Source organism: Sinohyriopsis cumingii, chromosome 9, assembly GCF_028554795.1.
Source record: "Sinohyriopsis cumingii isolate HCF-2022 chromosome 9, ASM2855479v2, whole genome shotgun sequence".
NCBI lineage: Eukaryota > Metazoa > Mollusca > Bivalvia > Unionida > Unionidae > Sinohyriopsis > Sinohyriopsis cumingii.
This window is the reverse complement of record NC_142969.1, coordinates 47728679-47800767: the sequence shown is the minus strand read 5'-3', so window position 1 is coordinate 47800767 and position 72089 is coordinate 47728679. Positions and strand designations below refer to the sequence as shown.

General features: G+C 35.0%; 1 protein-coding gene across 1 annotated transcript; it reads right to left on the bottom strand.

The window, feature by feature from the left end:
* Nucleotides 1–16503: 16503 nt before the first annotated feature.
* LOC149791757 (outer dynein arm-docking complex subunit 4-like) lies at nucleotides 16504–67693 on the bottom strand. The gene is made up of 12 exons (XM_089970259.1): nucleotides 67523–67693; nucleotides 62183–62314; nucleotides 50698–50851; nucleotides 43464–43525; nucleotides 40060–40222; nucleotides 33740–33940; nucleotides 33106–33313; nucleotides 29429–29515; nucleotides 25907–26103; nucleotides 18012–18080; nucleotides 17261–17474; nucleotides 16504–16553 (listed from the first exon to the last, which is right to left on the bottom strand). Exons 1-11 carry the CDS (start codon nucleotides 67634–67636, stop codon nucleotides 17266–17268), a joined length of 1596 nt encoding a protein of 531 aa, XP_089826385.1. The 5' UTR covers nucleotides 67637–67693; the 3' UTR covers nucleotides 16504–16553; nucleotides 17261–17265.
* Nucleotides 67694–72089: the final 4396 nt, after the last annotated feature.

The following is a 72089-nucleotide window of genomic DNA, read 5'->3' as shown; positions in this document are numbered from 1 at the left end:
TCTGATATATCAGTCATCGATCAGATCAGTGCTAGGATGGCCTGAAGTTGTTCCACCAGCGCCTGCACCAGTACTTGAACCCAAATGGTTTATTTTTACCCCAGCGAATAACTCGTATTGGAATTATACTCCAGATTATGAGAATAATCCGCTGTGGAAAAATATAAAAAAATAACCCAGACGGCGGTGAATTTCAATATATATATAATGATATATGGTGGATATACGGAATACCCCCAAAAACGTATACTGAGCAAAACATCGACATTACCATTGATAATATTAATCGTGAACACCAGCGGCAACGAAAGAAATTGCACCAATTATTTACTGAGCATCTTCTTGACGTGACGTCTACAAGCAATGAAACCATTAAACAAATCGAACTTTTGAACCAGGTTGTATTCGACTTAGAAAGTGTTCATCGTAGCGTTATAAAGCTAGTAATCGAGTCAAAAGGTATAGTTGTTAGCATTGATAGAACTACCTCACTCAAACAACTATTTCTTGATAAACATTAAAAAAAAAAACAGAAGCAGATCCACCGACATTTAAATTTCCTGGATATAACCTAGATGAACTAAGAAAATCCGTCAACGATATCATCGATGAGTTCTTTCCTAAAATGCTCGCTGAGTGAAAAAAATAACACCACAGCAGGATAACATTTTGAGATGCAATAATGGACAAAACGGTGAAGGCCGTCATATTTCTCCGGGAATTGTAAATATAACCTCAACAATTGCGATCAATCTTATTTGTGATGCAATTGATGGCAGCTATCTGACAAACACAGAAATATCAGATCAGGCACAGCAGGGAAATATCTTATATACTTTTATACCGCAAGTCCCACCCGGATATCTTACTGTGCAAGAACCAATCAATCCGGTCTATCTACGATGTCATAATCCACTATTATCAATAATACATTTCAAACTAACTGACCAATCCGACAACTTGCTCAAGAAATGTAACGCTGAGTCTGAATTTATGTGAAATCTTAATGATTTTTAATCTTAAATATCTACGATTTTCGAGGATTTTTAATTGTAGAATATTGTCTCCCCTTATCAAGGACAAAAAGAACAACACATACTTTAAAAATGCCACTGACATGTGATACACATTAAAAACAGTAAACAAATATCCACCCAATGATTTTATCAAGGACAAATGAGATTTTTTATACTGACAAATCAACTAAAATCAGTGAAAAAAAGGACTAAAATCTGATACACTTTCACTTTCATTTCAGAAATTTTCAACAGAGAATATTGAGCAATTGTTGAATAATTGTTTTACAGTTCCGTCAGTTTCAGCTAACTTTGGAAGAGAGAAAAATTCATGGAAGCCAACACGATTTGAATTTCTTGAAGACATGCAGCTTAGTTGGTGTGAATACGGACATGGTGGATTGTGGAATACCAAGTATGACCACAACGACGTTATTTCCTTGGACATGGTCGCGTGTTATCCGGGAAGTTTTCTTGGTTTAATGAAGAGTGTTCTGGATATTTTAAAAGATTTGGATATGCCACACACGAGATGACTAGAATATCGATAATAGGGCCACTACCTGATTTTCATCTAACTTGGATTTGCTCGTATTGTATCATCCGAGTTTGCTAAAAGTCTTAATCCGATCTGTTATATTTGGTTTGTTAGGCACTTTTCAGAAAAACGTTGGGCACCAATAGTTTTATTACAATATATGCTCGATGCAGCGATGATGATATCGTTGATTGTAAGTGAGGCAAGGCAATTATATCATACCGAAGTTTGGTTACCACCACAGCAGAGTTTTGATGATAAAACCGCAAAGGATCTCGGTAGAAGAATAATCAGTAAATTTACCCAAGGCGGGGCATATGATCATAAATGACATTATTCACAATTAATTCTAGATGATGCTGAATATGATTTTATAATCGCTGATGCAACAGAGATATATTTGTAAGCTGAGAAAACGCTTACTTGTCTAACGGAATACGATTAGGTACAATTGTTGGTTATATTGATGGTGAGTCACCTCAGTTTACCCATTTAAGATCCTCAATGCTCGCTTATGTTTCTGTAAATTTATTATCAATGATAAATAGATTTCCTATCACTGCAGTCAGAGTTGCTGCGGGTTCATTTTATATCGAAAGAAAATATACAGAATTACTGACTCAATTTACAAGTACTGATGCATCATTGGGTGAATGGAGAATAAAACAAGAAAGGTTATACAACTATTCTTAATCTGCATATGTTGAAATCAAAGATATTTATTACAAAAATAATCAGATATCAGAATTATCGTCTGCGGCATCTGTGAATGATCCAGTATCCAGACACAAGACGGTCTATCTAAATGGACCCGGTAGTTCTGGTAAAACATCTCGAGTTATCGAATTCTTTTGACACAATTCAGATGGCATGGTTGTTTTAACACATACACACTCGCAAGAAAAATGAGAGAACGAAGAGTGCAATCATGTACTTATCATAGCTTTATTTTGATGGAAGGGAGACGCATGGACTCCTGATCAAATGGGAGAGAAATATATTCCAAGAATCATCACTTGGGATGAGATAAGTACAGTGTCGCTAGATACATTAAAAATGTTTCTCGACTGACTGTTATAGAAAAATACAGCTGTAATCATGTGCGGAGATCATGGACAACCACCACCGTCTGTTGAGCCATCTCCACATGGGTGGCTAAAGAGTTGTGTGGATTATTAAGAGGAGATACCTGATGATCATAGATCTCTTGATGTAGAATTAAGGGAATTTAAGAAATTAATCAGACTACAACCGAATAAATTCATTGTGAAATAATGCGTAAAATAATTTCAGAAACTTCCATGAACGACCTTCTGCAAGTGTTGAGACCAAATGATTTAATATTGGCATGTAGAAAGATAGTTTGTGATACACTTCTACAGCGGTTATTTCAGCTGCATAAAGAAATGTTTTCAGATCTACGTGTACGATTGTTATAAACCAGCTGATACACGACAACAGAATATCGACGTTGATATACAGGACAGACCGAGAAACAGAATTTCGTATTAAATGATGTTGTCGTAGTTGATGTCAGTGTTGTTGAGGATGTGCTGAGCATGGATAAATCCCCGTGGAAACTGGGATACATGATGACAATTCACTCATCTTAGGGGTTAACCATCTCTGATACTCCAGTTTGGATTGTCGATGATCATGTCGAATGGTCAAACTTAGTTTATCTCACAGTGTCTTGAGTCAGAAGAATATCTCAACTTCGCAGAATTGTCATATACACTACAGAAACCATCAATGATGTCCTCGATAGTGATATAGTAAGAAAAAATTAGCTGGTTATAAACAATGAGACAAAAAAAAACCGCGACTTTGATCTCGATGTTGAATTACTCATAGCGCTGAAACAGCAACAAAAAAATCATTGTGCAAGTTGTAATTGTATAATGTTGTGGCGATATTCAAATAATGATCCAAGACAACTTACCGTAGATAGAAAAGATAATAGTCTTGGTCATATGCGCGAAAATGTGATGCTGGCCTGTCTTGAGTGTTATCGACTTAGCGGTGCTTAAGTTAAGTGATCGCCGTGGTAATTGTGTGTCTTCAGAAATTACTTGTAATTGTTCACGTGTAAATCCACATTGAGGTGCAGTTAAATCTAGTCTGTAGATTGCAGGTCTACCCGCGGATCTTACCATGCTGAAAATTGTATGTACTGTAATACTCCAGATAGGATCAGTCGCTCTTTATTTACCACCTTCAAGTTCACCAGGTTCATATAAATATCTTGCAGTAACATAATTTACCCAATACTCGTTGTTTTGAAAAGTCATGTCGTTGTTTTGGTATATGTTTTTTTGTAATCACATTAATTGGTTTCATGGCAGTTGTTCGATAATTTCATTATTTAATGCAGCTTTCACTTTTTGTTATCTTGCAACCCACTCACGAGATCTTGTATCTTGAATTATTTCCTTCGCATATTGATATCCAAATAACCGCTCAGCAAGCGTTTGATCAAATCTTTCAACAACTGCCTGATCACGATGAATTGCAGTATGTCCTCATCTGATTTTGACATTGTTTTTTCATCAACCTGTAGCAGCTGTGGCCACTGTAGACCACCACGTCAATAAATTTGTTCCACGCAGAAGCTACATCAGTTGCTGTTTTAGCTAATAGCGGCTCTCCTTCTTTATACCTACTTGCAACATCAACAGCAGTTAATGCTTATTTGTATGTTACACAATGTCTTCCAATTTTAATAGTATCATGTGGTAAAAACAAAATATCCACCTATGAAACTTCATTTGGAATGCCGACATCAAAATGTGCATGCTGAATAATTTTAGGTGGTGGTAGATAATTTGCCATATTGCCTGTCGTGCTAACCATTTTGCAGCAGTAGAACTTCCGACACCTGCTGCTTCAGTGAGTTTATTAATCGCTGCTCTACCCTTCCAATATCCCCTTCGACTATAATTAATTGACTCCATTATAATAATAATAATAATCAGTTGATTAATTACCAACTCCTAATACAAGCTTACTTTTCATCGCAGATCTCACCATCCAATTAGTTAATAATTCTTTAAAAGATTTATTTTTTCATGGAATTTAACACATGAATTAATTTTACATCTGAAATATATCTATATTGTAGGTTTTTACTTTTATAACCTACATCATGAGTGTGACATGCTTTATCAATAGCGTTTACTGGATACTCACCTGGTTTTGGTTGATCTTGGCTGTCAAGTCAGATATCGAGTACCAGGACTGCAATAGTTATACCCAGGAATGTGTTTTCTCCTGGGTATTTAGCCCATGGTGTTCCTGGTAGTTTTGCTAACTGAGCGACAACATGACCTCTTTTGTTAAATATTGTTTGGATTAGAAATAAATTTAAATTTTTTTGGACCACATCATTCACATTTACCTGCCAGTGCTGATCTGTTATTTTTTGTTGTAATAGTTGTTATTCAACCTGTGGGAGTACGTGTTCTGCATTTCACACAATATAAATCCATATTATTTATTATATTTCTACATCATGGATGTAATTGATTTTTCAGCAACAAAAAAGCGAGAACCAGTCAAGCATCATGCTGCGCTACCAAATTCTAATTCTATCTGAATGATTATAATTGGGCCATCTGGGTCTGGTAAAATGCAACTGTTACTTAATTTGGTAATGAGATGGTTGAAATGGGACAAGTTGTACTTAGTTGCTCTGTCTGTAGATGACGAGCGATGCTATGAGGTGTTGAAAGACTTTAATGAGAACGCAAGGTTTTTGGACGAGTACGGTAATGATATTACTGAATTTATTACTGATATTAATGAAGGGCCAGCTGTAGATGATATTGTACAGATATGGACATCATTAAGTTTAAAAATGTATTTAGTCAGGCTCAGTTATCCCTGCATGGATTTATAACAATAAATTTACACAATCCACGGTTGAGATACCGAACTGGTCTTGATAAAAATTTTGGATGAAAGACAGCAGCAGAGAGGGAGCGACCTTGATGAAGCGCCAACGTACTAAAACTCACGTATATGTTTTTTCGAAAACAAGAACAACAAAAAATAAGAAAAAGGCTAAACTTCAGAGAGACTCTCGGAAGGTTAGAAGCCTCGGTTTCACGTTATCAGTGGGTTTTTTTTTTTTTTGTATAAGCCTTAGTTTACCAAAAATAGCACTTATAAAATGAGGTCGGTTCACCCTCTCTGCTGATATACAAATGAGGTAATCTAGCATCTGATAGGCAGCCTTTCGTCAGCATACCCAGGGTCTCAGGTGACCAGTTGGTCAAATTTGCTCACTTTTACTGATCACTGCCATTTCACCTCTGTCCACCTGGATTCAAGTCTCGGGTGTGGCCAATGCGGATATGTGAGAAAAAGCTTGCCAGTAATTTCCCTTAGGTTGGTGGTTATTACTGGAGCTTTTCTGGGTTACTCCTGTACCAGTTAAACTGGCTGCCATGAATAGCCCATCTTGTGCTGAGAAATAGCATTAAATCCAAAACAACATCAGAAAAACCAAATCTGTTGCACATCACAACAGATAAATTTTGGTATGTCTTATAAAAGATACATATAAATGTCACTACATCAACTTTGCTGAATTTGTTTCAATAGCTTAAATACTGAATTTTTCAAAAGATACTGAACACACAGGGCCTGTAAGTTCTCATCTTGTGATGTCTCAGAGATTCTGATCAAGTGATATTCCAACATATTGCTGAGGTGGTCAGACATTTAATGTAGCCAAACTTGTTACAATTCTACATGTTTCATCACTCAGTGCATAAACTGAATAATACAAATAGTTTTATGCAATACACTTATATATACATTAGTAAGTTGACCTAACATCTGAAAAATGAACTTGTTACTACCCTTTACCTGAGAGTTTTCATCAAATTTGACACGTTCTTATCTCTGTCATGTCAGAGGTCTGTAAATGTAAGGCTACTGATATGTGACTGGCTGATTCTGCTGCACTAACTGAAGCTCAATTTCAGAACTGATTCAGATCAATCTTGGTATCTGAGCTGAGAATGATCCAAAGACTTCAGCAAGATCCATGTAGCTCTGCACACATCAAAGAGGTGATCTGAAATCTACATGATCCAGGTTTATATCAATGTAAAAATTTTAAGTTTCAGATGAATACTGACCAAACCTGGCATGTAAGCTTGTCTTAAAGTTTCAAGTGAATATTGACCAAACCTGGCATGTAAGCTTGTCTTAAAGTTTCAAGTGAATACTGACCAAACCTGACATGTAAGCTTGTCTTAAAGTTTCAAGTGAATATTGACCAAACCTGGCATGTAAGCTTGTCTTAAAGTTTCAGATGAATACTGACCAAACCTGGAATGTAAGCTTGTCTTAAAGTTTCAAGTGAATATTGACCAAACCTGGCATGTAAGCTTGTCTTAAAGTTTCAAGTGAATACTGACCAAACCTGACATGTAAGCTTGTCTTAAAGTTTCAAGTGAATATTGACCAAACCTGGCATGTAAGCTTGTCTTAAAGTTTCAGATGAATACTGACCAAACCTGGAATGTAAGCTTGTCTTAAAGTTTCAAGTGAATATTGACCAAACCTGGCATGTAAGCTTGTCTTAAAGTTTCAAGTGAATATTGACCAAACCTGGCATGTAAGCTTGTCTTAAAGTTTCAAGTGAATATTGACCAAACCTGGCATGTAAGCTTGTCTTAAAGTTTCAAGTGAATATTGACCAAACCTGGCATGTATGCTTGTCTTAAAGTTTCAAGTGAATATTGACCAAACCTGGCATGTAAGCTTGTCTTAAAGTTTCAGATGAATACTGACCAAACCTGGAATGTAAGCTTGTCTTAAAGTTTCAAGTGAATATTAACCAAACCTGGCATGTCATCATTGGCAACTCGGTCTCGAAAGACCATGCGAATAGCGCCCTTGGGGTGTTGTCTGTCTCCGTTGGCATCGTCTGCTGTGGCTGTGCAGGCCTATACGCGAGTGACAGTCCCTACTGCAGTTGGTGCAGACATACTGGGAAGTCTGCGTTACTGTGGTTGCTGTTGCGTTCTTCTTTTTCTTACATTTCTCTGCCGCCAACTGGCCTCTCCTCACATCAGCGACTGATATGCCATTGTTTACCATCAGTCTCCAGGTGCCTCGGTCCTCAGCCAGCTCTTCCCAGCCATCGGGTGAAATGTTGCATGCCTTCATGTCCCTCTTGCACACATCTTTGAAACGGAGTGAGGGGCGTCCGACTCTTCTCATGCCAGTGGCCAGTTGTCCATATAAGATGTCCTTTGGCAGCCTTCCATCCTCCATGCGTCGGACGTGACCCAGCCATCGAAGGCGGCATTTAATTAGCAGGGAGTACATGCTGGGGGTACTTGCACGCTGCAGGATCTCACTGTGTGGAACACAGTCTTGCCAGCTGATTTTCAGGATGCGTTTTAGGCACCGTATATGGAAGGAGTTGAGCCTGCGTTCTTGCCTCATGTAGGTACTCCACGTCTCACTTCCATATAGAAGGGTGCTGAGAACGCAGGCCTGGTAGACTCGGACCTTGGTGTGCTCTGTCAGCGCGTTGTTTTCCCAAACCCTCTTTGTTAATCTAGCCATGATGGTGTTTGCCTTTCCAAGCCTTCTGTCCAGCTCCATATCTATCGAGAGAGTGTTGCTGATGGTTGACCCTAAGTAGGTAAAGTTGTTGACTGCTTCCAGGGTGACACCGTTGATTTTGATTGAAGGGGCAATGGTGGTATCTTGCACGCTGACATTTGTTTTTTCCAAGCTGATTGTGAGACCAAACTGCGTGCAGGCAACAGCAAAATGGTCTCCCAGTCTCTGGAGGGCTTCCTCGGTGTGGGCCACAAGAGCTGCATCATCTGCAAAAAGCATCTCCCTGATGAGCACAGCTCTCACTTTGGTCTTTGAGCGCAGTCGTGCCAGGTTGAACAGCCTCCCATCGGACCTGGTGTGTAGATATATGCCATCCGTGGACGTGTCGAAGGCGTAGGACAGGAGCAGGGAGAAGAAGATCCCAAAAAGTGTTGGTGCCAGCATGCAGCCCTGCTTCACACCACTGTTAATTGGGAAGGAAGTTGAGGATGATCCATCATACAGGACTGTTCCCTTCATATCTGCATGGAAAGAGATTATCATGCTGAGGAGTTTTGGGGGGCAACCGATCTTACTCAGAAGTTCAAAAAGGCCCTTCCTGCTGACCAAGTGAAAGGCCTTGGTGAGGTCGATGAACACCATGTAGAGTGGTTGACCTTGCTCTCTGCTCTTCTCTTGGAGTTGTCGTAGGGAGAAGATCATGTCTGTCGTCGACCTGCCTGCTCTGAAACCGCACTGTGATTCCGGGTACACACGGTCTGCCAGCAACTGCAGCCTGTTGAGTATGATGCGAGCATACACTTTACCAACAATACTCAAGAGCGAGATCCCCCTGTAATTATTACAGTCACTGCGGTCGCCCTTGTTTTTGTAGAGGGTCACAATTGTGGCATCACGCATGTCTTGGGGGACTACTCCTTCCTCCCAGCAGCGGCAAAGTAGCTCGTGCAGTGGTTTAATCAATGCTGGTTTTCCACGTTTGATAGCTTCGGGCGGGATGCTGTCACTACCTGGTGCTTTGTCGTTTGGAAGGCAGTCGATTGCTTTGCTGAGCTCCTCTAAGGTTGGCACTTTGTCGAGCTCTTCCATGGTGGGCAGATTCTTTATGCTGCTGAGGGCTGCATCAGTGACTGATGTTTCTCGGGAGTATAGTTCTGAGTAGTGCTCCACCCATCTGGCCATCTGTTGCCCACGGTCTGTGATCTTCTCTCCCGTCAGGGATTTCAAGGGAGCGACCCTTTTCACTGTGGGGCCTAGAGCCTTCTTGATGCCACTGTACATGCCTTGGATGTGTCCGGACTCGGCACTGCGCTGGATCCCTTCACACAGTTGTTGCCAGTACTCGTTCGCACACTGTCTAGCAATGCGTTGGGTGTTACTTCGGGCACTTCTGAGAGCAGCAAGCGTCCGTTCATTAGGGCATTTTTTGTAAGCTATGAAGGCTTATCGTTTCTCCTCGATTTGTGGTTTCATCCTTGATAGGTGTGCATTGAACCAGTCCTGGCTGGGTCGTTCCTTCTTGCCAAACGTTGACATAGCCATACTGTAGATGGCACAATTCATGGCATTCCACTTAGCTGTAGCGTCATACTCAGGCAGGTCCTGGAGAGCCTTGTTCAGGGCAGACACATACTCCTCCACCTTGGCAGGGACTGACATCTGTGCAGTGTTTATGCGAGGACGTCCTTTTGGTTTTGAGCGGTGTAGCGCGTGTGGCTGTAGTCGCACTTTGCTGCTCACAAGGGCATGGTCGGAGTCACAGTCTGCACTGTGGTAGGTTCTGGTGGAGAGGACGCTGTTAAGGGCAGAGCGCCTGGTGATGACCAAGTCGAGTTGGTGCCAGTGATGAGATCTGGGGTGTTTCCATGACACTTTGTGTTGTGGCTTACATTTGAAGAAGGTGTTTGTGATGCACAGGCCATGGTAGGTGCATAGCTCCAGCAGTCTCTGGCCGTTTTCGTTGGTCTTTCCAGTGCCATGATATCCTAGGCAGGTAGGCCATGACTCGTGGTCCGCACCTACTCTGGCATTAAAGTCGCCGAGGAGGAATAGTGGTTCATTTTTGGGGCATCCTTTGATCTGTTCGTCCAGCTGCCCATAGAACTGATCCTTCACATCTTCTGATGACGTGAGGGTTGGGGTGTAGACACTGATGTTGTTGACAGGACCTGAAGTAGTGGTGAGGCGGATGGACAAGAGACGCTCAGTGCCCCCTGTGGGAGGTTCAACCGAGGCCAGGAGATTGTTTTTGATGGCAAAGCCCACTCCGTGTTGACGGGGCTCCTCAGGTTCTCGACCCTTCCAGAAGAAGGTGTAGTTTTCCTCTCTGAGGGAGCCACTAGAGGCGAGCCTGGTTTCCTGGAGGGCAGCTATGCTGATATTTAGTCTGGTGAGTTCTCTATCGATGATGGCCGTCTTTCTGGTGTTGTCCACTTCTCTGAGGTCGTCGGAGATGCCTGTACACATGGTGCGAACATTCCAGCTTGCAAATCGAAGAGCTGGAGTCTTCTTTATTGGTTTCTTGTTTCTTTTGTCTGGTGTGGAATTACCGTCTGCTTGTCATGCTGAACAACACACTGAGCTCCAGACACCCACTGGAGCAGGCAGACGATGGCGGGTCAACACCTTATTGACCGGGGGCTGCCCGGCTTGAGGCGGGCGATAGTTGGCCAGTGGGACACGATGATCCCTCCCACCGTCAAAGCTGACCCGTGGCGCCCCTTCCCTACGCCAATCGGGTGGGACTTATAACCCATAAACTGTCAGCTTCCGTGTTGTTTCCTCACTCAGTAGCGAGACTGGAGTGTCCTCTCCAGGGCGCAAGCCTGGGCGTGGAGTATGGAGATCCTGGGCTGCCCAGACGTCAGGATCCCCCTCTCGTCCTTGCTGGTGGGGTCCAAAGGAATGCTGAGCATGACATTTGGCACCAGTTTGGATGCAGGAGCTGCCTGGCATGTAAGCTTGTCTTAAAGTTTCAAGTGAATATTGACCAAACCTGGCATGTAAGCTTGTCTTAAAGTTTCAAGTGAATATTGACCAAACTTGGCATGTATGCTTGTCTTAAAGTTTCAAGTGAATATTGACCAAACCTGGCATGTATGCTTGTTTAAAGACTGGAAAAACACTTGAATATGACAAAAACTTGAGTGTATTATTAAGGTCATATAATGCCTGATACGCAGAATTCAGTAGTGCCATAAGGGGTTTATTTTTTAAAAGATTGTAATTAAACAATGGATCATCATGTGCTCATCCTAGTTAGAGCAACTTATTCTTGTATTAATGGAGGCATCCTGCATCAAAACTAGCCCAGTTAGTCAAAATTCACAAAACTGTAAAAATTGGGATTTTTCTAACCAATAAAGGTTCTAACAATTAGTAATTGATTATTTTCAGTTATTTGTTGACTGCAAATTATCATCTGAAACATGTCTATTTAGCAAGAGAGCTTTTTTTAAAAACTAGTGACATTTGTTTCATGAGACAATCACCTACATTGTATTGTTTCATTAGTACAATATTGATGTCGTGATTTCACTGAAAGTAAGAGTGAAACTTCTGATCATCAATGAGGATATCTCTAAGTGCCAGCTCAGAAATTCTCTGAAAATCGCTTGCTCACAATAGTCCTTATCTGTGAAATCAAGCTCTTTATTTTACCAAGTATTCATTTTGCTTGGTTGCCTTGCTATTCTTTGATCACAGTTATGAAAGAGTTGGTTAATTTAAGGTAGTTTATGTTACATACACAATAAAATTTATAACAGTGTTTGATTGATCAAAAGAAGTGAGTTCACCCGTCATACAACCGGGGCCGCTAGATTTTAAGTAAGTAGAATTTGCCTGCCTTTTAACTTTTTTTTATATTCTACCTTCTTTATTTGATTCAAAAGACATAATAAACGTGATGATAGAAAGGAAGCCAGCTTTTAATTCAATTCAACAATACAACAAATACTTCTGCAAGTCAGTTATCAAAACACGGTTGGCACTTAATTAGGTTTGCAGAGAAACACATGCAGACATAGCTGTTACGGTAGATTGACACTTTTTTCGTTTAAATACACATTGCATTTATGATGATTACACTTAAGTGGAACTAAAAGATAGAATAAAACACAAATTTCACTTAATAAAAAATATTTAATTTGTATTTAACTATTATGTACTGACTACACTAGGCATAAGTGATGTTTTCATTGATCAAAATTTCCTTGAATATCTTTAATTACGGTGTACTAAAAATATCGTTTGGGAAAGAAAATGTAACCAATTATATGACTTCTTATTAAAAGTTGATAGTTTTACCCGCACAAAATTTTCCACATGGATTGGATAGATGTATCCATATGGACATTTTTATTCTAAAGCTGAATCACTCGTGGATTTTCAAGCAAGATAATGTAAAATTTTAAAACAGAAGAAAAATGTACTGGCATTCAGTGAAACTGTGATGAGAAATATTTTTGAGATCTAAAATACATTATCATTATATGACAATTTGATAGTAAATAGATGATACAGCTGGGATGCAAAGTAAATAGACAATACATATGGAGTGCAAAGTAAATAGATGATACATCTGTGATGCAAAATAAATATAATAAAGCTGAGATGCAAATTAAATAGATGATACAGCTGGAATGTAAAGTAAATAGATGATACAGCTGGGATGCAAAGTAAGTAGATGATACAGCTGGGATGCAAAGTAAATAGATGATACAGCTGGGATGCAAAGTAAGTAGATGATACAGCTGGGATGCAAAGTAAATAGATGATACAGCTGGGATGCAAAGTAAATAGATGATACAGCTGGGATGCAAAGTAAATAGATGATACAGCTGGGATGCAAAGGCATATTTAAAAGTTTATTTTCATCTTGCAGTGCAAACAGTAGAAGGTGGCTGGCAGAACCTGGTTTTATTATGTTTTTCTTTCAAACAGAAAGATATTTAATACTCCACAAAACTCAAATATTCTTAAAAATAAATTTATTTACAATGAAAATCATCAAGTTTAACAATAAATTATATTAAAAAAATTCATTGATTTTAGTGTAGAAATAAAGATAGGTTATGGGTTTTTAGAAACAAAACATTGCTGGATATATCCTTATTATGATAGTGAAAGTCCAAAAAGATGAAAACTTTTTCTAGGAAATGGCTGATAGAGATCTGATTGTTAATCAAGCAGTCTTCAAAGCAAATACAGGCTACATTTTTAAGCAAAAAAATAACTGTATATGAACTGTTAATAAGCTTTAGCATAAATTTACCATGAATACTGATGATTTAAGTTAATTAATTGTTGCTTATTTGCTCTTGTGTTGAATGTCTTATTCTTCAGTGTCCTTCTTGTCTGAAAGAAATAAAAACATTACACATATAATGTTCAACATGTGAAATCACCTGCAACGAAGAGAGAAATATTTGAATACTGATACAAAAAATAATGATGGTCTCACTCAGTGTAAGGGTAGTCCTAGTAGTCATACAGATTATGTAGGATTGTGAACTCACCCTTTACCACAGTTGTCTCAATTGAACCTTGCCAAAGTTCTGGTAATTTAAACAGTTGCAGCATTTGATAACATCTGAATTCACCTAAAAGTGGGATTCCCACAAATTTTCCCAAAGTAAACAAATGCCTAATTGTATATTGTTCCTAAATTTAAATTGGAAAATTGAACCTTGTTTTGGATGGATTTAAACAATTCTCAAATGCTAGCTACTAATCATTAAAAGACCTTAAGAGATAATCATCCAAAAAAATCACCTCTTTAAAAAAACAAATTAGAGTGGTTTCTGAATCATAAAGAAATTATAAAACCAATCAGTGAAACTTTTGACACGTATTTGGCAGTTTGTGAAAAATATAAAGCTAAAATAAAATGGAAAGTAAAAGTGACATTTTCAAACAAGAGGCTGCTGAAATGAATAAAAGGAAGCACTAGATTTTTAAAATAATGTAGAGCTAAATTTCATTGTGGATGCACTTGTGGAAATCCTGAATGGTTATTTGCCTAAAATAGATATAAGATTTTATGGAAAAAATATATTCATTTTTTTTTCCACATTATTTCCTTTACCACTATCCTATAAAAAACACCAATACAATAAGTTTTAAAAATTCACTTAAAACCGTGTGTATTGTTTTAAACAAATTACATGTATTTATTTCTAGTCATATAAGTACCAACTTCATGTTTCAAGTCATTTACCACTTGTCATGCCCCATGTCTGCCTCAGTTACATGACACTGGACAGAAAATAAGATGTGTTTTATGTATAAATCCAATCACGAGGCGGCAACTCTGATTCAATATTTTATTTTCAAAATAAAATTTATACCAACAGGTAAATGCATATATATTCCTTGCTCTGAATACTGTAGTATATTCAGGAAAAAAAGTTCTAAACTTGATAACGTTGATCTGGGTAAATTAACAGGCAAATCTGTCATTTATGGACTTTATCATGAATTACCACATGGGTAATTTAACAGGCAAATCTTGTCACTCATGGACTTTATCATCAATTACCATATGGGTAAATTAACAGGCAAATCTGTCACTCATGGACCTTGTCATCAATTACCACATGGGTAAATTAACAGGCAAATCTGTCACTCATGGACTTTGTCATCAATTACCACATGGGTAAATTAACAGGCAAATCTGTCACTCATGGACTTTGTCATCAATTACCACATGGGTAAATTAACAGGCAAATCTGTCACTCATGGACTTTATCATCAATTACCACATGGGTAAATTAACAGGCAAATCTGTCACTCATGGACTTTATCATCAATTACCACATGGGTTTCTTCTTCAGCAGCATTTTATAGTTCGTTTCCATTCTTGAAACATTTAGACAGTTTTAAAATCTGTACAAAACGGAGTACTCTTTTGTGTATTTCACTTTATTATTTACCTTATTATTTTTGATCACAAATATGCATGAATATGCTTGCTATAGTTTAAAAAACCTCCAAAGTGAACAATACAAATCTTCTCTGGACATGAATAGTTGTTAAAAGTATCTATTAGTGATCTTTGGTATGAACAATGTTCATTAGTTTATCACAGTCATCTTCATCAACATATTAATAAATACATCCACATAGGGAGGACTGAGGAATAAACACTATCTTTATATCACACTATATACTCTGTAAGATTAGAGTTCACATAGTTGATCTCTACATACTGACTGACATCAATCACAAAAACAAATTTCAAATGTTTAACATATACAATGTATACAAAAGAAACCGGACACAACATTGCTAGCTATCAGAGATAATATCAACTGAAGGCGTAGGTGTTGGTTCTGACAAAATGGCATGTGTTGGTGAATTAATAAATATTAACATAAAATTTGACTTCCATTTAATTTATACAGTATCTGCAACTCTGCAACTAGAAAACATAAATGAAGGAGAAATGAAAACTTCAACAAGTTTCCAAATATTGTTCCCTTCTGATATGCAAATGAGATTACCAGTTATGAGTAAGGTCAATGAGGTCAAGCAGTGGTCAAATCACCCTCATTTAAAAATCTTGCTCTGCAAGGTTGAATTTAGTTTCCAGTGTTCTGCTGGAAAGCTAGATATATTTTATACCTTGATTTCTTATTTAAAATTAAGGTTCAATATTATAATATCCTTATCAAAAGAAATATTAATTTTTCCCCATCTGTTTTCATACATTTTTTGTAATTTTTTTAGGGTGACAAGGATAATATCAGTAAAAGAAATCTTTCTGCTAAAGTCATCCCTGATTTGAATTTATAAGTTTCAAAATGGTTAAAAGTAAAATAAATTATAGAGCTAAAACTAGTAGTAATGCATTTTTAAATATACCAAGTGTACATAAGTGTAAATTTTCATCATGTATTTTGCATACAAATTTTTTAAACTAGGTTACAAAAAGTCATTGGCCAGATGCAAACCTTTTGCACAAATTCAAATCAGTTTACAAAAGCCATTGGCCAAGTGCAAATATTTTATGCAAATTCAAAGCAGTTTATAAAAGCCATTGGCCAGGTGCAAATATTTTATGCAAATTCAAAGCAGTTTATAAAAGCCATTGGCCAGGTGAAAATTTTGTATCCAGATTCAAAGTAGTTTACAAAGTGTCATTGACCAGGTTTATGTTTAACATGTCACCTTTAAATTTTGCTTCAATCTCCAAATAATTTTACACCAATGCACTCACAAATCATTTGCCAATAGAAGGATACATGTATTTCCTGTTAACTGTGAAATATAGGAGCAGTGAGGTTCACACAATATGCACAATAAACTTAGTGTCAATCCATACATCTCTGTACAAAGTGTAAACAGAGCTATGCAGTTTTCTTATCCTCTTTCAACTTGCAGAGACAGGGCTCCATTTACCATTTTGACTGAAAAGGTAAGTGAAATTCTTAGCAGTTTCCCCATATGAATGGACAGAACCATATTTACCTAATGCCACTGAAACAGTAACAATTCACGGAAAACGTGTGCATGAAAATAATTTTGACAAAGCTGCAGTTATTATAATATGCAAAAGCAGTAAACACCTGTATGTTTACCTGGTCAGATGATAAAGATTCATGTTTTTCAAAATAAATACCAGTGCATTTAATGTTTTTTCTACACACATTATTTGGTTTTTTTTAAATGTCCAGATATAAAAATATACTCAAAGAGTTAACTATATCAGACTTCTTTTACCCCAGATGTTCATTCATAAATTGCTTCTCACACTGGTGAATATTTCATGCTTGATAGAATAGCATTCAGAATTATGCAGGGGTTTGAAACTAATTCTTCATTACATACCATATATATATACTTACTTATAAGTCAAGTCAAATTGCAACAACAAAGATCCTGATCTGCCATAACATAATGTGTCTGCAGACCAGGGTCTATTTTGTTTGCTCTATTGATTACTCCTAATGAAATGTAAAGACCCTTATTTGCCAGTGCATCATGCGAAAAGAAATCTGTGTCTATGCAGTTTGCAGTTGGACTCGACTTATAAGTAAGCATAAATGATAGGTAATGCTTGAAATTAAAAACAGATAAAGTGACTTTTCATATGGTCTTAATGAGTTTGTTTCACCTTTTCTATGATGCTATCACATTATTCTTGATTTCGTTTTCCTCCAGTTTCTTCCTTGTGTCCATTTCCCTAGGGTTTCTGAGATCTGCCTTTTTTTCATCTTTATTTTCCTGGCCCTTACCCTCGATGGAGGTCAAAACTGTGTTGCCAGCAGTGATTTTGGTACTGATTTCATCCAGAGCTTTTCTGATGGCAGTTTCTGCTGATCTGTCTCCTACACATATATAATTATTAACAATGAGGAAATATAAAATGTGGCCATGCAAACCTAATATCAGGTTTCAATTTTTTCATAGTAAAGTTTGTGTCTGAGGGAACAGATGGACAAGCAACCATTGAAACGTACTCACCAATTTCCAAAATCCACTTGCAAAGACAGATTTTTTTAATCTTTATCAGAGCACAGTCAGTCAGACAGCGATATCAGAACACATAACATTTTCTCATGGTATGACACCATCCAGTTTAAATAAAACCAACCAAAATGTCTGTTTCCTTAAAACCATGAATACAGGTATCGGCAAAAAGAGTGGAATTGACAGTATTCTGATAACAGAAAATACTTTGATCTAAACACAAATTACATCATGAAGACATCTGGCCACATGATGAGCACATTTCTATGCAGTACCCTAAATTTATGTTTATTTTTTAATAACTATGTACATGTATTTAAACCTATACAAGTGTTGGAACTTTAAGACTATAAGTCCATGAGTATAATCTTGTTGTAGCAGTATGTAGTTCTTACCATGTTTAATAGACAGATCAAGGGCTTTCTGAAACGTAGCTTGAGCAGACTGGGCATCTCCTTGTTTCACTAAAATCAAAAGAAATACATGCACCTTCAAAACTGATAGTTACTGTGGCACAGATCTAATTCAGTACTCACTCATTACAACATTGACAGTGTGGCAAAGATTGAATAATGTACTCACTGTAACAATGATAGTGTGGCACAGATCTCACTCATTAAGACATTGATAGTGTGGTACATATCTAATACAGTACTCACTCATTATAACATTGATTGTGTGGCACAGATCTAATACAGTACTCACTCATTATAACACTGATAGTTAGTGTGGAACAGATCTAATAAAGTACTCACTCAATAAAGCATTGATAGTGTGGCACAGATCTCACTCATTAAGACATTGATAGTGTGGCACAGATCTAATACAGTACTCACTCATTATAACATTGATTGTGTGGCACAGATCTAATACAGTAATCACTCATTATAACATTGATTGTTAGTGTGAACAGATCTAATAAAGTACTCACTCAATAAAGCATTGATAGTGTGGAACAGATTGAAAACATTACTCATTGTAATACTGATAGTGTGGCAGAATTCATACAGTACTCATAATAACATTGATAGTGTGACAGAGATCTAATAAAGTACTCACTGTAATACTGATAGTGCAGCATAGATTTAATACAGCACTCATTCATCATACCATTCGTAGTTACTTTGACACAGATTTAATACAGTACTCATTCGCTATAACACTGACAGGTACTTTGACACAGATTTAATACAGTACTCATTCATTATAACACTGATAGTTACTGTGGCACATATTTAATACAGTACTCATTCATTATAACACTGACAGTTACTTTGACACAGATTTAATACAGTACTCATTCATTATAACACTGATAGTTACTTTGACACAGATTTAATACAGTACTCATTCATTATAACACTGATAGTTACTGTGGCACATATTTAATACAGTACTCATTCATTATAACACTGACAGTTACTTTGACACAGATTTAATACAGTACTCATTCATTATAACACTGGTAGTTACTTTGACACAGATTTAATACAGTACTCATTCATTATAACACTGATAGTTACTGTGGCACAGATTTAATACAGTACTCATTCATTATAACACCAATAGCTTTTTGACACATTTCATACAGTACTCATTATAGCATTGATAATAGTTACTGTGACACAGATTTAATACAGTACTGATTCATTATAATATTGTCTATGGGATCCAAAGGGCATACCAGCTTGTAATGAAGCAGATGTTACATATAATTTCACTAGGAATAATAAGACTGTAATAATGACCATAACTGCTTTATAACAGGAACTGTACTATATAATCAGTGGTCTTAAAACAGAAACCAAGCTATAATGAAGGGTCTTATAACAGGAACTATGCTATAATGAAGGGTCCTGTAACAGGAACTATGCTATAATGAAGGATGTCATAACAGGAACCATGCTATAGTAAAGGGTTTTATAACATGAGCCATGCTTTAATGAAGGGTTTTATTGACTAAGGAACCGTGCTATAATGAAGAGTCTTATAACAGGAATCATGCTATAATGAAGGGTCTTGTTGCAGGAACCATGCTATAATCAAGGATTTTATAACAAGAACCATGCTATAGTAAAGGATTTTATAACAGGAACCATGCTATAATAAAGGATTTTATAACAGGAACCATGCTATAATGGAGCATTTTTTAACAGGAACCATGCTATAATGAAGGGTTTTATAACAGGAACCGTGCTATAATGAAGCATTTTGTAACAGGAACCATACTTATAATGAAGGGTTTTATAACAGGAACCATGCTATAATGAAGGGTTTTATAACAGGAGCCATGCTATAATGAAGGGTCTAGTAACAAGAGACTGATGCATTGTTAGCTTCATTTGGCAGTTCTTAAATTATTCAATAGCATTAGATTTATCAATCCCATGCTAAGAAAGCTTATCTTGTGGTTATTACATCTGAAGTACAATTCCAAAAGTAATCTGTAACCTGGACAGCCAAGTCATTTACCTGCAATTTAGACATAAGATTCCATTATCCTGACTGACCAGTTTCATGAATTAGTTCAAACATAGGTAATAAGAAATGGATATTTGGACCATCATCACATATTTTCAATAAACTTTAATGTTTTTATTCTTTATTACAACAAATAGCTGCATGCACACATTTTCCAACAAGTGAAAAGAAACCCTGCTACAAGTTGACATGAAAATGTAATGGGTTAAATGGTAATAAATTTAAATGAAAAAGTCAGTAGGAAATGTTTTCCCTTTATTTTGTGTCATGAACAATTTCGTATCTTTTTGCAACCAACTTGGAAAATAGCCATTTATGGAGTTAACTTCGGTTTTCATTCTTGCTAGGTTAGTTATGAGTGTGTTTCCCATTAAACTGCTCAACCCTTAGTGACTGCACATTCTGGGTCATACACTAGTCACTGACTGATGTATTAAACAATAAAAATTTATGTATGTTTGATCACTGAAATAAAGAGATACATTCAAAATTCATACAAATTCCTCTATTCAGTGAAAAACAACAAATATAATGCATGGAGATCAGGTTTGGTTTGGTTCTGTAGGTTTAACACCAATTTTCACCATATGATGGATCATACATGGCAGCCAGTGTATTTAGTGGAGAAAGAACCCAAGAAAACCACTGGAAGAACCACTAACCCAAGGTCAATCTTTCTTGAGCATCCACATTCATCTGGCTGAGGTGAGACTTGAACACTTGCAGAAAGAAGTGAAATCTCAGTAAAAGGCAAGCTTCAGACACCACTCTGTCACATAGGGCCCCTGAGAAAAGGTATAAACAAATCTAGGACAGATCTAGGTCAATGAATGCACCTCTGCCAGTGTCATCAGTGAAAATACCTCTGCCTGTGGCCTCAGTGAGAACATCTCTGCCTGTGGCCTTAGTCAAAATACCTCTACCAGTGGCCTCAGTAAAAACACCGCTGCCTGTGGCCTCAGTGAAAACATCTCTGCCTGTGGCCTCAGTGAAAATACCTCTACCAGTGGCCTCAGTAAAAACATCTCTGTCAGTGGCCTCAGTGAAAACATCTCTGCCTGTGGCCTCAGTGAAAATACCTCTGCCTGTGGCCTCAGTGAAAACACCTTTGCCTGTGGCCTCAGTGAAAATCCCTCTACCAGTGGCCTCAGTAAAAACACCTCTGCCTGTGGCCTCAGTGAAAATACCTCTATCAGTGGCCTCAGTAAAAACATCTCTGCCTGTGGCCTCAGTGAAAACATCTCTGTCAATGGCCTCAGTGAAAACATCTCTGCCTGTGGCCTCAGTGAAAATACCTCTGCCTGTGGCCTCAGTGAAAACACCTTTGCCTGTGGCCTCAGTGAAAACATTTCTGCCTGTGGCCTCAATGAAAATACCTCTACCAGTGGCCTCAGTAAAAACACATCTGGTTGTGGCCTCAGTGAAAATACCTCTGCCAGTGGCCTCAGTAAAAACACCTCTGCATGTGGCCTTGGTGAATATTGTGTTTGTGTCATGGATAACTCCTTGTAGCAAATGAAATCAGAAGCAAATAACTGCACAAAGATCATTGTATATTACTGTATTTTTGTATGTTTATATTTATTTCCAAAACATTATTAAATCTCACAAAAGTACTTAATTTATTTCACATGAAGTATTTTAAATGTGTTATGTACTTTTAGCTACATATAATGATGCTGACTCGAAAATTTATTGAGTTACAGATAGGATAAAACGTGGTGTGTGAAATTAGATTGTAATAATTTCCTGTTTCATAAATATTAAAAGTATCACGGTGACTGTATGCTATTTCAGATTACCAGCAATAGGGAAATTGCATCATCAACTCTAAAATGCTTTTTTCATTTTTGTTTTTGGGGGAAGAGAGTTACATAGAAAAGGATGCATATGAATTCCATCTCATTTTTCTTCTTGCACCTCGTGATCAAAATAAAATATGGTCCAATATATGAGATAGAGAAGCTTTTTGTTTTTTCATTTTAACTTACTGCCCTGTGTTGCTGAAGCTTTTTGTCAAAGAGAGAAAACAATAATAAATGAAACAGTAAATGTAAACTATGAAAATACATACCATACTCCTTCAGGGTTTAAATATTCAGAGTAGTTATATCCATATAGTCTCTATCAGCATAAATCCCAAGAATGACCATTTTGCATGCTGTCTAATTTTCTTTGCAAGTATAACAACCTCTCCATTCCAAACAAATAAGATTATGCTTAAAGTGCATGTACTCTTCCTGTACTTAGGTAGCAATTATTTTTGATCTTTGCTCATGCTAGATGTACTTTAAATTTCTGCCAGTTCCGTTGGCAAGTTAAAAAAATGTCACTGGCTGAGAAATGTATACTAGTAACCACCTGGTGTTTCCTTTCATTATATACAGTAGTCCCCCTCTTGAACGGCCCCCTGACCAGCGGCCACCCACTCCTTACGGCCAGAATCCCTTGGCACTGACGAGTTTGTGTTCAAAAGTACCCCTCGCGAAAGGCCACCCGGCTAACACGACCAGCGGCCAGCATATTAGTGCAATAATATAAAATTTACCCCTCACAAGCGGCCGCATTTTATCTGAATATGTATCCAGAACCAGTATTTTATTCAAAATGTGTGTTAAGTAATCCGATTTCTGTTTCCCGATGTCAGGTTTTCGTTACTGAAAGAAGTGTTGAGTAAAGTACATTTACCACTAAGGTTAATATTATATCATTTACGCCTCATGAGAAGCCAAATTTATTCCATAAAAACCAAGAAAGACTCAAATTTTAATCCATACAAAAGGGTAAGTATATGTAATCCAATTAGCCTTACTGCTGTGTTATCATAAGATGTCCGGTTTAGTCACTCTGAAAATTGTTAAGATTACAATTATTGAACAGTATTAACAGATGGGAACTGGCAGTATCGATGTACAATACACAAGTCAGCAGGAAAATGTTTTGATAGCCTTTATGGCTTCCCTTAGTAAGATGTTGAGCTTGTTCACTTTGATAATTAGTGGCAATACTACTGACAATAATTGTCAAAATTGCAAATCACAACGGCCGCGAGGTCAAATCTGCGTAATGTTAATGGTACATATCAAAGCCGTTTTGGCTTCTCTCACTTAGTGTAAAGAAATGTATAAAAACAATAGGGTACCAGACTGCGACTAACAAATCACATGATAAGATCACTTCCTTTGAAAACACACAGCAATTTGTTTAGATGCATAAAAAATTGTTTTATCAGTATTGTAGTTGGCAACATGAATAACTTACTGCAAAAATAACAACATGTCATCGAGGAAAAGAAAAATTATCAGTTTAGAAAAGAAAGTGAAAATAATTCAACTGACGGGGAGGAGGGGAGGTGTCGAGGATCCTTGCAGAAAACTAATGTCGGGAAGACTCAGATAAACAATATCATGAAAGATAATGAAACAATTCTGCAGAAGTGGGAAGGTGAAATGGATGGAGAAAGGAAGATTGTTTGAGCCAGGAGACGTTTGTATCCTGATTTGAATGACAAGAAAAAGCAACAATTTTGTCAGTTGAATTGGGATATGACGACTTTACCGCAAGTAGCAGATGGTTGCACAGATTTCAAGTGCGATACAATATTAAGTGTTCTGTCCTTAGTGGAGAATCAGCTGATGTTAATAATTAAGTTGTCAAAGATTGAACAAAAGACTAAACGATATATGCAGGGGATATGACAGCAAGGATATTTTTAATTGTGACGAGACTGGTTTGTTTTTTAGACTGTTATCAACAAAGAGACAGATGATGTGATCTGTAACATAATTATAAAGACAGTTTTAAAACTGTATCAATGGTTATTCATAGCATTCTTTTGAAAATGATGAAACAGTTTGTTTTAGATTTATTTCACAACATGCATGTGATTTTTAATGAAAATATTAAATGTTTTAGAATTAAATGTACTTGTGACTTTCTTCATATGTATTTACTATTCGCATTTGTCATCCCCCACTAGAAAGGCCACCCTCATTATAAGGCTACTTCCCTGATGCATTAGGGGTGGCCTTATAAGAGGGGGACTACTGTAGTATGGTATTCATAATACCTATAGGTAGCCTCATTTCCAATTGGTAGCCTCACTAATCTGATCTGGTCTGGGCTGCCAAATCTTGACCTCTGTTAGCTTGGAATGACTGAATACAGCCTTAGCATATTTAATTAGTATGCAAATACTGCTACAAAGCCCTGTGATTCTTTTAATAATTGAAGTGGCAATAAAAACTAGAAGGAATTGCTACCCAGTGGTATCACTTGATAATGGAATATGATACTGCACTTGTACATGAGTAAGATCAGTCATCAGGTAAGTGAACAATACAGATTTACAATCATGAAAACACCACTGTCTGTCTGTCTGTCTGTCTGTCACTCTCAATGGGGCATACATTTTATTTGATCATTTGGTGCAAGAAGAAAATTGTGATAGAATATGTCTTTGTCATGTTTATTCATCTTCTAACTTGTAAATTCTAATGCACATGTATGTAAATAAATCAAAACAATGTACATTACAAGCTTCGTACATTACTGGTGCATGCTGCTTTAGCACAGTTACATCTGATCTATGTTAATTTTTAATACTGACGATCATGTGATTGTTTAAAATACTCCAAGTAAGATCCTATATTTATGTTTTCATACACAATCTCTTCCGCAAAATGAAATATTTTTTACACATTATTTTTTGCAATCTTGGAGAATTGTTTTCCATACGAAACTTATGATAAAGCGTTTTGGATGATATAATCCATATATGTCGAAGCCAAGATTTTCTGGTCAAAAAGTATCATCTTATAGGCCAGCAAATATGGTACTGTTAATCACCATCATCATCAGTATTAGGGAGCTGTGCAAGCTCAGTTTGTAATAAAACGGTCACAGGTTCGATATACCCATCCATGACATCCTCAATCAGTTGCCTCCTTGTGTCCTTGGAAAAGGCATTTAACTCCCATTTCCTTTGAATGATATTGCCAACAATTTGTTGAAAATAACATTAAGACCATCAGGAGTTGTAGTAATAGCAGAAGAAAATACATTATACCAGTCTGTAAAACAAAATCGTCCCTAATTTGATAAAGTATATGTAAGTTATCTGAGGGTGTTTTGCTCAGGATTATTGCAAAATATTACATAAACAAATATATAGGATATCTGGCTAATCGTGGATGGGGAAAGTTTTACAGAGATAAAACTTGTTCATATCAGGAAATATTTAAATAACCAAAGAACCTTTCACAATATCATACTTTAACATTATTAAATAAACTTGATGCCAAGAACTACCCCAAAATTGGCTTTTATGTCAGTTTTATCAAGGGTCTATTCCAGAAATGAAAATTTAGGCATAACTTCCCATCTCCATCTTAAAACAATAGGTCATTTTCCTAATTACATGAGTGATTTTATGAAGAAATAAACATAGGGGACTTGCAAAATAAATTTACAATTTGTGCATAGTATATTTATCTTTTAGACACAATATTTAAAACTTAGCATGAAACTGGCTGGCTACAAGAGAGAGAGACAGAGACAGAGAGAAATAAAATATACAAGTACTAATTTTTAAAAGGCTTTTATAAACATAATATTGTTGCAGTTTAGCCGAGGTGGAATGACAACATTTGCAAAACTTTAATCACTTTTTAAATATTATATTCATATAATATATGCGCTACCACATAAGTGACCCCCCGACAAATTTTAGAATGAAAAATATAGAAGCTTTGTAATTCAATGAATGCCACCCTACAAAAATTCATTTCAGTAGCTAATTAAAAAATACCTTCAGCCTGTGCAATCAGGACAGTGGCCTGCAGCTGCCACATCATGTCCTTTGCCTCAAGAGCAGCCTTCAGAGAGCTCTCCCCAAAATCCTTGGCCACAGAGTACTTGTTAAGTTCCAGGTAGCAGCGACCAATCTCATGGTTTAGCCATGTGTTTTCCAGAGCTGACTTGCTGAGAGGCAGCTTCCTCTCCCAACTGCAACAGAAACCAGAATTCTGAGAATCGACTTTTACACACAAATTTTTTATATTAAATCCTCATTTCTACGCATAAAATGCAGAACATATAATGGTGGAATTTGTCCTAAAAGACCACCTATGGCAACCAAAATATGTGCAGACATGTGAAGTTTCATGAAGCTTCATGAAGACAAAAATAATTGTTCTGCCTATTAAAAAAAATCTATTTTTATACTGAATTATTTCCAAACTATTTCCAAAATTTCAATCAGTGTGCAAAAAAGAACAACAACTGCATATATTCAAGAAAGAAGTACAATTAATCACCTACATGACTAAGGTTAGTATTATGAGATGGCATTAGTTTTAAGAAGTTGAAGAGGATGGTAGAAAATATAAGTTTAACTTTGCTAAAAATTAAAACAATTGCATCATATGAAACAAAATATAATTCTGATTTGGAGAAGAAATAGAACCGGGCATGAAAAAATCGACTATGAGACTTTTCTTGCTTCCTGCTATTTGTGCAGTAGGCATTTCAGCATAAGACATGGCAGTTTGACAAAGGTGAATGTGTTGATAGTTACTGGCAGTGTCTAAAATGAAAACAGGATCTATACAAGTACAATTCACTTTTGCTGAAAGAAGTCATTCCATACCATACCAAGCAACAAAGCTGTTAGCAAAACAAGGTTTTCCATAGTGAAGAAGATACACAGAGATAAGCACACACATTGTATTCATTTCTGTCAGCAAAATAAGTCTAGATGCTGAACACTACTGACCAGCAGACATTTTATCGGAACATTTACAAGCTGTTAAGAAGGATACGCGTAATTATATTCAGGAATTCAGCACAAGAGTTTTGCAAATGAAAAATTAATATGAAAACTTTGCAAAATAAATCTAAATTGTCTGAAAAATTCTTTTTCTCTTATCTGTGTTGTAATTATGATAAATAATAACTTTAAAATAAACTGAATATCACTTAGAAACAAAATAGACACATTTACAGAGGAAACATTTCATACATTTACACCAATTTGCTATGATTTTGCTGTGACATTTCCAATGGTGCAAACATCTCCAGACCTTTTCTCTTGAATTCAAAGTGTCTGTATCTTGTCTCAGTTACAGCTGTTTCTTTTTTGAAAGATGACACAATCTAATGTTAATCAAAGTTTAAGGTCTCATAAACATATGTCTCTTTAGCTCAGGGTTGACTGCATTACCCAGCTATAATTTATTGACAAGTTATCTGAAATGCAGTGAAAATCTGTACAGTAGTCCCCCTCTTATAAGGCCACTCCTATTGCAGCAGGTAAGTGGCCTTATAATGAGGGTGGCCTTTCTAGAGGGGGATGACAAATGCAAATAGTAAATACATATGAAGAATGTCACAAGTACATTTAATTCTAAAACATTTAATATATTCATTAAAAAACCACATGTATGTTGTGAAATAAATATAAAACAAACTGTTTCATCATTTTCAAAAGAATGTTATGAATAACCATTGATATACTTTTAAAACTGTCTTTATAATTATGTTACAGATCATATCATCTGTCACTTTGTTGGTAACAGTCTTAAAAAACAAACAAGTCTCGTCACAATTAAAAATATCCTGGCTGTCATATCCCCTGCATATATCGTTTAGTAATTTGTTCCAATCTTCGACAACTTTATTATTAGCATCAGCTGATTCTCCACTAAGGACAGAACCATATTGTGTCGCACTTGAAATCTGTGCAACCATCCGTTACTTGCAGTAAAGTCGTCATATCCCAATTCAACTGACAAAATTGTTGCATTTTCTTGTCATTCAAATCAGGATACAAACATCTCCTGGCTCAAACAATCTTCCTTTCTCCATCCATTTCACCTTCCCACTTCTGCAGAACTGTTTCCTTATCTTTCATGATATCGTTTATCTAAGTCTTTCTTACATTAGTTTTCTGCATGGATCCTCGACCCCCTCCCCTCGGTCGGTTGAATTACTTTCACTTTCTCTTCTAAACTGAGAATTTTTCTTTTCCTCAATGACATGTTGGTCTATTTGCAATAAGTTATTCATGTTGCCAACTACAATACTGATAAAACAATATTTTTATGCATTTAAACAATTGCCGTGTTTTTAAAGGAAGTGATCTTGTCACATGATTCGTTAATCGCAGTCTGGTACCCTATTGTTTTTATACATTTCTTTACACTAAGTGAGAGAAGCCAAAACGGCTTTGATATGTACCACTGACATCACACAGATCTGACCTCATAGGATTTGTAATTTTGAAAATTATTGTCAGTAGTAATAGCCACTAATTATCAAAGTGAACAAGCTCAACATCTTACTAAGGGAAGCCATAAAGGCTATCAAACCATTTTCCTGCTGACTTGTGTATTGTACACTGATACTGCCACTTCTCAGCTGTTATTACTGTTCAATAATTGTAATCTTAACAATTATCAGAGTGACTAACATCTTATAATAACACAGCAGTAAGGCAAATTGGATTACATGTACTTACCCTTTTGTATGGATAAAAATTTGAGTCTTTCTCTGCTTTATAGAATAAATGTGGCTTCTTGTGAGGCGTAAATGATATAATATTAACCTTAGTGGTACATGTACTTTAATCAACACTTCTTTCAGTAACAAAAACCTAACATCGGGAAACAGAAATCGAATTACTTAACACATGTCATGAATAAAATACTGGTTCTGGATACATATTAAAATAGAATGTGGCCGCTTGTTGGGCGTTAATTTTATATTATTGCACTAATATGCTAGCTGCTGGTCACGTTAGCCGGGTGGCCTTTCATGAGGGGTATTTTTTAACACAAACTCATCGGTGCTAACAGATTCTGGCCGTAAGGAGTGGGTGGCCACTGCTCAGGGGGGCCGTTTAAGAGGGGGACTACTGTAATTTATTCACAAGTTATCTGACATGTGCAATGCCAATCTTTAATTTACTAATAAGTTATCTAACATGCCATGATGATCTTTAATTTACTGACAAGTTACCTAACATGCAATGGCAATTTTTAATTTACTGACAAGTACCTGACATTCAATGATAATCTTTAATTTACTGACAAGTTACCTGACATTCAATGACAATATTTAATTTACTGACACGTTACCTGAATTGCAATAACAATCAAATTTATTGACAAGTTATCAAGTTATTAAGTTGAGAGAGACAATCCATAAATTTGGTCAAAATGCACTCTCTACCGGAATTCTCCATTAATTACATAATATTGTTCTTCACTGATAAGCTCCATTGCCTTCTATAAAGAAGTCACGCATCAATAAACATACACTGAGAACTTACACTTCAATAGCCTTCTCAAATTCTCCACTGCGAGCATGGACTCTGCCCAAGTTGTCCAGGCCTCTGGATACTGCTTCTTCTATATCACTGCGGGAAGAAAAAATCAATTAATGGAATGTTGTGGGACATGATAAAGTCACTAGCCAGTAAAAAATAAAAAAATAAAACTTTGAGGAGCACAATGTTCAGTATTAATTACAGATCTCGACTAAAAAATGCTTCAATAATCCAACACCAAAAATAATATTAACAGACTAATCAAGCCCGATAAAAACTGGGCCAGAAATATCATCTCTTGAGTGATAAGAAGTTCAGTCAATCAAATGCAAGATCATCTCATCAATATAGTTAGATCTTGTTCATAACAAATATTCAGTGGACATCTTGATGTTGTTGTTGTTGTTTTAGGGTTTAACCCCATTTTTCAGCACACGATTGGCTATACATGGCGGCCAGTATTAATGGTGGAGGAAGAACCCGGGAAAACCCCGGAAATAACCACCGACCCACGAGAAGCTACTGGCAAGCTTTCTCACATACCCACATTGGCTGAATCTGAGCCTCGAACCCATGCAGACAGAGGTGAGATGGCAATGATCCATAATGGAGGGACATCTTGATGTTTTAAGTCTATCTGAAACTCATTCCTAACTCCATTTGTCCAAAATCTTGATTATATGTCCATAAGCATTAATAAAGTTTAATTAAAATCAAAATCAGAAATACAGTCTAATGAGTGGCAATAAATCCAGCATAAAAGATACAAAACTACTTCATTACTACCTGTGGATTTCACTAATTACTGAATTCATGAGAGACCTTGAACATAACTGGGCATCTCCAAGTACGATCAAATTCAGATCAGAAATATGGTTTTTAGTGTGATACCAAGCTCAGCCAATCAGATTCATGATCAACTCATTAATATGCATGGATATCACCCATCAATGAACTCATCTAAAATTTTTATTATATAATCCCATATTCCAAGTTTGATGGAACTGGTTAAGAAATATGGTCACCAAGCAACAACTGTCGACAGATGGACGATAGACCATGGACCATAATAACCTTACAACTTGCTTGGCTTTGTATGACTCCATTTTTTTTGTTTCTTTGTTTGTTTTTTTGTGGGTTTACTGCCATTTTTCAACACACTATAGCTATACATATCGACCAGTATAGCTGGTGGAGGTAGAACCCAGGAAAACCTCAGGAAGAACAATTGACCCAATATTAGGAAGTAACTGGCAAGCTTCCCACATACCCACAATGGCAAAGCCCAAGATTAGAACCTGTGTAGAATTCACAAAAATAAGCAGGTCACTGGCAAATTTAAAACAAGTTTGACTGTTAGAGTCAATACAGCTTAAAGTATATTAGTAGACCAGAAATTTAAAAGACATACTAGTAAATGCAAAGTTAAAGCCAGTCTCAAAATCAAACAACAGCTGGCAGATCAAAACTTTGTAGAGACGTAAGTTTTAAGATGTACCAACACATGAATGAAAGAAATGCATTTAACAGCATAGACACAGGTGTAAAGTTAAACATTTTGAACCAGATTATTACAAAAAATGTATATGTCATCCTCCTCATTGCAGGCAGGGCATACAGCAGCCAGTATGCTAAGAAACAGGAAAAAACATATTAGAATGAATCTTGACAAATCAGATTAGCCATCGAAACAAATGGAAATAAACCCGTTGTTAGAACATTTCTCATTCCCAGGATACTTTCAATGATTCAAATTGCCTATAACTCAAAATGGAGCACAGAAAATAAGAAATCTAAGGCTGACCAAATTCTGCCATCCATTTGTCCAGGAAATATAGTTTCATATAATTCACTCATTCCACCTACCTTTCCACTTGTCCCAAAATACAATCATTTGCTTTGATTCAATGAGATTTATGCACTTTAATCCATAGAAAGAAATAAAAAAAGAATTTCTTCAAAGGACTTAAATTTTCATATTTCATTTGTCAGGGTACCTTAAATGCATCATTTCTTTTTCCAATAAATCAGCATCAGTACCTCCATCAGTAAGAATGGAAAGCAATTTACTGGAATTCAGACTTTCTCTCACTTATTCTCTCAAAACTTGATCAATTGATAGAACCTAGTCTGCTCTTGTAATTTTTCTCTTGGAGTGCACACAGCTATTCGATATCAGTAAATGATTTGCCATATCTGGTTAGGGTGTAGGCTATATTGAAGTGAGCTCTAATTTTGTTTGATTCACTCTCTTTTATTTTAAAAACACCTTTGCTAGTGAAATATCCACATCTTCTACATTCAGGAATTTTCAGCACATGCTGGCTAGTGTCAACTTTAAAATATTCCTACAGCAACATTTACCTCATGAATCTAATAACAAACAAAAATATCAAAGAATTCAAAAAGAATTTTCTTGTTATTATTGAATGTTGTGTTGGTGTGTATTCAAAGCAATATGTCTTTGTAGTTATTACCATGTGATATTTGGAAATGGATGCAGGTCACATAGCAAGTCTAATCTTCCCTGATAACAAGGGCAGATTATATTCCATTGTCAATTAACATGTGAATAAACACTGCTTTCTGGGTTTAATTACATCAGCTAATTTCATATGCCAAAAACCAAATGGCTGCACAGAATTATTAAACTCTACTTAAAATTCTGAAAGATCTGGTTGAATTTACTGTATCAGTAATTCAGTAATTATTTTTATTTCATTTTTCATGACTATAATTACAAGTCAGAACATTTTCAAAAATAGTAAATGTTTAATAAATAAAGAGCTAAGAATTTAATAAATCAAAACTTATGATCACCATGTGCCAATTATTATTTTTATATCATTTTGTTCTCTATTCAGCAACAACAACAACCCTCCCATAAATAATCTTCAAACCAAAATAAAATCAAACAAGAGAACCATGAATGACCCATCATGAACCTGCCTCAAGTTTAATAGTCCCCTATGCAGAAATCTTTTATCTTTTTCCATTCACAGTGACTTTCAGGACTTTCCTGGTTTTATCCCAACATGGACTGGGTTCTTCCTTAAGCCATCCACCAAGCTTCAAGCAACTATAGGCAGTGAGTTTTAATGTGTGTGTGTGTGTGTGTGTGTGAGTGTGTGTGTGTAATTCCAATTTTTAACATAACTTTAACACATTTTCAGATGTCTGCAGTGTAACAGTTTATAGTGATATCTAGCACTGGGGCATCATGCCTCAGACATGTAGTATCATGTCCCACCCAGTCACATTATCCTTACACCAAGCCATCCAGTCCAAGCACTAACCTCTTAATGCTGACCCCAAGTGAGGAAGCTGCAATTACCATGTTTATAAGTTTCTGGTACAGCTCTGCTGGGGTTCAAACCCACTACTTCCAACCTCAAAGGCAGATGCTCAAACCACTAGGCAAACATAGTGGTTGCAAATAAAATTGGAAATAGACAGATTGCTGGACATCATAATGGTGGGTATTATAAAAATTAATCCTTAGGTAGATTACAAGAAATGAAAATGCATTATACAGCTACAGGATATGGTGACTTCTTAGCAGGGGAGGATGAACTCCTGTGGGTGATCGAGGTACTTTATTTGAGGGATACCACCACTTTATCTGTACACTTTCACAAAGAATAAATGACACATTACATTACAAAATGTTTATCACATACTGCTGTGTTCCCATGTCCAAATCAGCCTTAAAACTGTCATATGCCTTCTCATAGTTGCCATTTTCCAAGTACGCATTCCCTATACAGCTGTACAAGTTGGCTAACACCTCCATCTTGTTGGAAACCTGCTCCTCTGTGAAGGTCTGCACAGTGCTGAAACACTTATGAGATCGCCTCAGAGCATCCTTGTATCTACCTTCAACCTGGGCTGGAGTATAAAGAGCATAAATTGACCATCATATAAGGAAACAAGAGGATTAGAAATCTTGAATCAGAGGATCTGAGTTGTGGTTTTAATATCCCAAACTACAAACCCCCCACAATACTTATGGTCAAGCTTTCCTGACTTACAAAGGATACTCATCACAGTTGATAATGTCAAAAGGTCTATCATGTAAATTAAATCAGCAGCAAGCACCAATATCTAGCTATGGAAGATATTTAAGTTTTATAGTTATCTGATTTCATACATGATAAAATAAGATCTTCTTTTGTGTTTAAATTCTTTTGCTAACCACAAAAATATATAATACTGCATTATTTATTTAGCATATGAAACCCTTGGTTGTCATCAATATCAAGGAATATGCAAAATGAAAACATCACATAATGGAAGAATTGAAAATTTACAAACCAGCATCAATTTTCTCCAGTTCCTGGATAATGTATTCATTAGGTACTATTCTTGTTGAAGCAGCTTCTCGTCGTATTATCTTGTCATGCCGTCTAGTGTACATTGGTTTCTGCTGGCGCCAGAAGTCGGAGCGGGTGTCGAGGTAATTCAGCCCCTCATTGACCAGGTTGGAAATGGTCTTATCCATCTCTGTGTTAGAATCTATAATGCCAATTATATTGTACATTTTCTTAATGTCATATGCTGTAGATACTTGCCTTCAAGTTGAGTGCAACTGCAAGCAGCAGAGACCTTAATCGACCACTGCATAATAAACCAGCAGAATAGAGTGTATATTGCTTTTTCTACTTATTAAAAATAACAAACTGCATAGACCTTGATCTGCTAGGGCATAATAAGACTGCAGATCTGGATCAATGCAGTTTGAAGTTGGATGTGTCTTATGCAGGAGTATATATTTTGATACATAAATGAGTATCTACAGTATAGATTTTTGAGACATGATTATATACAGTATGTATTTTTGAGACACAAGTTTATACAGTATATATACATGAGTATACACAGTATGTATTTTTTTACATGAGTAAATACAGTATATATTTTTGGGACATAAATGAGTATATACAGTATATATTGTTGAGACATGAGTATATACAGTATATATTTTTGAGACAAATGAGTATGTACATTATGTTTCTGAGACATGAGTGTATACAGTATATATTTTTGAGACATAAATGAATATTACAGCATAAATGTCTGAGACATAAATGAGATAATATTATCAATTTTAAGTTATATAATTAATGTTTACTTCATGAATTTTTGTTGCTGAAATAGGAAATCATGTTTCTCTGAAAATGCTTACTTGATCACATTATCATTAGGCATGAACTACAAAATTTATTTTCAATTCACCTGCATTGCAATGTTCTGTCCATGGTGCTGTCTCACAAGTATAACAGCAAATCAACACATTAAAGAAAAACTCAGTGCAATGTCTTTTCTAGTAGTGTAGAGACTGGGAATTGCACAAGGAATAATACAAGACTGCAGTAAAACAGTTCACCCATTATGTATAACAGACAGGTTTAGATTTTGTAAATAATGGAAAGCATGTCCTGAAATATGTACTAAAGGTCAAAATTTCCATACAAATTAGATTTAATAATGCTTTGCTTTATGTTGTTGTTGTCGTTGTTGTTGTGGGGTTTAACACCATTTTTTAGCACACGATAGGCTATACATGACGGCCAGTATTAATGGTGGAGGAAGAACCTGGGAAAACCCTGGAAAGAACCACCAACCCACGAGAAACTACTGGCAAGCTTTCTCACATACCCACATTGGCTGAATCCAAGACTTGAACCCATGCAGACAGAGGTGAGATGGCAGTGATCTGTAATGGAGAGTGCTTTAGACCACTCGGCCACTCGGGACCCCAGTAATAATGCTTTGCACCTTTGTTTTTAAAGTTTCTATGCCAAAAGCATAATAAAGAAACAATTCAAATACTTATTTGGCCATCAATATAATCTACCAAAAGGTGACTAAAATGTCAATATTTCTGTATTTAGTTATACAGTGGTCCCCCCTCTTATACAACCACCCCTTCTTCACTGGGAAAGTGGCCATATACGATGGGTGGCCTTTCCAGAGGAGGACTATATTTGTGACCAATACGTGTATGTGGTAAGAAAGCAATAAATAACTTCAAAGCATTTAATATCTTCATTTAATAGTAGTATTAATTATTACCATGTTCTTCTTGTCTTAAGAACTGAATTATTTAAAGTTAACATTATTAGCTCTTATTCTTAAGCATGAAATGCGAGTAGGGCATTTTTGACATGGACATGGCAAAACCATCATTTAAATCTTGGTAAATACATTGCTTGGCTTCCAAATAATTATCTTTTAATTTACTCCATTTTCCCACTGCTGCAGAATATTGTCCTTAGCTGCTACATTGCTGTATTATAATCTGAGTCTTCCCAACATAAAATTTTTCGGCAAGAACTCTTGATCTCTCCCCATTGTCCTCAAGTCAAAAAACAAACTTTTCTTCTAAAGTATTAATTCTACATTTATGTGATGACCTGTTAAAGTTTTGTAATGATATATTCCTTTGTTGCTAATTATTCAGTACTGCAACTTAAATTATGCCGACAAAACTTTTGAAGAGTCAATGAAATGCCTTGTTTATAAAAGAATTAATACATGTACTGCCATGTGATTTTTTGGTCTTTTTGTCTGGTACCCTGTTTTGTACAAGTTTAATTTCTCTCTGTTTTAATCCACAAAATCTATATTTAGCCTATGCTGGCCGTGTTATGATCTTGACAATTACATCCAGTCATAATCATCAAAGAAGAAAAACTCAACCATGAAGCCCAAAACTCTATCACAACATTGTTGACCCTATTTCCTGTAAATCTTGGCATCAATGATATAATATTAACCTTAGTGATACATGTCCTTTAGACAAAACTTCTTTCAGATTACTTACCATATTGTATGAACTAAATTGTAGTTCTGGACACATTAAAATATAATGTGGCTGCTAATGTGAAAGGTAAATTTTATATTTTTGCACTAATATGCTGGCTGCTGGTCATGTTAGAGGAGTGGCATTTCTTGAAGGGTATTTTTTAACATAAAACTCATTGGTGCCATGCGATTCTGGACGTAAAAGGGGGACCACTGTATAATATATCCCATGATACTCATTTGTCAGAAAGGATGTTATTAAAAGCATGTTATAAAGCAAGAAACTTAACTGTCTTACAATAAAATTACAAGGTATTATCAGTGAAATTAAGGCCAAGCATCTAAAACAAGTTTCTTTCTATCTATCTCTCTATCTCTGTCAGTTCTGAAAATAAATGTTTTCATGTAAACACATCTACAAACGCATACTACAATGCATTATGAAAGGACTGCATAATAATGAGGTGATCTTGCCATATTTCTGATCGAATTTTTCATTTTTGCTTACATTATTAAAATCTCTGACAAGTTCAATAATGAGCAAGATTCACACATGCTAATCAAAACTTTACTAGCTGAACTTTTACACCTCCAGAAGATGTAATACTGATCTGATTTTGATCAAACTTGATATGTAGGTTTATATCATTGAGATCTTTGATGGGTTTGATAATGAGATCTAAACATTTAAATGAGGGACTCTTGCATCTGACTGGATGACCTTGCTACAATAATGAAGGCCCAAATAGCAGTTTACACATAAAGTACAGAAATTAACCTCCTATCAGGTTTATTTAGAATAACAGGTTTTCAGGAAACATTTTTATGCTTCAAAACTATAATTTTACAATTCAGGATTTATGAATTTCAACGGAACAAGATATGTATATTAGCAAAATAATACACCTTTGAAATTAAACTGAACAGACTTAAAGCTGAATGAAATATATAAAATACAAATAAATCAAACGCTATTTTTTTTTAAAAACCTCTTTAATTATATAAAATAATTATATAAAATGATAGTAATGAATTGGCTGTGTTGTGCTTAAAAACCAGGCAGAGAGCATGTATGCATTTCTGATGCACACTAGTAATCTAATTGCCAAAGAAAGTTAAAAACCATTAAACACTTTGGTGTTGCTATATTAAAATACTTGAAATATTTGTTGTTTTTATGTTATCATTATGTGATTATTTTATTTATTATTTCTATTATGCATTATTTTATGGCATTTCATATATTAAAAGCTTTTAGTCACAGATTACTGTAAATTTATTTGTGTTACTTTTGGCCTTTTAATTTAATAAAAATTCAAGAAAAACAATAACCCAATATGCTTTTCTCCTGAATAACTTCTAAATTTAATTTCTATCATTAGCCTGATCATCCAATTTTCAAATGTTTAACCTAGAAATTTTCTAACAATATTAAAAAAAGATATATGAAAAACCAATCTCCAGATTTGTCTGAGTTTTGTGACCTACCTATTTTTCACTTTTATCAGTGGTTACATAACAGATTCAGGCATCATGCTCATCTAGACATTTACCGTTTCTCCAAATATTTAGAGTACATATTTAAATGCTTGTGACCTTTTTCTGTTGTTTTCTAATCATGGTTGGTTCAAACTGACAGCAAGTTATATCAGACAAATGCAAATTGTTTAAGTAATCACAAGCTATGACTGAGAAGTTCTGAAATTTTGTTACAACTTGTTTTATTTATTTGAATCTAACCATAAATTTAATACCAATTGATAGACAAAATAATAATCTATAAAATGACTTTCAACTGCACATGCAGTAGGCTGTATACCTGCAGATATACACATGTGAAGTAACATTGGTAAATGACAGTGAGGCGAAAATGACAGAAAAACAACTCTGCTACGGGACTAAGACCATACTGCAAAATCCAGTCTCTGTTAGAGCATTCTGTAACTGTGCAAAGATGATACTGTAAAATTCAGACACTCATACAGTACTCTGTAACTGTGCAAAGATGATACTGTAAAATTCAGACACTCATACAGTACTCTGTAACTGTGCAAAGATGATACTGTAAAATCCAAACACTCATACAGTACTCTGTAACTGTGCAAAGATGATACTGTAAAATTCAGACACTCATACAGTACTCTGTAACTGTGCAAAGATGATACTGTAAAATCCAAACATTCATACAGTACTCTGTAACTGTGCAAAGATGATCAGATACTGATCATCCAGGCACTCTTAGAGTACTCTCTAACTGTTCATACATGCCAAGTCTCCAAGATTGTCCAGCAGTCTTGATTTTTAACCCATCTTTTGATCTACTGATTTGCCAACAAAATCTCCCACAAATAAAAAATCTGTCAAGCAAAGATATTTCAAGCTAAAACAACATCTCATAATCACATTTTTGGTGAAAATTTGAGTGAATTAGTGCACTTGGAAAGCAGTGATGTATGAAGCTGAACGCAATTAGGATCAAGTCATGCATATGAAAATGTGCTCTGTGCAGTATACAATTTTATTCAGTATTTCACCCTTAAAGTGCTTGTCACAACAAAAGCTAGTAGAAATATTGTATCGCTCATTGCGACATGTATTTTTTCATAAAATTGTTCGAAAATCAGGTTTCAATGGCTTGACATAAATGGTTGTTAAACTAATTTTAATTGGCATATTGTTAGACTATTGGAGTGTATCACAGCATACAGCAGGCCAGATGTTAGCATAAGTGGATTATGATATAATGATGCACTGTTATGATGGTTTGTCAATATGAACAAAGAATTTGTTTATGCAACAATATATAAATTCCAGTGCATTTTATATCAAGTTTGTGGACTCCTTTCATGGTGCCTCTGAATTTCTCCACTCCAATCCCAAGATTGTATATGCAAGTTTAAACAGCCAACAATGTCACAAAAACAAATCATCAGATGGTATATTTTGTCATCAATAAGGGAACAAAATCACAATTTGACATTAGTGAAGCCCAGCACAGTCCCTAAATAAACTTTTAACACATTTTTTCATACTTTAAAGAAGAAAAATACATCAATATGAAATTTTGGAAGCCACACCACTATTGTTTTATATCCAAATTCATGTTATAATGGAGTGTGCTATAGCAGGATCACACTGCATATATATATATATATATATATATATATATATATATATATATATATATATATATATATATATATATATATAAAATCTACCTGTAGTTGTTAAGACCATCTTGTCCTAGTGGTTGTATATACCATTGCCTTACTTTCTCAACAGCTCATCATAATATTGAAAACACATTGCTTGACTGATAGAGATGAAGAGCATAGATGAAATAAGAAAGGAAAAAGCTATGGTAAAGTTGCAGCATTAATCAGCTCTGGTAAAATAATGTTTTCCAACAAAACAAGCTTGCTTGATAAGTAAGCATTTCTCAAGAACAACTGAACATTTTTCAGGAACAACTGGGCATTTTCAAAACTTATCCAGTCTCTTTTGTAGCCAACCTCACAAGCACTCTTTAAAGTAAACACCAAAACAAAAAGACTTTCCAAGATGGTGTATGTGTCTAATCCTGTCCTCAAAAACATTTTAAAGAAACTGTGAACAATGCTTTCCATTTTTGAGCTTTATTTGTGAGGTATACAGCGTGTGCGTGTGTGTGTATATATATATATATATATATATATATATATATATATATATATAGAGAGAGAGAGAGAGAGAGAGAGAGAGAGAGAGAGAGGTTTATAGCACATCAGCACACTGTAGGCTATGAAATGACAAAATAATGCAAAGTAAAGCAAATTAAATGTACTTACTAGTTTCTTTTAAGAGCTTTTCCAGATATTGCCTGTCACCATATAGTTCACCCAGCAGATGCTTGACTGTCTTCTCATTCCCTGATGACTGACTTGGACCCTTCTTTGTTGATAACAGGGCTTGGGCATGACTTTTTCCCTGTGTCTTCTTTCTCATTTTTTTCTGAAAAAAGAACCATTATTAATACATAAAAACAGAAGCTGTATGCTTTAAAATTATTTTGTGCATGTTTTGTCACTAACAATAATAGAGGTCTGCATGAAATATGTTTTGCCTGTACACTGCATTAACACATATGGCACACAGATTGTACAAAGTGTGTTATGGATGATTGCTTGTGAAATGTTGGATTATTTAATTCTTTTATATTTTTCCAGTGCTAAGAGTCAAAGTAATCTAAAATCACTTCAAAATGCAAAGGTTCCATTTTCCTGCAGTATTCTTAGTTGAATATATACCGCAAAGTAAGGGCAATTACACAAAAAAGTATGGAATGAAGTACCATTTACAAACTGTCCATAAAAATAACAGCTATATAAGTATTTGCAATGTGTCCAGCAAAATTGTTCAGTATCATGCAATTACTGAGAACACCACAGTTTTCCACAACAGAAAGATTGCAATTACTGAGAGTACTTCAGTTTTCCACAACAGAAAGCTTGCAATTACTGAGAACACCAGTTTTCCACAACAGAAAGCTTGCAATTACTGAGAACACCACAGTTTTCCACAACAGAAAGCTTGCAATTACTGAGAACACCACAGTTTTCCACAACAGAAAGCTTGCAATTACTGAGAACACCAAGTTTTCCACAACTGAAAGCTTGCAATTACTGAGAACACCTCAGTTTTCCACAAAGCTTGCAATTACTGAGAACACCAGTTTTCCACAACATAAAGCTTGCAATTACTGAGAACATCACAGTTTTCCACAACAGAAAGCTTGTAATTACTGAGAACACCACAGTTTTTCACAACAGAAAGCTTGTAATTACTGAGAACACCAATTTTTCCACAACAGAAAGCTTCTAATTACTGAGAACACCTCAGTTTTCCACAACAGAAAGCTTGCAATTATGGAGAACATCACAGTTTTCCACAACAGAAAGCTTGTAATTATTGAGAACACCAGTTTTCCACAACAGAAAGCTTGTAATTACTGAGAACACCTGTTTTCCACAAAAGAAAGCTTGTAATTACTGAGAACACCATAGTTTTCCACAACAGAAAGCTTGTAATTACTGAGAACACCACAGTTTTCCACAACAGAAAGCTTGCAATTACTGAGAACACCACAGTTTTCCACAACTAAAAGCTTGCAATTACTGAGAACACCTCAGTTTTCCACAAAGCTTGCAATTACTGAGAACACCAGTTTTCCACAACATAAAGCTTGCAATTACTGAGAACATCACAGTTTTCCACAACAGAAAGCTTGTAATTACTGAGAACACCAGTTTTTCACAACAGAAAGCTTGTAATTACTGAGAACACCAATTTTTCCACAACAGAAAGCTTCTAATTACTGAGAACACCTCAGTTTTCCACAACAGAAAGCTTGCAATTACTGAGAACATCACAGTTTTCCACAACAGAAAGCTTGTAATTATTGAGAACACCAGTTTTCCACAACAGAAAGCTTGTAATTACTGAGAACACCCGTTTTCCACAACAGAAAGCTTGTAATTACTGAGAACACCACAGTTTTCCACAACAGAAAGCTTGTAATTACTGAGAACACCTCAGTTTTCCACAACAGAAAGCTTGCAATTACTGAGAACACGTTTTCCACAACTGAAAGCTTGCAATTACTGAGAACACCTCAGTTTTCCACAACAGAAAGCTTGCAATTACTGAGAACACTACAGTTTTCCACAATAGAAAGCTTGTAATTACTGAGAACACTAGTTTTCCACAACAGAAAGCTTTTACACAGCTGATTTGAGCAGATTAACAATCACTAATGGTCTTACACATTTTTCACTTACTTTAGCATTTTCTTTCACAGCACCATTATTCAGATCATTAAAGCTAAATACGTCTCTTTGTTTTTATTTGATAATAGTACGAAGTCACATCCTTCGTTATTCTGATAAAAATCTAAGCTGATTTTAAATTATCAATGTGTTACCATGTCTCATTTTCACAGATCAAATCTTAGCTAGATTACCTTTGCTATTTTATTAATCATTTAATATGGTCAAGAGGTGTCCATTATTTTTATTTTGCACTAACATTAGCAATAACATGTGAGGTAATTAATATAAAAGACCTGAATGCTCCATCAATATTTATAAATACGTCAAGGACATAATGATCACACATTCATCATATATATGTTAAGGAATAAACACAAGCTAATATACTGAATAAAAATCCAAACTGACCATCAATACATTTTTGTTTCATTTTTCGACTTCATATTTTGATATTTCATCTCATAACTCATTCAGCTGTTAATTTGCCATGCTGGTTGTTTTGGCATGTCATTTTGATTATAAGTGTTGGCTTTATCAGGCAATAATCAACCATTTGTTTTTGTACAGCAATCTAAATCAGTTAAATGTTTTACACACAGAAAAGAGTCTGAAAGAGAGGGAATTTTGTAAGGTGGCAATATGACACGAATCTAATCCACTGTTTTAAAACCTTCAGGAGATTTAGTCAAAATATAGTTCATTACTGCAGCACTCAAACTGGCTATTAATTTTTTTATATTAGACAAATCACAAAGAGTTGAGTGTGTTACGCACACTTGATTGGTCAAGCCAAAAACAATTTAAGGATGATTAGTGTTGCTGAGTATAAAATGTCATCAGAACAAACTAGTCATTTGCTATAATTTCAACTATTATTTTCAAAGCATTAGTTCTGTAGCAATTTTATAGGTTTTTAAAAAAATCAATTAAGTTTCATGTAGTGGTGCATATGACTGACAACCTAGAGATGAAAACAATGTTAAGATGATTTCCATTACTGAGAACTGTAATCAAAACAAACTACCCATTCGTATTAAATGGTATTTAAACAATTATGTTCAAAAACATTGAGTTCTGTAACTTTTATATTTTTTTTTACAATCATTTAAGTTGCATGCAGTGGTGCATTTGACTGAAAACCCCGAGACAAACTTCATTCAGCACAATTTTAAATTTTTAGGCACATGTGGTTAGGCCATGCTGTACAAGATGTCAATCACTGCAATCAATTCATCATATGTGGGAGCTTTTTTATTTGTTGTATTATTTTAAACATAATGTAGGGTGTTCAAATTATTTTAAAGATAATCTAGGATGTTCAAATTATTTTAAAGATAATCTAGGGTTTTCCAATTATTTTAAAGATAATCTAGGGTGTTCAAATTATTTTAAAGATAATCTATGAATTATACTTAACATCATACCTCATCCTGTGATTTAAAGAAGCTCAGATCTCCCTCTGTTGTTAGTTTTACTTTATCGGGTGCTGAAGATGGAGAAAAAAATCAAATAAAAATGTTATGAAATAATATACAGTTTAAGATCTTTGTTGAGATGAATACAAAGTTTTATGAATCGTAAACTTTATCACATTTACCAACATGAAACACCGTCAATATGATCGGTTTATTGGTTCTTAAAGATTCAAATTTAGCAAAAAGTGGTTCGTAACAAATTATTACAGATCTATAAATTAATTAGTATGCAGTAAATGCCATGAAAAAATGTAACAATCAATATGTCTCTAGTTGATTCAAACTATACTGTAAAACAGTCAATATGCCTCTAGTTGATACAAACTATACTGTAAAACAGTCAATATGCCTCTAGTTGATACAAACTATACTGTAAAACAGTCAATATGTCTCTAGTTGATACAAACTATACTGTAAAACAGTCAATATGCCTCTAGTTGATACAAACTATACTGTAAAACAGTCAATATGCCTCTAGTTGATACAAACTATACTGTAAAACAGTCAATATGCCTCTAGTTGATACAAACTATACTGTAACAGTCAATATGTCTCTAGTTGATTCAAACTATACTGTAACAGTCAATATGCCTCTAGTTGATACAAACTATACTGTAACAATCAATATGTCTCTAGCTGATTCAAACTATACTGTAACAATCAATATGTCTCTAGTTGATTCAAACTATACTGTAACAATCAATATGTCTCTAGTTGATTCAAACTATACTGTAACAATCAATATGTCTCTAGTTGATACAAACTATACTGTAAAACAGTCAATATGCCTCTAGTTGATACAAACTATACTGTAAAACAGTCAATATGTCTCTAGTTGATACAAACTATACTGTAAAACAGTCAATGTGTCTCTAGTTGATACAAACTATACTGTAAAACAGTCAATATGCCTCTAGTTGATACAAACTATACTGTAAAACAGTCAATATGCCTCTAGTTGATACAAACTATACTGTAAAACAGTCAATATGCCTCTAGTTGATACAAACTATACTGTAACAATCAATATGTCTCTAGCTGATTCAAACTATACTGTAACAATCAATATGTCTCTAGTTGATTCAAACTATACTGTAACAGTCAATATGCCTCTAGTTGATACAAACTATACTGTAACAGTCAATATGTCTCTAGTTGATACAAACTATACTGTAAGAATCAATAAGTCTCTAGTTGATACAAACTATACTGTAACAATCAATATGTCTCTAGTTGATTCAAACTATACTGTAACAGTCAATATGCCTCTAGTTGATACAAACTATACTGTAACAGTCAATATGTCTCTAGTTGATACAAACTATACTGTAACAATCAATATGTCTCTAGTTGATACAAACTATACTGTAACAATCAATATGTCTCTAGTTGATTCAAACTATACTGTAACAGTCAATATGCCTCTAGTTGATACAAACTATACTGTAAAACAGTCAATATGTCTCTAGTTGATACAAACTATACTGTAAAACAGTCAATGTGTCTCTAGTTGATACAAACTATACTGTAAAACAGTCAATATGCCTCTAGTTGATACAAACTATACTGTAAAACAGTCAATATGCCTCTAGTTGATACAAACTATACTGTAAAACAGTCAATATGCCTCTAGTTGATACAAACTATACTGTAACAATCAATATGTCTCTAGCTGATTCAAACTATACTGTAACAATCAATATGTCTCTAGTTGATTCAAACTATACTGTAACAGTCAATATGCCTCTAGTTGATACAAACTATACTGTAACAGTCAATATGTCTCTAGTTGATACAAACTATACTGTAACAATCAATAAGTCTCTAGTTGATACAAACTATACTGTAACAATCAATATGTCTCTAGTTGATACAAACTATACTGTAACAATCAATATGTCTCTAGTTGATTCAAACTATACTGTAAAACAGTCAATATGCCTCTAGTTGATACAAACTATACTGTAACAATCAATATGTCTCTAGTTGATTCAAACTATACTGTAAGAATCAATATGTCTCTAGCTGATTCAAACTATACTGTAACAAACAACGTCTCTAGTTCAGAGGCGGGCAAACTTTCCAGTGCAAGTGCCGCATACACAAATTTACACCTTATCGCGGGCCGCATAGTTCATTAAGTAAAATAATTAATATTTGAAAGAACAAAAACAAAAGGATTTTTCTAAATAACATCTAATTAATTTTCAGTTGTTAATATGTTGTTAATATTTGAAAAGTTAAACTTAAACTTCGAAAGAAGCACATTTATTTGATAAACAGAGTAACATAAACAGAGTCAGTGCGAATGATGACTTGTTCCTAGGCCGCATGAAAACCCTTGGCGGGCCGCATGAAAGCCCTTGGCGGGCCACATGCAGCCCATGGGCCGTAGTTTTCCCACCCCAGCTCTAGTTGATACAAACTATACTGTAACAGTCAATATGTCTCTAGTTGATTTAAACTATACTGTAACAATCAAAATGTCTCTAGTTGATACAAACTACACCGCTCCCTCGATAACTCGTGCCCGGATAACTCGCGATCCCGCTTATAATGCAGTGTCCGTTTTGGCTCCTGATTTTTTCCAGAGAAAATGTATTTAAAATATCTTTAAAATATGCTGAACATGAAAAAAATTATGATAAGAATTGATAAATTAAACCTTGATACATTGCTCGTTTTATCATCGAAAATGGTGATTAATGCCCGTAAAAATATAATCCATATTTTGAAATTTGCAAGTTCTAGAGAAGAATTAATTTCAGATATCTCGAAAACGCTTAATTACGCGTATTTGGACGCCAATTTTTGATCTGGGACGCAGAAAATCACTGAGGCGGGAGTCCTCCATACACATGTAATAGGTGCACGGGAAAATTCAAAGATTTGCCGGTCCTGTTTCAGCCACCTGCTTTGTGGGAAAATGTGTTGATCAGTTTACTGTGCTGATATTTACAATGACAGAATTCAGTGACTGAAAGACTCTTTGATGTACTGTTGCTATTTCATAAGAGTACATTAAAAAAAAAAAAAGAACATGATGCAACAGCTAGGCGGCTAGTTCAAAGGCTTTGACTTGGCGGCCGAGTGAGAAAATATACTGATATTTAGTGATTGAATTCAGAGTCAGAAAGACCCAGTTTTAAAATCCTAGCGAGACCTCTGTTTAAAGATATCATATATTATGTAAGTTTTTAGGATAAATAGTTGTCATTATACTGTAAATAAACAGTCTGGTGAAATAGCGATCAATGAAAACTTCTGGTAAATGTTAACAGGTGGCAACAGAGAATGAAATAAACACCAATTAAACGACTTCCTGTGTGAAAGTCACGTTCTAATCCTTTAATTCCGTTTCAGTGTAAACATTATAATCACAACATAGTCTGTTCATTGAAAACATGAAAAGAGTCAATCGACCGTCACATCGAAACCCGTGAGTACTTCTGTGAGAACCTAATTACATGTACATGTCGGCTTTGTTTTGATCAACAACTTGGGGAAGTGTTTGTTGCATTAAAAAAAAATCAATTACAAGAGACCTCGGGTGCTGGATTAAGGGTCTTGGAGCTGCCTTTGACGTAAAGCAGAACAGTAACAGAGACAACGACGACGATAGTGACTTCGAATATTTCAGTGAAACTGATGTCATTAATGCCGAGGCTGTTTGGGAGAAATTAGTACAGACTCATGGTCCTGAGATGGGCGTTTCTCTTGATGGAGGAGTGGATTTGTGCTGACAATGATTGCCCTACAGCCGAATACATGTCAGATGAAACTATAATTATTTCTATAGCGAACAAATTTGCAGCAGAAGACGATTCTAACTGGAGTAACACAAGTGTTGAAAGTGATGCAGACACAGATGTTGCACCCCCACCCCTCTGCACAGGAAGCAAATATTTTGATATTGTGTGGCTGGAGACCCAAAATGTTGATTACGTAAAGCTCATGCAGTTGAGAAATCTGAGGGATTTTGCTCGGCGGCAGAGAAACCAAGGAGTAACACACACAAAAAAAATTAACTGATTTTTTCAAAAAGTGAATTGATATTTGTCAAGCGTGGCACAAACGGCAAGTATTAACTTGTTCTAATTTACGTTGTTTTAAATTTGTAGACCAATTAAATATGTTAGTACTGATTAACTCGTTTTTTTTTTTCCATTTTACTTCTAACACATTCAAATCTATCTATCTATCTATCGTTCGATCGACACTGTTTCTCGAAGAGTCGATCTTTTGTGTATAAAAAAACTTCTAATTTGGCTCAAACAATAAAACTAGAATGTATACAATTCAACATAAAAATTAGTGACGTAGTACACAATGTGTGAAGTGGTAAACATGTTTAGCGAACGGAAACCACATCGAATAATGTTTTCGATGATCGCCTCAACATACTGTAATTTATCCTGAAATTTTTAATGTTGTCCTACGAGAAAATAATAAAGTACACCGTTATGAAGAGATATTTATTAACAGTTAATCTCAGAACGATTATAAAGTGAGTATTCAACAGTATAATCTGCCTACTCCCCCTTATTTTTCCGTTATGTCGTCAATCACTTTATTGGTTTTGGGCTTATTTTATAGGTCCCTCGATAACTCGCCCCTCGCTTATAGCGCAGTCGATGTTTCTGGACCCCAATGTGCGCGAGTTATCGAGGGAGTGGTGTATACTGTAACAGTCAAAATGTCTCTAGTTGATACAAACTATACTGTAACAGTCAAAATGTCTCTAGCTGATTCAAACTATACTGTAACAATCAATATGTCTCTAGTTGATTCAAACTATACTGTAACAATCAATATGACTCTAGTTGATTCAAACTATACTGTAAGAATCAATAATGTCTCTTGTTGATTCAAACAATACAATAACAATCAATATGTCACCTAGTTGATACAAACTATACTGTAACAATCAATATGTCTCTAGTTGATTCAAACAATCAATATGTCTCTAGTTGATTCAAACTATACTGTAACAATCAATATGTCTCTAGTTGATACAAACTATACTGTAACAATCAATATGTCTCTAGTTGATACAAACTATACTGTAACAATCAATATGTCTCTAGTTGATTCAAACTATACTGTAACAATCAATATGTCTCTAGTTGATTCAAACTATACTGTAACATTCAATATGTCTCTAGTTGATTCAAACTATACTGTAACAATCAATATGTCTCTAGTTGATTCAAACTATACTGTAACAATCAATATGTCTCTAGTTGATACAAACTATACTGTAACAATCAATATGTCTCTAGTTCATACAAACTATACTGTAACAATCAATAAGTCTCTAGTTGATTCAAACTATACTGTAACAATCAATATGTCTCTAGTTGATACAAACTATACTGTAACAATCAATATGTCTCTAGTTGATACAAACTATACTGTAACAATCAATATGTCTCTAGTTGATACAAACTATACTGTAACAATCAATATGTCTCTAGTTGATACAAACTATACTGTAACAATCAATATGTCTCTAGTTGATACAAACTATACTGTAACAATCAAAATGTCTCTAGTTGATTCAAACTATACTGTAACAATCAATATGTCTCTAGTTGATTCAAACTATACTGTAACATTCAAAATGTCTCTAGTTGATTCAAACTATACTGTAACAATCAATATGTCTCTAGTTGATTCAAACTATACTGTAACAATCAATATGTCTCTAGTTGATACAAACTATACTGTAACAATCAAAATGTCTCTAGTTGATTCAAACTATACTGTAACAGTCAATATGTCTCTAGCTGATTCAAACTATACTGTAACAAACAATGTCTCTAGTTGATTCAAACTATACTGTAACAATCAATATGTCTCTAGTTGATTCAAACTATACTGTAACAATCAATATGTCTCTAGTTGATTCAAACTATACTGTAACAATCAATATGTCTCTAGTTGATTCAAACTATACTGTAACAATCAATATGTCTCTAGCTGATTCAAACTATACTGTAACAATCAATATGTCTCTAGTTGATACAAACTATACTGTAACAATCAATATGTCTCTAGTTGATTCAAACTATACTGTAACAATCAATATGTCTCTAGTTGATACAAACTATACTGTAACAATCAATATGTCTCTAGTTGATACAAACTATACTGTAACAATCAATATGTCTCTAGTTGATACAAACTATACTGTAACAATCAAAATGTCTCTAGTTGATTCAAACTATACTGTAACAGTCAATATGTTTATAGCTGATTCAAACTATACTGTAACAAACAATGTCTCTAGTTGATTCAAACTATACTGTAACAATCAATATGTCTCTAGTTGATTCAAACTATACTGTAACATTCAAAATGTCTCTAGTTGATTCAAACTATACTGTAACAATCAATATGTCTCTAGTTGATTCAAACTATACTGTAACAATCAATATGTCTCTAGTTGATTCAAACTATACTGTAACAATCAATATGTCTCTAGTTGATTCAAACTATACTGTAACAATCAATATGTCTCTAGCTGATTCAAACTATACTGTAACAATCAATATGTCTCTAGTTGATACAAACTATACTGTAACAATCAATATGTCTCTAGTTGATTCAAACTATACTGTAACAGTCAATATGTCTCTAGTTGATACAAACTATACTGTAACAATCAATATGTCTCTAGTTGATACAAACTATACTGTAACAATCAATATGTCTCTAGTTGATTCAAACTATACTGTAACAATCAATATGTCTCTAGTTGATTCAAACTATACTGTAACAATCAATATGTCTCTAGTTGATTCAAACTATACTGTAACAATCAATATGTCTCTAGTTGATTCAAACTATACTGTAACAATCAATATGTCTCTAGTTGATTCAAACTATACTGTAACAATCAATATGTCTTTAGTTGATACAAACTATACTGTAACAATCAATATGTCTCTAGTTGATACAAACTATACTGTAACAATCAATATGTCTCTAGTTGATTCAAACAATCAATAAGTCTCTAGCTGACAACGGACAACACACAACAAATACTGGATCACAACATAGGCTCTCATAGCCTTATGGCCAGATTAGCATAATATAAACAAATCAGGAATTCATCTGAGTGTTCAGTGTCTTTCAATTCCATTTTCAAACCTTATCAATGTATCAGATATGTCCTTACATCCCACAGAGTTGTCAATAGCTTCTTGAGCTTTCTGGATTCCAAGTCGAAATTCTGGCAACTCTGGTCGAAGCTTTTGGCCCCTGTGATAGTTGACCAGTGCCATCTCAAAATCTCCCATGTAGTACAGGGCCTGTGCTTTCTGATAGATCCCCTGTAAATTTAATTACATTAAATTTATGGATATAAATATATTATATGATGAAAATTTATGAACAGATTATTTCTATTATTCAAATGAATTACTTTGACCTGATCATCTCTGATGTGAAAAGTGAAATAGATCTCATGCTAAATGATAAACATTTACAAGATGTGTATAATAAAACTAGAAAAAATGGTGACAATTTGCTCATATGAATATATTCATGTCTCTCCCTAATCCCACACCTCTCCCATGAGTGATAAATCCATAGTTGAAAAAAGGGCATAACTGCTAAAAACATCTAAGTATAACAAATGGTCAACAAATGGTCAACATACATACCTGATGATGATGACCATACAAAGTATCAGAGCAAACCACTAAATACAACAAGAGTAGTTGCATTCACCTAATTCTTTAATATACTGCGCCCTGATGTACATCAAAAGGGTAGTAACTCTTACAAGAATCATGGGTGCATAAAGATTTGTCACTATGCGGATCTTTAGATGATTACCATAAAAAAACAAGTTCCACAGCAATCCATAAAAAACCACATTCAGTTGCAGGACAAAATGGCAATAAATCTAACAAAAATTGTGAGAGGAAAACGATTTGTCAATATGGACATTATCAAACTATGCCCATGACATAGGCAATGCTTCATGGCCGTCCACTTTAAACTATGAGATGAGCTGCATTTACAACATTCTGTTATACACTACATCCAGCTCCGATCAAAAAAGAGAAATAACTCTAACAGAATGTAAAGGAACTCTGAAGTCTATCAGACTGCATCTTCAGCTGGATACCGTTAAATGCACCAAGCTGTATGGTGATCCATCAAAAACTATGGGACTAGTTACATTCATAATATTTTACCAGCTGCAATACATCAAGGGCAACAACTCTAATAAAACTCACGCATGGTCATTTATTTGCCAATATGCAAATCTTCAAATGATGACCTTAACATATAAAAGTTTCCTTACAGTGATCCACTGAAAACCATGAGGTTAGTTGTGTTCACAAGATTCTGACACAAGCTACATCAGGCTCCAAGTCGGCAAGGCAGATTTCTCTAATGAAAATCAAAGAAGCATTATGTTTTGTCAACATGTACATCTTTTGATGATAATTATTATTCTCTGCAGTTTTTGTGACAACCCACAGCAATCTGAAACTTAGTGGTATGCATAAGATTCTGTGCTACCCTTAGTTGGCATTAAGCTGAGTCCAAGTACAAAAAGTCAATAATTCTTATACAAATTTGCCGGATCACAGTGATTCATTGATTATACACATCAGATGATGATGGCCAATATGAAACAAACTTCATGGAAATCCATCAAAAACAGGTAACATGTTGATCTAACTAAAAAGATCATAATTCATAAACTGCATTATGCCACATGAGCGTTGAAACTCTAACAATAACATATGGAACCAAATCGGTTTGTCAATACGCACATCTTCAGATGATGAATATTATAACATTTACAAAGTTTTATGATGATTCATAAAAAAATCACGAGGCTAGTTACACTCACAAGATTTGTTGTTTCAGCGGCAAGTCAAAAGGGGCAATAACTCTTTCAAAATAGTGTGTAAGGAAAGTGACTTGTTGGTATAAACATCTTCAGATGAAGAACTTAACATTTGCAAAGTTTAATGGGCATTCATAAAAATGTGGTAAGAAATTTACTTGTCAATAAGTAGGCCTATAACTTTAGATCATGTCATAAATATTTATCAAGTTCCATGGCTTGGTGATTTAAAGGGTTCTAACCAGCCGCAAGCTGATGGTACGTATAATGACACCACTTCAATGGGCAGTTTAAATTCGTAAAACATAAAATATTCCGTTTACATCATGTCTGTGAATTTGGCTCACCTTAGAATTTACAAGTTCTGGTGAACGAAAACAACAACTATTACAAATCTATTTAGTTCATGTACCTTCTTGACTCGAGGCCCCGAGTGGCCGAGTGGTCTAAAGCGCTCTCCGTTATGGATCACTGCCATCTCACCTCTGTCTGCGTGGGTTCGAGTCTCAGATTCGGCCAATGTGGGTATGTGAGAAAGCTTGCCAGTAGCTTCTTGTGGGTTGGTGGTTCTTTCCGGGGTTTTCCCGGTTTCTTCCTCCACCATTAATACTGGCTGCCATATATAGCCTATCATGTGCTGAAAAATGGCATTAAACCATGCAACAACAACAACAACAACCATGGCAATCCATTAAAAATTGCATTCATCCCCTGAGCAGCAATAACTGACATCACAAGTCAATGATACTGACTGTGTAAACATGACCTACATTTTGTTCCAAAACCTGAGACATCAAAACATTATTTCTATATGCATCTTATGATGTGGTGGTGGTAGTGGTGGTGGTGAATAACATATAGGCAAGAATCCAATGACTAAACTGCTACAAAAGTATTGGTTTAGGAAATGGAATAAAGTGTAAATTCTAGCACTTGGACTAAATGTAACATGCTATCTGCAATTTCTTTAAATTTGTGGTGATAAAATTCGCAGTCAACTGTCTGGGTCAGGTACAGTATATTTTGATTCCACAAATGGCATATGAAATATCTTGTGGAAGTAGGTGTCATGATGTACAAAATGCTAATACATGTATTTCAATAAACAATAAGCAAAACTTGAAGCTGACAGTGCTTCATGTCATTTACACCAACTAGACAATATATATTTCTTCGGTTACATGGTATGGTTCCTATGAAAGCCAAAATATTAAATTTAAGAATTAAAATTTTCAAGCAAATTGTACAATCCCAAGTTTTGTCAAGTTTACAATGAGCATGCAGGATTAACTGATAATGATACAGTCCAGTTTTTCACTGACAGTTACTGAGAAAACACAAAGAAACATACTGAAGTCATGTACAGATTCTTAGAATAAATTAATAAGTCACTAAAAATGTTTTTGCTCATGTCTTGGATTTAACATTTGTCTCAAAAATGTTACATCCCAAATTCAAATCAATTTTATAACAATGTGATAAGTTCCTGGCTGTGTTTGACACTGCACAAACAGACCTGCCAACCCCAATGAGAGTCCTCAAGGGAGATTTTGATTCAGGGAGATTTCAATTATTGCAGGCAGGATTTCATCGGGAGAAATATGTTGAACACGTTTACAAAAAGTGAATATTTTTCAAATAAACATATGCTTATTTAATTCTACAATGGTTTAATTTTAGATAATAATTAACAATGTATAAATAACAGACTGAACAAAACTTAACAATGAAGAACATAAATTTAACATTACTCCTGGAGAGACATGGTTGTTACTCCTTTGCATCTTTTAAGCATAATTTTGTCAAACAGTCTCTCTGAGCAAACAACAAGAATACTTTCTAGTGTCTCAGTTTTCATACTGCTCCTGAAGTCAGTCCTATTCTTCCTCACAAAACTAAATATTCTTTCACAGAATGCATTGCTGCGAGGGAAGGCGATGATATGGCTCATCACTTTGGCAAGAAGTCCAAATTTTGCTTGACCCATGCTATCTCTGATCTCACCAATCTTCATCCAAGTTTGGTCCATGGCAACTGCTGAATTAGGCTCCAGCATTCCAGGAAGTAGTTCTTCAACCTGGTATAGAGAAAACTGCATCTGCAGCTGATCCAGTGAAGCTCCTGCAGGAATGATTGCTGAAAACCGCTTCACAAAGAATTCCAGCATTGCAAAGCTGATGAAGGGCCTCTTTGTCACATCTGCTACAACTGCAATTTTAAGACGAGTTTCTGAAATATTTCCATGCTTAATTAGATAGTTACAAGCTGTTGTAAAGAAGGCTTTTATAGAGGTAAAGAACAAGTCAGTCTTTTCTTTAGAAGTTTACATTCCTGCATGAAGCTTCGAGCTGCTTGACCAATCATTTTTTCTTCATAATTCTTGATGTTGTATCCAATCTGAGAGTGAACAGATTCTGTATCCTTGTAGATCATTGCAGAAGGTTTCACAAATATGGCCATAATATGCTTGATAAGCTCTTTTATCTGAGCAGCCTGTTTGTGGATCAGTGGTTGTTCTGACTGCAGCTCAAGATTCACCCTGTCAAAAAAGGGAATGATGAAGTCCAAGAAGAGGACGTTCAACTTAAAGTCCTGGACCTTATATTTTACAGAACTCTCTACTTCCTGGAGTGGCTGGCTTCCACACTTTGTCTTGTTTTGGCTTCTTTACAGGCAGACTTCTCCTCTTCCCACTCTGCCTTAAAGAAGGCTGTAAGTTTATCCCACTGCTTGAGTACCGATTTTATTGTTTTTCCAAGAGACAGCCACCTAGTACTGCCATGCTTGCACACCTTAGTGATATCAACACCTGTTTCTTCTTGGCAACATATGAATGTATGCATCCTATTGGTGCTCTTTTCCTTGTAGTAATAAATGTCACGAAAGAATGATTCTATATTAACAGTAAGCTCCTTGCAAGCCCATTCACGGGCCAAGTGGAGTCGATGACAAATGCAATCAGTTGCGTATAACTCTGGCTGCTTTTGCAGCAAAAATCCATAGGCACCACTCTTCATTCCTATCATAACATTGGCACTGACTGTGATGAATGCAATGCATTTCCTCCAAGGGATGCCTTGTTCCTCAAATTTTTTGTCAATCATTTTTGATGTTTTCCCGTTCCCTTTTCAGTGCACTCCAATAATATTAGAAATTTCGGTCTTGTATTTCTATTTTCACTATATAAAACAACAAGTGGGTATAACTTGTCTCCCCTGTCATCGCTACCATCTGTAGCAATGCTAAATAGCCCACTTTTCATTGTCTGAACTGAAGTTTCTGTAAAAGCTGCTGCCAGTTCCTTAACAATACATGTTGTCTTTGTTTGTCCACACTGACATTTTTTAATGATGTCGCATGCTGAATGGGATGGATGCAGAACAAAGCCTTAAAAGGGCACCTGCATGATTGGCTGCAGATAGAGGGATATTATGTTCAACAAGAAACCCTGTAGAAAGTGCTTCAGCTCTGGTCACAGTTTCTTCAAAGGATGAATCCACAAATCTGAACAAGTCTGACACATCCTGGGTGTTTCTCTTTGTCTGTGCAGATGTTAAATGCCTGTGAAAAAAATTACACGCAATTTAAAAGACTGACTCAGAAACAAAAGTATCTGTTTCACTTCCCAATCTTACTATATATCTTAGGCAAGTAGATGTAGTTCTTAGGAAAGAGCTGATAAATCTAAATTGTTAAAGTAAATTTGTGACTTTACGGCTAAATAATAATAATGAAATCTTAGTATTTTTATTATTTGCAGATGTATTGATTCAATTATCGTTTATTCAACTGTACCTGATTTAACCAATCTATCAGTGTATCCTAATCTCACTAAAGATAATCATAATTTTAATGCTGGCAGTCAAATTATAATTTGCAGCATACAATTAAGGTCATAAAAATAAACAGTGAGATTAAAAACTTACTTTTGTGACTGGAGATGTCAACGACAATCATCACGCCCGCCACTGGCAACAATGAAACATGAATTGCTAGTCTTGCAAAATGCTGAATGTTTATCAATTCCACGAGTCAGGCATGGAAATTCCAGGCTATAAGAAGCTTGAAAAGAAGTTTCATATGTTTTTGACTTTCCAACTTCATCCAAATTTCCCTTTCTTTTAGATACTGTAGAGGAGATCACCAAACATATAGATTCAAGTTTACGTGCTTTTCAAAGAACTTCTCAATATTTCCAGTTTTACACACTGGGAAATTTCCAAAACAATTTTTGTTAAAAAAAACAAATTTTTCTCGATTTTATTTGACGAAATTAATTTTTTCTGGGGATAAAAAAATATAATAATGCTGGAGGTGAGGCTGAATTCAGGGAGTCTCCCACAAATAACGGGAAGGTTGGCATGTCTGCACAAAATGTTCATTTGGATAATGCAATTTGTTATGTACAATATATACTTACTTATAAGTCCAGTCAAACTGCAAACAACAAAGATGCTGATCTGTCATAGTATAAAATGCCTGCAAACCGGGTCTATCTTGCTTGTTATACTGATTACTCCTAACAAACTGCATAGATCCAGATCTGCCAGCACACAATGCAATGACAGATCTGGGTCTATGGACTAAACTTATAAGTGAGCATATAAAGAATGAGAAAACCTCCATGTATTACAAAATGCTTGTGATTGCAACATTTTTTATTTTATGTTAGCCTTTGCAAATTTCACATTAAAAACGAACCTGTCTAATCTAGCACCAGAGTAATTTTGACCTCTGCTAATGGGCGCACTTTCGTCTCTTGATCATGGATTATCAATTGGTCATTCTGGCAAAATAGCCAAACTATTATTTTGGTCCCTTTGGGAGATATTTGCACAAATTTGTCTTACTGCTTCCCCAAAACATGCGTAAAAATAGGGTAAATACTGGTTCATTCAATGGCATACACTGGTCTACCCATATATTGTCAAAAATCTTTCAACTGTACTGTTCAAATTTTCAAACGACAATGTTGCAGCCATGGGATACAGAGCACATGTTAACAAATGACAGATACACTGTTGCATTCTACAGCTGAGTGTAGACTAAATCATACAGCTGCTTTAAATTCTGTGATTACTAAGGATCTGCTTCATATTAAATTTCTATGTTCAATCCCTCAGTTGTATAAGCGATAATTACGGGTGTAAAGACTTTAATTTGGTAGTACTGGGTATCTGAATCAGATTTGTCAATATGCATCATTGCACAGTAAAGGGCTAACTGTGATCATGTAATTAAACCATGAGTGCTTCCAATGACCAAATAAGAAATCCTGGCCAAGGACACAAAGTTAAACTATCCAAATTAAATACAACAACCCAATAAGCTGCTAAAATTCGATGTACACAACTTTTATCAACTTAAATGTTTGATGTTTATGATTATTCACTTGGAGAGTCATCTAATGTCTCACATCTTTTGTGAAAAAATAAAAATGATATCCTGCTATCCAATGAATTAGTGTTCATAACTTAATATTCAGTATATGTACAACAAGTAAACTTAATCCTTTGGTGTCACTTTTATTACACAATCACAACATCAGATTGGTATAGTCAACGATACTGCTAAAATTGTTGGACAAATAGTACTGATTAATGTCTTACAGAAAATATTTTGCTGAACCAAAACAGTACTTTACTGTACGTAATAGGTATAAGGAACTATCTGCCCCTAATCAGGAGTGGCCGAGTGGTTTAAAGCGCTCTCCGTTACGGATCACTACCATCTCACCTCTGTCTGCATGGGTTCAAGTCTAGGATTCGACCAATGTGGGTATGTGAGAAAGCTTGCCAGTAGCTTCTCGTGGGTTGGTGGTTCTTCCCAGGGTTTTCCCGTGTTCTTCCTCCACCATAAATACTGGCCGCCATACATAGCCTATCGTGTATCGTGTGCTGAAAAATGGCGTTAAAGCCCACAACAACAACAAAAAAAGCCCCTAATCAGATCTTTTAAAATTAAATGACAAAAACTACGAACCTTTTGGTTAACAGATCTTTAGTACAATAAATACTAAATTCTGTTATAATCAATTACATCAAGGTGATCATGAATTTTTGGCAAGTAATTTATCCATAAAAACCTTTTAAAATTAGACCTAAGTAGTGGTTTATGTGTATCATACTGGGGAAAATTTAGGACATTAAATGTGACCAGACATTGTTGCAAATTTGTTTTACCTACTATCGCTGAAATCCACAAATCCTATGAAGAGTGTACAGCCCCCCAATTCATCTTCATTCAATAAATTATAAAAACTAGGCCATAATGCTCCAATTAGAATGAATGATAATGGTAAAAAGTAGAAACATGTTAAGTGGCATACAAATGCCCCTCCCCTAACTCAAATTCACATGGGTTATGTATAAACCCACAAGTCAAGTCCAACTGTAAGCTGCAAAGACCAAGATCTGCTGTCACATAATTCAATGAAGATCTGGGACTATGTAGTCTGTTATGAGTAATCACAATAACATACAAAACAGACCTTGATCTGCCAGTGCTTTATGTGATGGCAGAACAGGATCTATATTATTTGCACCTGGAATCAATTTACAAGCAAGTATATATGATAAGGCCAAAAAAAATTGAGTTTCCGATCAGCTGAATGTCTGTTTTTTGGTGTTAACCATAAAAAAAAAATTATAATTTTTTTAAAAAAAAAACATTTTGAAATTGATTTGTAATAATAATAATAATGACTTTATTTAGAGAGGGTAACACAATTAGCTAAGAACTAATCTACCTTGAGGCCCTCATACAAAGGAATTTATTTATATTAGCTGCATCTCTGAAGCCACTGGATATACTGGGCTTTGGAAGATGGAAATAGAGTGGGCTTTCAATCTCAACAGGAATACTATTCCAGAGCAAAGTTCCAGAGTACTGGAAACTGTTTTTACATTGTTGTTGTTGTTGTTGTGGGGTTTAACGCCATTTTTCAGCACGATAGGCTATACATGGCGGCCAGTATTAATGGTGGAGGAAGAACCCGGAAAGAACCACCGACCCACGAGAAGCTACTGGCAGGCTTTCTCACATGCCCACATTGGCTGAATCTTAGACTCGAACCGCCGCAGACAGAGGTGAGATGGCAGTGATCCGTAACGAAGAGCGCTTTAGACCACTCGGCCACTCGGGGCCCCTGTTTTTACATAATTCCTTATTTAGTTTTGGAATTTTATAATTTTTGGTAGACATGGATTGCAGGTGGTTAGTACTGCCGGGTAGCCTATACTGGAATAGCGATTGTAAATATTCAGGAGCACTATTACTGGACATCCGGTACATTAATTTAGCTTTTCTCAAATGGATTCAGTCTTTAATAGGTAATATTTTTAACTTACCAACTAAATTTTCCTTGCTTTCTTTCTGGATTGATATTAGCTTTAATGCTCATTTTTGAACATGTGCCAGCTTTGCTATGTTTTTATCATTTGAAATAACCCCATACTGTATTACAGTAGTCTAAATAGAGTTGTATGTAACTGTTACGAAATAGTTTTCTGTGCTTTTCAGGGAGAAAATGTCTTATCCTACTAAGAAGCCATAAACTTGACTTGACTTTTTTACTTATGTGTTTGATATGTTCAGTCTATTATATTATCTACCAAAATACCAAGTAGTCTATCATGACAGACCATTTGCAAATTTGTATTCTTCCATGTCAAACAGTTCATCACTACCAAGATTTTTCCTTTTTTGCCATGTTGTGATAAGTAATATTTTAGTTTTACCAGTATTTACCACCATGCCATTGCATATGCACCAGTTGTCCAGTTTGTTTAGGGCATTCTGTAAAGAAATTTCGAGTTCATGCTTTGTGTTTTGGCTGTCTGACAATGTTGTATCAACTGCATAGAGATCTGAAGATGATATTGAGTACCTTAGTAAAAGTGGTAGGTCATTAATAAATAAAATAAATAGTAATGGACCTAGAATTGAGCCTTGTGGTACTCCATATCTAATTGTTCCAGGTTCAGACAGAATATTATTTATATAAACATGTGGTGTTCTCTCACTTAAGTATGAAGTAAACCATCTAACTATGGTTTCATCACATTGGTAGATTTTCAGTTTCTTCATAAGGATTTCATGATCCACCATGTCAAAAGCTTTCATGAAGTCTATAAATATAGATCCTATTTTCTACCTTGAAGCCATTTATCAGTTAGGGAGATCAAGGCAGTCTCACATGGATGTTTCTGTCTAAAGCCTAATTGATTAGGGTGTAACAGCAAGTGTTCGGTTAAATATGACATTAATGAGTCATGGACATGTTTTTCAATCAATTTTGACAAGTTTGGTAGTAATGAGATTGGTCGGTAGTTATCAGCATCATCCTTAGAACAAGATTTGTGAACAGGAGTTACTTTTGCAATTTTCCATATTTTGGGGACAGATGAGGTTGCAATACTTAAATTGATTATGAATGTTATGCTATCTAAAATAGCAGAGGCAGAAGATTTAATGAGTCGTGGACCACTCTGATCCAGTCCTGTAGCTTTCTTGGTATCAAGTTCACTGAGATATTTTTTTTTTTTAAAACTGGTGGAATAGAGAAACATACCTCCTTAGAGATTTTGCTGCTGCAGAACTTTTTCAGTTTATTAAAGTTGGTTTTTTATCTCTAATGTGCATATAATTGAGCCAGTTTTGCCTAGAACTTGAAGCGCTTAGTACATTATATATATATATATATATATATATATATATATATATATATATATATATATATATATATATAATTATAATATATATTATTTAAACAACAACAAAAAACCTACCTACCCTAATTTTATTACCAGTGCAAAAGGAAACAATTTTTTTGCCTTATAATATCTGCCCCTTCCTTAATTGTGGAGTGGAATAAAAAATATCCATATTTTGTATTTTGCTTTGGTTTGGTGTTTTACAGCACAGCAACACATACAGTAATACCTCGTGCATTCGCATTTCTGGATTCGCAAATTCACGGATTCGCGAAATGTTCATTGGTACCCTCTACATACATGTTTTCTTTATTTTATTGAATTGTACCTTCATTATATGACTTCTGTGACATATGAAGTTTACCTAGTTACCTTCCTGACAATGACAAAGAAAACGTCAGTCATTAAGTTTACAGTCCCATTCGTTACTTGGTTTCACCTTACTGTGAGTGCAAAAGAAAACGGCAGCCAATGAATTAGTATAGGGGTAATATTAGTATACATGTACTGTACTGTAAATGCGCTAGTGTGGCAAATACCCATTAGGCGATACTGTACTCTATTTTTACGTCAACCATTTATTTCTCTTTTTAAGGGTAATGTATTAAGCTAACTTTTAAATGAAATTAAAGTGCTTTGGGAGCATGATTTGGGTCATATTTAGGGTTTAAACCCTAGAAATAAGCATTTATTAGCATTTTTAGTGACTCGTACCAAACATTCACAATTCCTCCTGATCCGCAACTGGTTCTGGAACCTAACCTCGTGAATGTTCGAGGTATTACTGTATAGGTTATTTAATGCTAGGGCAATTGCATCAAAGTGCCTTGCCAAAGGGCATACCACAGTAGCGATCCCTGGGGCAAAGTTAGGATTTAAACCTGCACTCTATGAGTCGCAAGTCCTGCACACTAACCACTGAGCCACTGCAGCTACATGACCCCATTTATCATCTCATACAATACGCATGACATTGCATCCACTTTTAAAGTCATTTACTGCAATTAAATAGGCTTAATTAATTTCTGTCTCATTGTGTCAAGCACTTTGAGGTTACACCAGACAGTGGATATTCCTACTTTGTGGAATGTTTTCTCCTCAGCTAAGGCTGCTTCGGCATCCTGCAAGGCATTCTCCGTATCTCCCAGCTTTAGGTAACATTTGGACCGGGACACCAGGCAGTTCTTATCATTTTCCTGCAGTTCTAAGGCCTGAAAATTATATTTTAAATATCAATTCAACTTTAGCACATGAACAAAATTTAATATATGTTAAACTCATTTAATTTTTATTTAATAAAACCAAGACATTGTTAACTTATTCTTGCATCAAAAGAAACATAATAACTAGATAAAAACTGTCTCTGATTAAATGGGCAATTAAATGTCCTTTTCAGTGTTTATGTATATTTTCATTTTCCATCATTACTAACAGGGAATTATTTTGGGTTGGAATCCTAGCTTGACGATTGAGGATATTCATCCATCCATCTGGCATTAAACACTCAGGAGAGGGCTTGCGTCACCGATTATGTAATTGTGTTACAAATAATCTGCAATTAGTAAAAACAAGGTCACTGTGACATATATTTTATAGTTCACAGATCTGCCCTTACCTTTACATTGAGCTCAATGTCTCAAGATTAAGGTTGCATTTGGGTCATTTTCTCAGACACTAGTTACCTGCAAAGTTACATTAATTGGTATTTATTTCTGGCATAAGGGGTTTTAACCCTGTAAGTGAAAGTTAGGTCACTCTGATATATATTTCACAGTCCTGTGATTTTGGTAATACTTTGTGTTTAACTCATTTTAATGGCCACCATCACCTATGGTGTCACACAACTTGGTATGTGACTACATTAGTGTTACAGCCATTGGGTAAAAATTAGGTCAGAGTGATATCTCAACTTGGAGTCTATTATTTTAGTTTACCTTTTCAATGAGTTTGTTTTCTCTGGCACTAAATCCTATGGAGCCATAGAACTTTGTCTCTGTGAAAACTAGGTCATGTGTTTCATGGTTCAGTGATTATTGCTCATCTTTCTATTAAACTCAGTTTCCCAATTTGGGGGGTTTTGTATTTGTCGTTGTTGTTCTAGGGTTTAAGGCCATTTTTCAGCACAAGATAGGCTATACATGGCGGCCAGTATAACTGGTGGAGGAAGAACCCTGGAAAATCCAGGGAAGAACCACCGACCCACGAGAAGCTACCGGCAGGCTTTCCCACGTACCAACGTTAGCCGAGCCTTGGACTCGAACCCACGCAGACAGAGGTGAGATGGCAGTGATCCATAACAGAGAGCGCTTTAGACCACTTGGCCACTCGGGTCCCCTTGTATTTGTCATTTTGTAAGCTACTATATATATATATATATATATAAAGTTATATTCTTAAATTCCTCAAAATTTTCAACAGAACCAAATCATGCTTAACATATTAGTTATACAATAATCTAAGTTTTCTGTGACAAACCTGGGCTAAAATTTGAACTTTGAATAGCTGTTATTTTAACAAAATAAATTAATTCCAAAATATAAGTTTAGCACATAGCTATGGTTTTGTACAATTCTTTGATATTCATCTGACATCCTTGAAACCAAGAGAGACAAAAGCATACAAAATAAAAGTGAAATTGTACACACAGTGTTTTCATTAAAGTCAGAGAAAGAAAGAGTGAGGTGAATTTCATTCAACAAAATGTATCACTGATATTCTTTTCATCCCATATATTCAATAATACCAGTCTAAAATAAACTCTCCAGGTGATAATGTTGCTTCTTTTATAACACCATATCCAACTTTGGTAAGAATCATGTTAAAATGTCCCATAGTATTTTTACCTCATACAATCAGGAAATAGCAAAACCAAATACAGAAAGTTAATATTTGAAATTTAAAAGCCTAAACTAACAGGTCTGGAACAAAATGACTGATGATAATTCAAAATGAGGCCGACTTCAGAATCAAATGGTGTGAATTGTGTCTTGGTGATATGACCAGAAACTTGATTCATCCAAGATGTACAGTACAATGGCCATCTGCCACAGTGCAAATGATGGCAGGCGGGATATTCATTAGGGATGACAGATTTTTTCTTTGATGTCTTCCACTGTTTCCACATGAAGAATTTTCTTGTTTATGTTGTTCAAATATATTGTCGTTCCCACAAAGAAAGAGTTCTAAATTTGATATTGTTCACACTGCTCTATATAAAATTATCTACTACTGCAGATTGATGATGTTTGTATGAAATTTCTACTTTAAAATCTCTTAAATCTTTTGACCCAAAAAATGAAATGTTTTTATTGTAAATGTTTTTAGAAGCTTAACATATTTTACTCCCTTCCAGTTTCATGCGCATTTCCTAGGCAACTGTAGCTTCTATAATGTCGAATTTAGTGCACATTTCTATAATGTCGAATTTAGTGCACATTTCTAGCCAGTCTACATCTCAGGCATAGTCGACTAGAGTTTTAATACCAACTTGAATTACTATACTGATCTGAGGCAATTTCATGGGCCTGGAACATACTGCAGGGGTTTTATTTCAAGAAAGCTAGAAGGAATTAGCTTTTTGTGGTGATTCAACTATTGTGTGAACCCCATTTCATGGAACAGTTTTAAATTAAGGTTACAGGGACTGTCTTTTATTTTTTTAAGACTATACATATATAATAAAACAGTGTCACATACAGTATGTTCAATGTCTAGCATTCTTTCAGCACTGAACAACACACACTAGATTTAGACCAATTCAGCACTGCCAGTTTCTATGTCATTTTGAAGAACTCAGTGGTAAGTAATTTCAATATACAAAAAATTATCATACATGTATGTGTAATGATATACTTGTGAATTTTCTCATAGGGAGAGATAATTTATATATCTTATAAATAATACTGGACTGAGCATAATCCTGTGGTATGCAAGAATCAATGCATTATATACAGTCAAAGATTCAAAGAGATCACCATCAACAACATCTCACTTTGTACATTTTTTCTGTATCTAGGGTGTGTTAGTAACCTTTATTATTATTATTATTATTAAAAAGAATAATTTCATGTCTGGAATTTGGCTGAACCCAGATCAACAAATCACTTTAGTGGTTATTTAGGCCTGTCAGTAACCGTATTTCTGGTCACACAACACATGTGAGGGCATGAGAGGTGTTGTTTTACCAACATCATCTGAGAAGCTGTCTCTACCAGTCATAAAATTGAAAAACTCATTAAATGTTGAATGTAAATATGACTTTAATATTACTGCCCCACTATGTCCAAAAAATATATTGCATTTAATTATTCTGAAGGAGGATGAAGTCATCCTGAAAATTAAAAGTTTGTTGCTTAATATTATAAATGGAAAAACTGAGTTATTACAAGCATAATATTTGATCTTCACATTATCTTGCCTGTGACAACATACTGCATGCTGAATGTATGTATGCACATTAGTGGCTAGTTGGTGCAACCTAAGTGTAAATCTTACCAAATGTTAATTCACCGCTCCGGTGTCCTAGTGGTTAGAGCGTCCGCCTTGAAAGCAGGAGGTCGTGGGTTCAAACCCCAGCCAAGTCATACCAAAGACTTACAAAAATGGTATTAACAGCTGCCTCGCTAGGCGCTCAGCATTAAGAGGTTAGTGGTTCTTTCTGGGGTTTTCCCAGGTTCTTCCTCCACCATCTATACTGGCCGTCATGTATAGCCTATAAAGTGCTGAAAAATGGTGTTAAACCCTACAACAACAATAACAACATTCTCTCTGTGATTATCTGTTATGTATAATTGTATTTTGTAACTGACTTGAACAAAATCATTTTCATGGTGTACCTGATTAGGACATTTGTTTTGTAAACAACATAATATATGGCTAATACTTCTCTGTTAGTGTAGGTTAAATATTAGGATTATTATCTTAATTGGAATCAAGGACACTGGTATTTCCCCATGGATAAACTGATGTACCTGATGTTTACCATGTTCATTATTATAATTTTAGTAACAGATCTCACATTGTTAACAACTTAGATTGTTCTAGAAATGAACTTTTGACCCTTTCCGGGTTCTACTATTGTGTCTTAGTTGTTTTTTTTTATAAAATGTTGTTTACTTGAAAATGTATTTATTCCTGCCATAACATCTGAAGCAGAATCAATTTTATTGTTGTGTTTAGTTTTGATTTGGATTTATTTATTTATCTATTCCAAATATTATTCAGTGGAATTAAAAAGTACTTGATAATATTCTTGGACAGAAATATCAATTTGGAATTATAGTGAATTCAAACATGGACATCTTGGATTCGATTACTGTGAAACACCAAAAGACTAATGGCACATCTTCCACACTCTAAACCACAGGCATATTAACACATTCAAAGACAAGCCCTACATCAGCACAATCTGTGATGGTATTATTTGGAATACCACTGGAATTTAACTGAACTTCATTCTTTTGTACTTGTGTTATAATAGCTAGGACTATTTGGGATTTATTTCATAATACTCTAAGTTCTTTTTAAATTTTCACTTTGCATTCTAGGGAAATAAACTATTTGCTGATTTTAACAAAACTTTTCTGTTACTTTATTTGAAGCCATTGAGTATGCATCTGGGTCAAGGTAATCACTCTTCACAATGTCTCAGCTGACCAAACTTGGTAACAGAATTACATTTTAAATGGTTTAAAATATTATTAATGTATTACTAGCCACTGAATATCATTTACTGAACATAATCAATAACTTAACATTCTGCGTAAAACCAGTGATGCAGCCATATTTGATCGAACTCGTGACTCTTGAATAACAAATCTTGCACTCTACCAGCTGAGCTACTGCAGATCCCAGTAACTAATAAAACAATAAGGGTTTATCAAACCAACACTAGCACTGTGCACTTGAAAATAAATGAGAGAAAAAAATTGTCTTAAATGTCAAGATGTTGATATGATATTTAAGAAGACTGAATCAAGTTTAGATTTATTATATAAACATAAAAGAATGATTTTATATACAAAATGTATCGATCAATGTCCCAACAATGAGCGAGGGGCAAATAGTCACGTCTTCACATTTCTCTACAAAATTTGCATTTTTTCAACATAGTGCAAAAATTAAAACTGTTCATCATTAGAAATAGATAAAAAGGAGTACAATCATCACTACGTTTATGCATTCAAAGTTTCATTAGACAGAAATAAGTATTGTACGAGCTACAACACCAGTTTACCTGAATATTTATCAGGCAACGCAAAAACACGGAAACTATACCTGCAGTGGGGGGGGGGGATATCAATCATTTCACCATTTTAACTGACAAAAGAAAGTGCACCCGCCCACAGCCTCCATCTACCCGCACCCCCACCACAACCCCCATCATCCAAAATATGCAACACAATACGACATCACTGTACCATTGTGTAGCTTTCTATAGCTTTCTTGTATCCCCCTTGCTTGTACAACGAATCTGCTTCGGCCTTGTAGATTTCAAAGGTCGCCCTAGGCCCCTCTGAATCTTCGTCGTACATTTTCTGATATTCCTTCGAAAATATGAATGTTTATACAAGGAAGCTTCCAACGATCACTGTTGAATAATCACTTCCGCTGAAGCGCTTGGTAACTTGGCAATGCACGCGATGATGCGGAAGATGAAATAGTTCCAAACAGGGAAACATTTGAATTATTATTGACCTTTAAACATGGAATGTCATCAAATTATTTACACTGTAACACTTTCTATCTATATAGCATGTAATAAAATACGTCAATTTTTTTCTTCTCTTACTTTGTTTGTTCTGCTTTATGACTTTAAGAATTATACATCCATCCATCCATCCATCCATCCATACATACACACATACATACTTATTTAAACTCTTGTTGCAAAAAATACATTTAAAACAATCAATTTTCTATTTAAAGATTTTGTACAGAAAAAAATACAAGATTAAATTCTACTCTCAAATTGCATGCTGCTTTAAAGCATGTAAGCGTATGTAAACAGCACCAGACTGTCCCAAAACACCCTCACCTACCCAGGATACATATATTCAATGAAATAAAATTAAATAAAAAATGTGATCAGTATAATTATGCATTGTATAATTAGCGAGTGACATCAGTAGATTTTTTCCCTTGTTGATAATCGCTAAAGGAAAGACTCCCAAGACTACCCCAAAACAGCACCAGACTGTTCCAAAACACTCGCACCGACCCAAGATACATATATACAATTAAATAAAGTCAAATAAAAAAAGTGATCAGTATCATCATTTCAGAAATTCTTTAATATTTTTTTTAATTTTTATTTTTTAACTTTTTCTGTGACAAAGTGCGATACGCTGAATAACTAGAAGCTAATTGGCACTATATTTATATTCTTTAAATTCTTTCTTGTATGTATGAAATCTATTAGAACTTTTAATGATAAAGACTGGTATGATAAATCCATAAACACAGTTGTCGAACTTTACTTTGGACAAAGTAATCAACATACGTAAAAATTTCATTATCTTCAATTTTGCAAAGGAATCCAATAAACTAAAAAAAAACGAGCTGAAAAGTATATCTTTGTTCGACAACATTCATCAGCATCAACAAAAAAAAAATTATATATTGTTTTAGGTGATGGTTTTGGTTTGTTGTGCTCGCGCAGTGTAGAACATAAGTATTATGGTGTCAAAGCATGTATTAAGCAAATCAAAGTTAATTTGTTTGGCAAATTGTAAGACTCCTGCATTTAATATTCTTAACGGCTACATTGTTGTTGACGACTCGCGAGGGAGTTTAATCCAATTGATGAGATTAAAAAAAAAAAAACAGAAAAGGATGCGGTCATTGGACAAAATGAATGATATCCTCACTTTAATTTGGTTGAGTAATGAGCTGCAAAATGAATTAATCAGAACAAAAAGTGTTTCTGTTGTTGGTTTTGCAAGCGCTGATTGTGTTTTTTGAGACTTCATCATAAATTATGTCTAAAAGGAACAGAAACTATGAAAAAGTACACGCACGCGCACACACACACACACACACACACACATATAGCATTTTTTCTTAGATGGAATGTGAATCTTGAACATGAAAAAGATTGTTTGTCTTTGCGTTTGTTTTCTCAAAGAAATTACTTTAAAAATTTTGCATGTAATATATGTAATAATTTGGATCTTATTTTGCTCTTAAGTCGTTTATATAATGTAGCAGAATATTGTTTTTCTAAAACTAGTGTCCAATTATAAAATTAAGTTTCTCAGTTTCGTATCAGAAATTAGGCTTAAAATCAAAAGGAAAAAAGTACAACAATCAAACTTTTGTCCCAAGATACTTTATATTAGTTTTTGTCCTTTTCCGAAGATGGAAAAATTCTAATTTACTATAGGCCTGCTTAGAAATATTGAGCATAATTCAAGGATGTGTCGAATGACGTTCAGATGATGTTCTTTTATCTGCATCTTATACATTTTAACAACTTTCTTGTTAATATGGTATCGGCCATTCTATGAGTTTGTGTTTAAATTTTGTTTGTCTTCATGTAGATATTATATTTATGTCCTCTTCATAGTTGTTGTATTTCACGCAAACGGCTTTCTGTTTTCTTGCAAAGAATTGTACCTAGTTCAAATTAAAATGTTTAATAGATTAACTTAGGCAAGTCATCACAACTTTAAAATAAAAAGGGTCCAAGTGTTTGAAATTATTTTGTCAGATTTGTAAAATACATTTGTACTGGCCAAGCTGGTCTGTGTCCGCATAATATCCAAAATTGGATATTAGTTTGGCATGTGCCAGAGGCAGATATGGAGCGGCAATGTTGCAGGGACGGATAAAATGTAGCCGAAAGCCACAAGCAAAACTACTCATCGGAAAGCAATTAAAACCATTAACAAACCTACTCCGCTAAAAACCAAAACAATGCACTCTTAAATGTTTCTTGAGATCTTTACGATGTATTATGTGCCTTTTGAAAACACTACTTTGACAAAACACTATATAACTAATTTCACATTTCTGTGATTTACTTGTAGTGTACTTTAAAGTAACCATTCTGAACCGTATTTGTTTAACTGGAATTTTTGTTTATATCAGTAGTCTGCTTCAACATTTTGCTACAAACTTCACATCCGAAATTCAGATCTGTCAACTTTTCAAAAGCAGGTAGGGCAACTGAATTTTTTTTTACAAATAGGGAGATTGAGAACTAAAATCTGAAGTTTTCTCGCTGCTTTTTTAAATGTCATTTTCACTAAAAGATTTGCCGTGTGCACTTCCATGTCCGCCATTTTGAGTTCCTAGCCACACAAATCGAAACCTTTTTCTTCACATAAAACAACATTGAACTTTCAACCATCTTTCTTTCATAAACAAATAGAGCCATCAATAAACAGACACATACACATATGGATTTAAAAAGAAGAAGAAATAACTTATTAGTTTCAGTTTTCATGGGTTGAAAGTAATCACTTGGTTATTGTTATATACTATTTAGTTTTAAAAGTCAATCGATAATATATAATTTAATATTTCTAAAACCATTTCAAGAATACCCAACTTTGTCATTATACACAAAGTCTTGTTCCGTTAAGCACATGGTTAGTTTTAATACGCTGAAGATGCAGCATCTTGAAGATCTTGTTTTCACATAAATCATCCTCCGGTCATCATGCACACCATAAATACAATATTTTACTGTACTATTAAAAATAATTGTCTCGTTTCTTTCGTACAAGCACCTTCTTTTGCCAAAATGTATTTATTCATAACAGTTCTGACATAAAAATTTGTTGTAAGCTGATATTGTATATCGAAGATTAATGTCTGGAAATAGTCTTTGGGGACATAATATTTTTTAAAAACTTTTTATTGTCTGTTTGTTAGAAATAGCTGCATTTGTTTGATAGAAATATAAGCAATTGCGGTTCAACTTTACTATTATATCTTTCGATATAAGCCAGGGAGCATCCAGGTTTATTTTGTCCTTAGTGTTATAGGAGCGCTTTTTTCTAGTATAATTTGCTCGTCATTTCGAGGAGGTTGTTGTTGTTGTTGTTGTGGGGTTTAACGCCATTTTTCAGCACACGATAGGCCATACATGGCGGCCAGTATTAATGGTGGAGGAAGAACCCGGGAAAACCTCGGAAAGAACCACCGACCCACGAGAAGCTACTGGCAAGCTTTCTCACATACCCACATTGGCTGAATCTGAGACTCGAACCTGCGCAGACAGAGGTGAGATGGCAGTGATCCGTAACGGAGAGCGCTTTAGACCACTCGGCCACTCGGGGCCCCATTTCGAGGAGGTAAATACCCCTATAATTGATTAATGAGCTCTTGACAGTACCACAGGTGCTCGACGCAGGCTTGATGTTGCAAAAAGCAATAATCTGAAGAAAATAATTCATACAGATTATTCTGGCGATTTATTTCTTTGAAATAATTATTATTTATATTGCTATTGATCATTCATTTAGTTTTCAGTGTCAGCGGCCAGTCTTATAATTAGAAGGAATGTAAAATGAAACGGTCGAAGAAACATAGTGTATACAGTTATAGGCGTAATAATAAAAGGAATGAAGGACCGAACAAACGAAGGAATAAATGTAAGAGCTGATATATAAATAGGCGAATTGCGAAATAAAAGATGCAAAATACGACAAATGAACGGAGGTTACTATTTTTTTAAAAATTGTTTTTTGTTTCCTGTTTTCATTGGACTGAACAAGGACACTTCCCTTTATAGCCGATAAATTAATAATCTCCGTAAATTGGAGGATTTAAAGTCTATGAAATAAGTTATTTGCTTTAACTACTAAATCTGGTTGAATATCTTATAATTGTGTGTTATTTTGTACACATTTATGTAAGCAGAGCAACAAAGTTCAGAGCATGCCGTATAGTGAGTGCACCGTACATGTAAAATTGTGCACACTCCAGTTCTCTTGTGTTTACTGCAAAACAGGCCCATTTGTGATAGCAACAGTATGG

What these genes read in the sequence shown, in the direction of transcription:
- LOC149791757 (XM_089970259.1), bottom strand. Translation starts at nt 67,636, where the DNA reads ATGTACGACGAAGATTCAGAGGGGCCTAGGGCGACCTTTGAAATCTAC. An exon ending in TTGGACATGGGAACACAGCA is followed by an intron (nt 29,516 to 33,105) that starts GTATGTGATAAA and finishes TTCTTCCCGCAG; the next exon opens with TGATATAGAAGAAGCAGTAT. An exon ending in TTTGAGAAGGCTATTGAAGT is followed by an intron (nt 26,104 to 29,428) that starts GTAAGTTCTCAG and finishes TTTCTGTTGCAG; the next exon opens with TTGGGAGAGGAAGCTGCCTC.